The sequence below is a fragment of the Dermacentor albipictus genome, chromosome 1 (genome assembly GCF_038994185.2).
Source record: "Dermacentor albipictus isolate Rhodes 1998 colony chromosome 1, USDA_Dalb.pri_finalv2, whole genome shotgun sequence".
Taxonomy (NCBI): domain Eukaryota; kingdom Metazoa; phylum Arthropoda; class Arachnida; order Ixodida; family Ixodidae; genus Dermacentor; species Dermacentor albipictus.
The window spans coordinates 467,338,792-467,410,880 of NC_091821.1; the positions used below are offsets into that span (position 1 = coordinate 467,338,792).

General features: G+C 46.2%; 2 protein-coding genes across 3 annotated transcripts; one reads left to right on the forward strand and one right to left on the reverse strand.

Moving 5' to 3' along the window:
• The first annotated feature begins 2,381 nt into the window (after positions 1-2,381).
• LOC139059401 (uncharacterized) lies at positions 2,382-41,098 on the forward strand. Of its 2 annotated transcripts, XM_070537775.1 has the most exons (6): positions 2,382-2,498; positions 8,193-8,295; positions 14,796-14,890; positions 29,179-29,280; positions 32,099-32,161; positions 40,909-41,098. In XM_070537775.1, the coding sequence occupies exons 1-6, from the start codon at positions 2,490-2,492 to the stop codon at positions 40,978-40,980; spliced, it is 444 nt and encodes a 147-aa protein (XP_070393876.1). In that variant the 5' UTR covers positions 2,382-2,489; the 3' UTR covers positions 40,981-41,098. The 2 variants fall into 2 exon arrangements, with proteins under 2 accessions (XP_070393876.1, XP_070393879.1); XM_070537778.1 differs by lacking the exon at positions 32,099-32,161.
• Positions 41,099-49,496: 8,398 nt separating this feature from the next.
• Positions 49,497-59,677, reverse strand: LOC139059402 (uncharacterized). The gene is made up of 2 exons (XM_070537779.1): positions 59,267-59,677; positions 49,497-50,419 (listed from the first exon to the last, which is right to left on the reverse strand). The coding sequence occupies exons 1-2, from the start codon at positions 59,648-59,650 to the stop codon at positions 50,018-50,020; spliced, it is 786 nt and encodes a 261-aa protein (XP_070393880.1). The 5' UTR covers positions 59,651-59,677; the 3' UTR covers positions 49,497-50,017.
• Positions 59,678-72,089: the final 12,412 nt, after the last annotated feature.

Consider the following 72,089-nt stretch of genomic DNA (forward strand, 5'->3'; position numbering starts at 1 on the left):
CCATTGGAAAGAACTGGGATACGACTAGGGCTCGTCAGCGGGCGCGCGGGTTGTATTGGCATTAAACCGGGGAGCACGGTGCTGGTGGCGGTGGTAATACCTTGCAATGTGTCCAGGCACACCACAGCTGCAGCAAATGAGAGAGTCGTGGCTTGTCATGGGTGACACCGGTGATATGTGTATCTCAGGAGAACATTCATTTGGGCTAGATGGTGCATACTTGAATTAGGAAGGAACAGCGCCAACTAAGACGCGCCCCTCTTGTGTTCGTCTTAGTTGGCGCTGTTCCTTCCTAATTCAAGATATGTGTATGGCGTGTAGAAGCGTATTCGCAGGCTGGTTGTAGGAGGGAGGAACTCACGGAACAAATCGTTGGGGTCCATTTTGCAGGCATTCCAGACTTGTCGGTTGCGGTGGAAAGTTGCTGCCTTCCGGACAATCAGCATAGGTCCTGTGAGGCTCTCGGTGACTCTGACGTGCCCAGGCGGCCGGTGGCACACGAGAGCAATCGTCAAAGGCACACTGATGGCAGGCATGAGCGTCTTCAACAACTGAACAACTTCACGGCATTCAAGCTCTTCTTTAACCACTTATCGAATCACTAAGGAGATGTCGTCGTGGACTGGGATGGACTCACTTGCAATAGCGGTGATATTGTCCAAACGTCTGAACTTTGGCCCAATCCTTCTCATTTTCAGCGTTTAAAACGCCCGGCAGTGTTTCTTCAAATCAGACGGAGTAATAAGATATTCCTTCATTATAAGAAAACTATAAACATATTCAATGATTTCTTTAGGCAGATGTTCTATTTGTCTTTGTCTGTCAAGGTGGCGATTACGATTCTGCATAATTTCAAAACAGCCTCTATGTACGTCGTACAAGTTTCGTCAAGTAATTGAGCTCGTCGGGAAAGCGTCTGCTCAGCCTTCTTTTTCTTAGAGATCGAGTCCCCGAAGCACTTAGTGAATTCTACAAAATTATCCCAGCTTGTGAGAACGTTTTCGCGGTTTTCAAACCAGAGGAGCGTGGTTCCATCGAGAAAAATAAACCTCGTTATCGAGCTGGTTCGCAGTGCTCCAGTTGTTGTGGCGATTCACTCTTTTGTACTGTTTCAGCCAGTCGTCGACGTCTTCGTTCGCCTTCCCCGAAAAGGTGGGTGGCTCTCGCAGTGGTGTACAGTAGCCAGCCTGCCCCGCGTGATATCTGTCTAGTTCCCCGCAGGTGAGGTCGTGATTGCCCTCTCCGGAACCGGGCATGTCCGCTGCTTGTGGTCGTAAACGGGCCAAGCGTCTACTCCGCCGGAAGGTTGGTAGAGCTGGCTCGTCCCAGGTCATCCAGAATTTGCCCCAAACTTCCACCAACGATGTTACGAAAGATGTTTATTTACAGGGTGAAGTGAGGTCCAGGAGGAAGCCACGGGCAAGGCCCAGCATGCGCATAGTACCCCGAGCCAACTCGCGCACACCCTACTTCCTCTTTCTCGGCCTCAGTCGCGCAGTGCTGCTAGAAAATCCAAGAGAATGAAGGTGTACTTTTACATTGTTACGCGCGTGTAGCATTAGGTTTCCCGGAATGTGCACGACATGTTTCTTTGGGCAGTATTGTTCAATTTTCCGTATCATCCGAATTTTTAGTTAGTTGTAGACAAGGCCTACTTTATCACCATTCTCCCTTTCGATTTTGCATGACTACCGCAGCTTGCTTTGTATATTTCGAACAGGTGCCCAGAAATTTTCTGAAACAGATAATGACTGACTTTCAGTTTAAAACAGTTTCGAAACACAAACATCAAGTTTAACATCATTAAAGTCGTTAGAGCGAAGTCGTACAAGCACAAACTGACAGGTCACATTGGGTTCTCTGTTTTTCTTAACCTATACGGTGAACACGCCCTATTGAATAAACGTACATTCCAAGCTTGCCTTTCAGAATGACACTATCTATCTCTAAAACTATTACTATCGATTATGAAGTGGGTGAATATATGAAATTGCGAATATTCACCTACTTCATAGATATTTAGGCCTTTTTTTTTGGCATAGTTGCAACTAAATAAAACGAGGCAAGGCGGTTTTTGCCGATTACTCATTAATCAATTAACTGTCAGAAATATTGCCAATACAGACCACGAAACTAATCCTTCGAAGATTGTTCTTTTGAATGAACTAAACTGTTCCGTTCGCGGCAATAATTGCGTCACGTAGAATCGAGATGTATTATTTTTCGATTATTAACCAAGCGTTGACGTCCACTTTTTCATAAAGCTTTCTGCGCCTTGATTATTTCGACGCAACGCATTCTTTATTTTAATGTAAATTACCAGCTTTTCTCAGCTGCCGGATCAACGTTATAATTGCGAGTCGGGAGCCTAGAAAGAAGAAGAAGGAAATACCGCAGCCTTATTCGGTGTAGTAGCTCGCCCGGAAAATACTAAATTTATACCAGACCTGCGTTCCCGTGTCGAAGCCTCCACCTGCCGCAAGGAAGACATGATTGTGGTGAGTCTTGAGACAAGCTGGTTCAAGCTTTCTCCTTCTTAATGTGCAATGCCGTGCGTAGTTTACTTTCGGAGATGATGCGAGATGTCATCCGCACTTGTTTACCTATGTGAACACATTACACATTAAGGTTATTTTTGCTTACCCGTACCGTAGACACAGTCCATTTGTCTCAAACAGACGGAAATTTCTTTGTAGAAAGGCGAACATTCCTTCCTTCCTGTACATAACAACATACACGTTACCCTTCATAGGAAGTGGGTATTCGAGCCCCAAAACATCAAAAAGATAGGGAAATGCAAAGACAGAAAAACTACAGCAAGGTACATAGGCGAGACGACAGGAAGAAAGGAACTCTCGGGATGGTCACCATTACGGAACGCGAATGTTTAGACGCTATCCGTGCTGCGGCGTAGGCGCTTTCTCTCCCGATCGTGAGCTCGCCGAATCATTTGAGATTGTCAAAGCACTGCTACCTTTCTCTCAATTCAGACTAAAGAAATATTCATATTGCTGTCGTTTAAATGACTATGTTGCTCGGCGTTGCTAGAATGCTCACCGCCTTTATAAGCATACAATGGTGCCGAGCCAATCACCGCCGCGGGCACTAATCACCATCTGGTTAACGCGACGCTCTGTCAAACGCCTGCGCCACCACCGACTGACGAAGGAAAACGTGAGGCGTGACCGCACAGCGCAAGAAGTTCCACAATACTGCGGCGGCAATCGGTCGGCCCAGCCAACCGTAACGCGCGAAGAGCAACGCCACGTGGTGGCGTCAGGGGGCGGACACTCCGTATACATCCCATTGGCCGTTTTTGAGCAGACGCTCTTTCGACGCTAGCGCCAAGGTCCCCTTCAGTTACGGCCCTAATCAAGGGGCGACGCATTAGGCAAAATGGCGGCGCACATGATTGTTTACGTTGCCATGGCAACAGCAACAGCAGCCGCGCGGCGCCTCCTCTCCCAAACGTTTTTCTTTCCTTTTTGTTTTTATTATGCCGACCCGCTCCACTCTCTTTCTCTCTTTCCCCCATGTCGCGCGCGCCGCTCACTTTTTTTTTGTTTTTACCCGTAAGCGGCGCGTTTTTTCTTTTTTATAGCGCGCTTGTTACCGCGCGCCACGCGCCAGCTCGCAAGCAATGCGCGCGCTACGCGGCGCATTGGCATTGTTTGCGAGCTGGCGCGTGGTGCGCCGTGGGCTATGCATTGGCACGCACGCAGTCTTGCCCATACTTATATTATACCAGCATGTGGCGGGACATAAAAAAAATTCTACTTCCAACACAACAGATGTTTAGCCTCGCTTTATTGCCTTCGTTTCCGAAAAGAGATTTTTCTTACAACGTGGTGTGATACACGCTCCAAAAATGAGCAAAAGTGAGAGGTGCATGACATATACAAGAGTACTAAAGACAAAAGTTCACAGATGGTGAAATAACAAAAGAAAGCGTGCAGTGAAAGCGCTAGAAAACGCGAAGGCCATTCCATGTATACACATATAAAAACAACATTTTTATATAACGTCCTCAAGACCTAAATGTAGACGAGCTCCTGATATGTGCACTAAGATATTGCACAAAATTGGACGACGTGTATGACGTAGTCATGACAACTATAAAAAGGGAAAACTCACTAGTAATGGCAAAAACAAGGACACGCAAAACACCTGAAAGATAGAATAAAATGCTAACATTGTTTGATTGAGAGCCATACCAAAAGAAAGCTCACTTATAGATCTGCACGAAAATATATGAAAGCTTGACATGTTCATTACTACTGAACAAATTGAAAAAAACATGGCAGAAAAAAATAACATCGTACTAAAAACTGAAACAAACATTATCACATTATTTCGCACTTGGTCACAACTTGAGTAAAGGTGGCAAGGGAACATGAGATAGTCGGCTTTTGCAGCAGCACATAGAAAACATTCGCAGAAAGGCGTATTCCTCAATCAAAGACCAGGTAAAACAAGCCAACACGACCCTTCTTTCTACCCGAATGCAATGCTTAGCAGTAAAATTACGTCACTTAAGGCACTAAGTCGTACCTCCTGGGCTGTCCCTTGTATAATAAACATGAACTGCAAAAATCTGCATGTAGGACACTTGCAATGCTCATGCTTTCCAGAGGAAAAAAAAGCGTATCATGCCTACACATGAAGGTTGTTCGCGCGGTTTTCCCATCGGGGGTTACTGAGATAGTACACAAACACTAACAGTAATTTTTCAGCTGTTAGTTGGTTTGTAGAACGTGATACACAGAAAAAGCACTGAGGGCGGTATGGAAAGCTGGGCAAGTTACTGAAGTTGCAGAATGAGACTTGGCACAGAAAAACACAAGTCACAGACCAGGTGACAATGAGGAGGAACATCTATTTGTCAGCTTTCTCTACCGGGAAGAGGCAAGTGTAGCACAATCAAGGCGCAACGACGTCCGGAGCCTCATGGAGTACACAAATGGACAGGGCTGTGTTCGTGTACATGCGCCTTCTGATGTCCTTGGGTCTGAGCGCTCACCTGTTGTCTTTGGGCACCCGGAACAACCTTGCAGGGCTTGTTTTTGAGGTATTTGTGCACCACTGCACGATGCACGAGCGGTACGAGTCGTGAAACGGGTGAAACATCGCGGAGCACAAGCACACAGCTACCGAGGAACACAGAACTGACTAAACTAGCCACGTCGGTAAACGCACAGCAGCGCACGTATCTCGATGACAGTAGATAACAAAAATAAAGCGTTACGTAGCGGACTAAGCAGCAGCCGGGCCGGCGGGGATGGCACGGCGGCGCGGCGCGTAGACAGTCGAAGGTGAGGGAGTTGAGAGTGTATTACGAGAGAGGGCGTAGGGAGAGGAGCCTAGCGGGGGGAAGGGCTTGGCCACCTGGATCGGCGCGCGTGCGCGCGATGATCTACGAGGCCATGCAAGGGAAACGGATTTTTGCGTCGCCCTGTACACAGATGGCGCCAATTTCCTGCGCCACCGGAACCGAGGAGTGTCCCCCCCCCCTGGTGGCGTTGCCGAGAACCGAGCTTCGCATTACGTCACCCAACTCTCCTTTCTCAATGATGGAAGCGCACGCGATGACGCGTGCGCTTCCACCAATGAGAAAACACCTTCTGGCGCGCTGCCAAGCAGCGCTTTGCAGGTGGCTGCGCCAACGCCGACAACATAAAGCTGAGAAACAACGCTTTAAGACAACCCATCTGGAAATTTATCTAGACTTCGCCAGATTCGAGTGTCTTCTTGACGCTTTCGACCGAGTTACTACGAAAAGCATTTGTCAGCACACAAATAGTGATCACGTTTCAGAGCACGTGCGGCGATCGGGCCATGTGCCTCGTTGAGCACTTGTATCATGTTAAAGACCACCAGTGTGACGGCCATTAGCATGAAATAAATTCCTGACCACTGGCGTAGTCTGGCAGCAAGTCAATGAACAAAAAGTAGGCACTCACCTGTTTCATTAACAGCAGCTATAGCGAGTAATAATGCCGAGGAACATAAGTGCCGGTGCCAGTTGGCCACCTTGGCTGCGTGTGTCCACATCACGCCCTTCGCTATCGTTAGCGGTGAGTTTACCCGAATGCCGGCTATCCACAAAGCCTCCTTAAATAAGATGAGTTTTGTGAGTACGGGCCCGGGCACGCGTTTCATTCGTGATGTATTTGTGTTAATAAAATAAATAGTTTGGATGTACTGCCGTGATAAATGCTTGAATCATGAATAAAGTTCATTTCTTTCTTAACTTCAAATGTGCGTTATGCTCGTGATTTGCGCAAGTACTAAAGATAATATCACAATATATTAGTCGTATAGAAATATTACCAGATAAAAATACGTATCGAGGGATGCGCAATAAGCGCATCCCTCGATAAGCGCAATAAGCGTGTATCGCGCACTTTGCAGATGATAGTGTATACATTGCAAGAATTTGTTTACACCTTGTTTGTGTTAATGCACTGATCTATATAGCTCCTTTTTTTATAATGTTGCTTATCTTTCTCATTCTAAATTATGCACTTGGTGCTATTTTGTTTTTTTTTACAATTTCTCTCCTACTACTTTACCCGTAACTACAATTCACAAGGGGAGAACGTAACCCTCGACGTTTTTTGTAGTATTCGCATTATATTTATTTTTCCTTCTTTTTTAATGTACGTTGCCCTGTTGCCCTGCGGCTCGCTGAGCACCCGGGTGCTCAGCGAGCCGCAAGAGCCAGTGGAGCCCTGGACTGAGGTATAAATCGTCACTTAAAGCGCATACATAGACGGAGGACAAAAAAAGGGCGACGTAGACAAGCGCTGAACTCAGCGCTTGTCTACGTCGTCCTTTTTTGTCCTCCGTCTATGTATGCGCTGTATGTGACGATTTATACCATGGAATACCAACTAGCCCGTACTCAAACCTTGCTGGACTGAAGGCCTCACACAGATCTGGCATAAGTCTGATTAAGGGAACAATCAACTTTTTTCTCTGTCTCTCGAACATTTAAACTGCATTAAGTTCTTCCAATAGCGAAACTATGGACACATGGAATATACTCATTTGTAACCGGTATTTTGTAGAAAGAAGAGAGGCTCCATTTGAAGCAAAGTAAAGCGGTGAACTCCGACAATCCGGAGGGTTGTATACCAGTGTATCGAGGTCAATTCAAACGTGAAGGATTCGTGAAATCAATAGTTTATTACGATTTCAAGGAATAGTGGGATCTAGTCATGACTGCTGCATGCATTCGAATTTTACGCATATATTTTGAGGCCTTCACCATCAGTAACGATTGGATAGCGACGTTGCGAAATCTCAGTCTTGTTAGTAGTCTTGAGGGGATCTACTGTATAATCTTCGATTCATGTTTTATTTGCCTGCAGCAGTACTAAGCAACAAAGCTATTCTCGATAGAGCCGCCGCAATGGCAGCTAGATTCTGATGACCTGCGTCGTCAGTCGTCTGATGATCGCCTGATGCAGCCACAGTGCCGGAGAGTTTCTGCCACTTGGTGGAGTATGTTCGGCAGCGCTTTTGTCCGATGCAGCTCGACACTGCCTTGCGGTGCCTGGAAATTCATCGCAAAAGAACCGATAGGTGCACGAGTTCGTAATTATCCTGTGTTAAACAGCAGCGCGCACAAAAGACGAAAGACACAGACAGGTGGCAAACAAGCGTCCCCTTGTTCACTTACTGCGACCTTCGTCTTTCGAGCACGCTGCAGTTTGACCTCAAAATGAAACCACATCGTGTGGTCTAACGTCCCAAAGAATGCACACGGGGAATAAATGAGTGATGTCGTTGTTTGAGGCTCTGAATTAATTTCAGTGACCTGGTGTAATTTAACTTGCACCTTGCCAACCGGGCTCAGTAGTACGTCCCTGTCTGTCAATTATCATTTTCCTCTCTCTCTCTCTAAGTCTAAGCACACGAGACTTTCTGCATTCCACCGCCATTGGAAAGGAGCAGGCATGGAACCAATAACGCTCAGAAGCAGAACTCCGTAGCCATAGAGCCACCGTGAAGGATGTACATGTGCATGAGCTACCCTGAAATGTCCATCTTCTGTGCGGTACGCGCAGGACTCTCGGGATGTTCAGCACGTTCCTTGGTTTCACTGAATACAGTGATTAGTGTGAGCCGCTGTCTTTGACGTGCGGTTTGAGCCTACACCGTGTCAACGCCGTATGTCGTCTACGCAGCTCTTCAACGGCGCTACGATCGGCGAGTGCGTGTACAACCTGGTCCAGGAACGCGATCTTCCCGTCACCCTGAAACCTTTTCCAACGTACTCCAAGGTCATAGGTAAGCACGGCGGCTTGCGTTTCGATGTGCCCGCGAGAACATCATCTTCGCACTTTTACCTTTCTTGCAATCGAGAAAGGTCAAACAGACGCAGAAAGAAATGTGCTGGACGAAGGGAACGAGGCACGGATAGGTATTAATAGAATGCCTGAGTCGTGACCTAGGTTTCGTACAAGGCAACCGGGGGTACACTGACCCGATGTGCCTGGTTTGAGTCGTTTCGCTTTTCAGGACCAAGCGCAGGTCCCTCATTTGTTTCTTTCACATATTTTCTTCTAAGATCCATTCTATCAGAAAATGATCGCGTCGTTACTCTTAGGCGCGAGCAGAAATAGTGTTACTATACACACAGAACGCGAGCACGTTGTTATGTAAGTAGTGTAACCGTTGTCTTAAATGCATTAAAACGGACTAAAATGCAGCTCATAGCTTCTCATATTGCTGTGAGCCTAGCGATAAGCAACGGACAGGAATAGAGCTCACGAAACTCATGTTTCTAGTATTTCTAGAGCTTCACAACCAGCCGACTCGCTCTAATGTGGGCATCGCGGCGTGCTTGCGCGCCGATAGCAACTTGCTTGTCTGCGCCTCCCGATGCTTCTGACACAAAAACAAGCAGCCCGTGCCCATGCATGGGCCACACAGTTCGTATGCTGATGGCCTGTAAATCATTCACAAATCTGATAGCTCATACATCAAAGACGTGTAAGCTGTACCATCGAGTTCTCACGCACAATCCGGAAGTTGTATAGTCGGTGACAACATGAGAATAAAAGGTGCCACGTACGCTGTCCAATTCTTGTCACAATTTTCGTACATGCGCCAGCCAGTTAGGCTCGCTTATTTCCGTGATGTGAAGTGCTGCTGCGTGTTTAAAAGGGCATTTTACTCCGTACAGATCTGTCATCGCGTCACTGGTTTTAGGATGAAACGTTGTGGTTTCGAGAAACATTATGACTGATCCTCATATCGTGCTCAGCCAAAAGTAATATTTTACTTTGAAACAGCAAACTTTTATATGACTAAGCTAGCAATAACATTAGCAGAGCAAAATCACAAAGAGGAAACTTTCACTCGCGCCCAGCTCCGATACCGCCTATTAAAATACATATAAAACACAGAAATGCTTTTCTGAGATAGCCACTAGGCCTAGTTTCATTTGTTGTACTTTAGAGAAAAAGTTAATTTCTAGGAATTGTTGGAAAAGAAAGCTTGATTTAGAACCTGTATTTTCTCCAAAACATTTTCCAACATTGATCAGTATGAAAAAAAAATAGAAGCAAGAAGTTTACCCATTCGTAACTTTCCACCAAGAACAGCTTGTGTAAACTGCGTTCATTAGAGCATCCAAAGCGGACAAATTTAATATATATATTTATATTTTACGAGGAGTTGTTAGATTGTTTACAACGGTTTCGCAAAGTTCACACTCACATATTAGTAGTATAAATTAAAACCATGTATAATAGACCAATTATGTCTGCTTTAGATGAGCTGTTAGATTCAATTGAGAGAATTTCGATATTATTGTTAACTGCTGAGCTACAGAGGTCTGAACGCGATAGCTTCGTTTACTGAAAATTAGCAATTTTGAGCAATTTCGATTGAAAAAACTGACTACCTAAAAAAAACATTCGCTATGAGCAGTCACAAGGTTTCAACTTCTTTCAAATGCAGCAAACCCAATCAAATTTCGTGCGCTGGTGACCGAGAAAAATTTCACCAGTGATTACGGTACCCCCTAATGCGAAATTGTGGGCCATATTTAGAAACGATTCACTTCAGCGATAGTTCTATTGTCAGTCGCGTGCTGATTGACTAGCTGAGCAAAATCGGATGACGTAGCTCATCCGTTTTTGCCATAACGGGCAATCAGTGCGCACAGATGGCGAAGGCGTAGCCGAGGCAATAGTATGGCCGAAGTGGATCGTTTCAAAGTACGGCCCCTGAATGCAGCTCTATATGTGTTTTCATTTCGCGATATAGTGTCTGGCGCAGACAATATGTATCGTGCGGCTGCTTGCAAACGCACCGAAGTGTGGCGCGACTTCCCTGCTAATTGGGAAATCAAGAGAGACAGCGCGTGGGTGACGCGTGGCCACGATTCACAGCAGCCGCCGCAGACAGACCTCCGCTCATGCAGCGCTTTGTTTCCATCCCGATGACGCGCGCTACTCTGGCGCCATCTGATAGCCATCGACACCGCAAAGTGTGCCTTGCGCAGCACTGTAGTGTACTATACTATGGTCGAGTGGGCCGAAAGGCGCTCTCCCGCTGAGGCGCCGCGTGCGGAAAAACTTCGCGAGGGTGCTGCAAGCGAACTGCATTGGGGAGGAGACGCGCTTCGCGGCAGATTCAACGTAATTTCGCTGCGGGCGCTGAGACCGATTGCACGCGTACGCTCTTAAAATGGTGCTTTTTTCAACTTCAAATTTATATTGACACCTTTTTGCTACATATACATATTCGAGGCATGGGTTATACCACGTGACGCCTTCAATTTTGTTGTCGTTCTCAAGTGCGTAGTCTACTAGCGAGCGCGTTCGTTCCGCGGACGCTGGCGGACGACCATTTCTTCTAGCAGGAAGTCCGCGCAGTAATTTTTTTTTCTAATTTTACTTGCTTTTGTGCGCTTCCGACGCTTGTCGACCGGTACCAATCGTAGTTCAAGCCAAGTGAACTGCTATTTTAACATTCTTTTCTAAGGGTAACAGGTAATTTTTGCCACAGAAGCCACCTATCTGCAACATGAAACTACGTAAGAAAATTTTATTGATATCCTGTCATTGAACGCCCGCTTCTTCTTGTTGGGATATTTATCACGGACATTGATGAACGAAAACAATATCATAGTGAAATAAACCCGGTTTCTTAACTGCGTGGCGCGAAGAGATGCAGATGGCCAATGCACTTCTAGGTAAATCTATGGTTACATAGACATATATATCCACGACATATATGTAAGAAAAAGATTATCAAATAGTTTAATTGCACTGACTAAAGAAGTGAGAACTCCCGATCTTTTAAACGCTGCACCAGCCCCAGGTGAACCAATCGAATTTCACAGAAAAGGAGTCAAGGCAAAAAATTGACCTTATAATGTACAACAGTGTTAAGGAAAAGGTATTTCCTCATCATCATCATTTATTGGACCCTTAAGGACCCTTTACAGGGTAATACATAAGGAGGGGGGGGGGGGGGGGTGGAGTCATAGATGTACATAAGTCAAAGATGTTACATGAAGAATGAATTGAAATAACGCAGGTTAAGTAATGCAGCAAAACAAAATAGGAGTACAGGCAACTTCAAATGCAACAACACTTGGAATGAAAAGAGAAATCGTTCAATTGCAGTTTCCAAAATGTGAAAGCAACCACTCTTTAAGTTCTTCAGGGTCATGCTTCCTGACAATTGCATCTGGGAGTGCATTCCATTCCTGGATTGCTGTGGGTAAAAATGATTTATTGAAGGCAGCAGTTGATCCATACAGGCTCTGTAAACTGAGTGAATTGAACAGGCGTCGTGACGAACGTGCTGGTGGTAGAAGTGATTCGCGCAGATGTTGAAAATGGTAGTACAACTTCTGGAATAAGCATAGACGTGCTATCTTGCGTCGATAGACTAATGTGGGTAAATTGAGCGATGACTTAACACTACTGATACTAGTTCTGTAGTCATATTTTGAAGATATGAATCGAGCAGCACGGTTCTGGACCGATTCTATTGCATTGATTAGATATGTTTGGTGTGGACACCAAATCGCGGAAGCGTATTCAAGTTTTGTTCGAACAAAAGTTTCGTATGCCATTTCCTATTTACTAAGACTATATCGCGGAGACCAGGAAGTATTTACCAATGTAATCTCCGTGGCTTGTCTGGCAATCTTCTTCACGGGGCCATCAGGCGAAATGAAGTAGAAACATATAGTCTAATCGAGTGGTACTTGCTATTTTTGATCGTATTTGACATCACAATTCACCATTAAAATTGTAGAATAGCCGTTTTCGTTCGAATGTAATGCACAGCACTTTTGAAGTCTCGAAGTTTAGGGGCCGTTGCAACTGAGGACTCTTATTCCGAATGATTGTGCTGCTGGAGAACCGTGCACGGTGGTGCACCAGTTCCTGAAGGAATTAAGGCACGTGTGCTTATCGATTCCGCTGAACAGGTTCCTAGATGTCATTCAATATAAACGCCCCGTTTTGCGGCAGCATGTAAACCTGCTAACTTGATTCAGGTGGGGAAAGCACTTATTTTTTCGACAGTCTCACCATTTCTGCAACCCATTAAAACTGGGTGCCCAATGTGACATCACATTTATCTTCTTGAACGAACACAGCATATCTACAAATATCTCTTCAGTGCCCTGGCCGCCATCAGGCGTCTTGCAAAGCTGGCTTGATGAGCGCCACCGCCGGCGTTGCAAGCGTCGGCACCTCAACGATGCGGACGTTTAGGCCGAAGGAAAAGCGCCAGCGGTTGTAGCGTGAACTGTACTGCACCGCCCGCTCCACTCAGAGCACTATGTGGCCCGTGGTCCGATATGCGCGCAGGTACACCGCAAGGACGCCATTCATTGTGCGCACAGCGCGCATGCCCGCGGAAGAGGGTTTAGTGGTAGAGGGCCCTGGTTCCGCTGCGCAGTCGACTGGGTAAAACGTGACGTTGCGGCCACATGGCTTCCTCGTTTTAAAAGCGAAGCTTGTCTTTTTTGCCAACCTCGCCGGGTTTAGTGGCCGTGGTTGCTATGGCCTGGCCGCTCTCTTGCCGATCAGGCTGACCAATGACGGCGGAGTACGCGTGCCGCGCCGCACTGCTGGGTTCGTTGCACTTCCATCAGACGACGCTTGCCTCCACGCATCCGCGGAGGCCACCGCTTGCTGCGGTAAAGCTAGGGAAACGATGGAGTCTGTTTTATTAGAATGTGAAGATATCTGCCTAGCGGTCGATTTAGGAATCACTGGTGTCATTGAATCCCTCGGGTTCAGCGAGAGCAGGGGGAAAGTAAACATGTCCGCAATAGAGATTAATAAGAGGGGACTGGAATATTGGTGGATGGAAAGTAGAGAAACGACAAACAGAGGAGGCATACAAAAGCAAAGTCCACAATTGGCGTTCACAAACTCTGGTTATGGGAAATCATGAGGAGGTTTCTTTCCCTTTTCTTCTTTTTTTTTAAACGTAGGTAGGTCATTAGGCAATGAAACAATAACAGCCTGTTTGCGCAACCCACCACTCCGTTCCAAAGGGGACGCTCATAACATCCATTCATTCACCTATCCATGCGCGGCAGCGGAGCGGCAGTGGCATTACATTAGCCTATCTACTATAGCAAAATAAATTATTCCATGTCGCTTTGTGCGGACACTCAATAAACACAAACTCGTGCTTCGACTCTTTATGCGCTCACGCAAAGCTTCGCTGTACAGAGATTCCAGCTCGTTGAATCTGCTGCATTTTTTCCCCAGCCAAACGCACTACGTTTCTCTCCCGTCTCTAGAGACCTTCTGAGGCCACCCGCGCTTGCTACGCATGCGCGTCCGTACCGTGACAGCACGACTGCACCGACGTTGCGAATGTGCCCGGAATGTTCGAATAATTTATATCGCAATATTATAAAATTGAAAGCCTTTGTACTATGTGGAGACGGAAGACCAGTGAAGCTGTATTGCTCAATAGCTATATGACGTTCTATGTGGTGGTTATGCTATAATGGTTGAATACAGGCACAACAAATTCGTTGTTTGTTGTATGCTCTTTATTATTTCTTTACTTTTTTTAACTTTACACATGTACGCTGACGTTTCGACACGCATCGTCATCCCTGAGCCCGCAAGAGTTCGTGCGATTTAGCTTGGACAATTTCTGCAATATCACAAGGATCGGACCACAGGATGATTTGTTTTTGTTAACATCTCGGGTGGAGGGGGGGGGGGCGCATTCTTTCCAGATCCTGCCCATAGACAGCTTCACTGTAAAATACAGTACCACACAGGACTTTAGTTCTTAGGTCCCCGTGACATCGAGCGAACAATAGATTTCTGCATTCAATAGAATGCCAAATCGGCAATGAGGGTAGGTTGCCCAGTGCATTTAAATGGGTGACTTAAAATCACCGCGAAAATATTTAGATGCTCCACACCACCACTTTCTAGAAAATGTTTTTGCGCAGGTAGTGCTTCCAGTTACAGACTCATCCAGAATATGGTCGGCAGAAACACGAAACATTCTGTGCTAACTTGCTCTTACGGTGCACACTTGAAGCTGGAAACACCGAAGCAGTACCTGTACATCTCTGTCCCACATCACGCTCGTTTAAACGCTAATATCCCGAGTTATTTAAGCCGTTATTAAAAAACTGTCCGATATCACGTTATCAAATTCAGTGGGAGTCGAGCAGGATAGGTTATTCGATTCACTTCTAAACCTGGAATATTTCCACCCATTTCATCCTCCACAATCAGTAGATTATTGTGACATTCTAAATTTCACTTTTGCAGATATCTCCACCACAAGGTTGTTTACCATTGCCTATGCCGTGATTTCTGCCATGGCCGTCGGAGCAGACCTCGTTCTTCTTTTGGGCGTGAAGGCGGTAAGTTTTAGCATGGATGCCTTTAACGCTTTTATGTCTTGGGAACTCCGCGTGAGCGTGTAAGGCAGCCGTCATCAGCAATGATTTAAGCCTACACTGGTCACACAAAACGCGCTTGCGTACCCTAGAGGAGACTTTGAAAGATCACGCAGATTGTCTGGGCGAACACTTTGAATATATATCCAGGTCCTTCTATTACACACAAATATCCCTGAGGTTCAAGGAACGCACAGAGCGACTGCGAACTGATCGAAAATGTGCATGAAATGGGGATTACAACAGCCCATTTAGCTTAGCTTACCTTAGTACACATCTCACTTGCTGCAACAACTAAGCGCGAAGTGCAGATCATATCGTGTATGAAATGAGGCAGTGCAAATGTGCCAGTGCAGGGTCACATGGGTTAGCCTCGATTGAAGTTAGAAGCGCCGAGGAAAAAAGACTCAGGAACATGGATCAAAATAAATGCGTGGGCAAAGTGACAAGTATCTGCACCTGAAAAGCGCACGCACAGAATGTAGGAACAGTTCAAGAAAGTTGGTACCCAAGTACGGGGTAGCTCAAATTGTAAATAGACATCCAGAATTCATAAGAAAGAAATTGAGAGAAACAGCGACGGTGACTTGGATGCAAACAATGGAAACAAAAATGAGCACGGATATTTACAAGAATATTGATGCGCGCTCTTTGCAGACATGTAGAAGGCGATGAGGATAGTGCTTTAAAGGAGGACTCCGTGTAATGAAACTGGAGAATTGCAGCGACGAAGATGTCTTTGTGCTGGCGGTTTCGCAACAGGCTGTTCCACCATCTTGCTCAACGTATTGTTGTTTCTTGTTGTCGTTGAACCACCACACGGGTGGAGGTGCAGGGTACACAACCCTGCCTGATGCTCCGGACTCCTCATGGGAGCCGTTCATCCAGGCCGTCTCCGATTACCACTCATGTGCATCATTTCAGTCGGCGGTTGCTAGGCCTTGCTGCTGAGCTCACCTCTTTCCGATCTCGTCAATTCTGGTCTGACGGTCGACGCACTTGTGACGACTACATGCTACGATGCGAAGATTCTGCTTTTCAAGGACCTGCGGTAACGCGCACTCTGAACGAGCGCTCTCTGCCTAATCCCCAGACCAATTTCGAGCGACGGTAGCGCTCTCCGTTCCCTGCTCATTCGTCTTCATCAAACGGACGTCCTTTTGCTGACCTTCAGGGAAGAAGGTCGTTCAGCTCACGCCTGGTACACTAACGGCGGCGACCTCTGGGGGTAAAGTATCGGGCCGACAAGACGAAGAAAAACCCCCGGTAACTCCGCTGCAGGACACCGTGAAACCGACAAACCTTGATACCGACGAAATTGTGATTACCAACAAAATTGCGAGCGCGAATCTTATTCTTTCCATTGACGGACAGCTAGTAAAAGCACTAGTTGACACTGGTGCCGATTATTCCATAAAGAGTCAAGGCCTAGCCGTTCGTGTTAAGGAAGTAAATGTGCCCTGGACGGGACCCCATATAAGGACTGCAGGCGGCCAACTGCTCATGCCTGTTGGAAGCTGTACTGCGAGAATCAACATCGAAGATTCTTCTTTCGTGGCCACTTTCTTCGTTCTTCCAACATGTTGTAAAGATTTGATCATAGGCATTGATTTTGTAAGATAATATTGCTACGGAACAACCGCTGGTTGTGCCGCTTCGACCTCACGACGAATGATGCAGGTTAAGTTGTCACATCGTGACGGCTGGTGGAAGAGGTCGTCACAGGATGACGTAGCGGCTGTGTTGCGAAGTAGCGTGATGTGCTGGGATACCCGGCGGCTTTTAGCATGCTCGAGACGGCGGCACTCCTTGAGGATGGTGTCGATGCTGGTGACGTTTGTAAACACCAGTAAATTGAAGGCGTCGTCAGCAATGCCTTTGAGGACGTGGTTAACCTTATCGTCCTCAGACATGGTCGGGTCAGCCTTGGCACAAAGGGCCAAGACGTCGAGAATGTACGACACGTAGGACTCGGTCGACATCTGTACGCGTGTGGCAAGGGCTTTCTTGGCATTGACTTGTCGACCAAACGGATTGCCGAAAAGGTCGCGCAGCTTGTCTTTGAAGAGATCCCAGCTCGAGATCTCCTCTTGAACCTCTGGAACCACGCCAGTGGAACCACGCCAGTGGAGCTCCGTCAAGGTAGAAAAGAACGTTGGCCAGCATAATAGTCAGATCCCACCTGTGACTGGTGCTGACACGTTCGTATAAGCGGAGCCAGTCGTGAACATCAGGACTGCCGACTCCGTTGAAAACACCAGGATCCCGAGGTGGGGAAACAGCGACGTAGGTCGGGGCTGCAGGCGGAGACGCTTGCGTAGATGAAGTGCCGCCGGCAGGAGCCGAAGTTGCATTGTCGCCGTTGCGACCGCTGCGAAGCTCCATGACGAGTATGGGGACCGTCCACCTCCACCAAATTAATGTTACGCGTAGCTGAAATCATTCCCACCGACCTCTCAGCGTCATCATCAACTGCAATTGACATCGTTCACGTGGCGAGACTAAAACGATACCACACACCTTTCACCCCGGATGTGTAGATTAAGCACCGGTACGGTGCTTTTACAGCCGGGGGTGATGCTATGGAACAGCCACCACAGTGTGGCTGCACTGAGGAGTAAGAAGACGACGTGTGTGCCGGCTTGACATATCGTCGCCATTTTGGCCTCCGTTAGCTTCCTTGTACATAAATTGTAAATAGCATTCAGCTTCAGCTACACGTAACAATATTGTGCTATAATCAACATCCCGGACCACTCGGGTACGTTTTACAAGAGTCCTGGCTTAATTCCCTGCTTATCGTCACCGCACAACTCCTTTCGTCTCATCGAAAATGATGTGGGCGTCCCACCTCGCTCATTTTTGCTTGTTTCGGTGGCATGTGACGTACCGTTTGATTGTGCAGGAGCTGCAGAGCAAGTAACTCCGTTGTTATTCACCCACTGTATCTCCGTTGCACGAGGCGTCGTAAATGTCGCTGATGGGCGCACGAACCTATTGTTAACCAATTTTAGCACAGAGCCACGTCACCTACCAAGGGGCACGGCCGGGGCCCTTTTTTGACGACGTCGCTGATGCTCTTGCCTGCTCTTCAGTACTCGAGGAAGCGTCTACACAAGACCCGGTACCTGTTCTTGACGTCCACACTACCACAACACGAGCGAGAACCGCTTCTTGCGCTCCTGGCCAAGTTACACTGCTGCTTTTTGTTTATGTCAAGGGTTGGTCGGAAACCCTTAACCAAGCACCAAATAGTCACACAGGACGCAACGAGACCCATTCATTAAAACCCTTATCGTGTGGCCCTAAAAGAACGTGAGGCGAAAAAGCAGCAGGTAAGCCAAATACTTGAAGACGATGTGATTCAGACTTCCAAGAGTCTTTGGGCATGACCAGTAGTTTTGGCCAAGAAGAAAGACCGCAGCCTGCGTTTCTGTGTAAATTATTGAGCAGTAAATCAGGTGACAAAAAATATGTGCATCCGCTTCCCCGCATACACAATTCATTTGATAGGCTTCTGAACGCTCATTATTTCTCTTCCATGGACATAAGAAGCGCGTATTAGCAAATTGAGGTAAACCCGAGAGACCGCGAGCACGCCAGATTGACTATATTAATTTAAGGTCTTCACTTTCGGCTTGTGCTCTGCACCTGCTACTTTCCGACGGCTTATGGATACCGCGCTTTCGGGGCTTAAGTGGAAAACATACTTAGTCTATCTCGGCGAAGTCAGTGTTTTCCGCAACGTTTCCAGAGCACCTTGACAGGATTAAAATTGTTCTACAGTCAATACGGTCCGCCCGTCTCACCCTAAAGCCGGAGAAATGTCATTTTTGCTTTGAGGAGCTAGAGGTTCTTGGCCATGTCGTCAGCCATGCGGGTGTCCGCTCGAGTCCTAACAAAATTGTCGCTGTTGCGCAGTTCCCCGTACCATCAGATAAAAAGACTGTCCGGCGCCTTCCGGGCCTCTTCGCATATTATCGGCGCTTTATCGATGACTTTGCTCGCACTGCGTTGCTGTTAACTCGCTTTAGGGTGGATGACGTTGCTTTGTATGGGGCGACGAACAGTACGCTGTATTTACCGATTAGCGGACACGTTTATGAATGCCCCTTGTGCTTGCCCACTTTGACGAGACAGCTCCTACAATGCTTCACACTGATGCCAGCAATGTTGGTCTCAGAGCCCTGCTTGTGCAGTGCCAGGAGGACACATAAATAGTGACCGCTTGTGCAAGCAGAACGCTCTCACGCACAGAAGCAAACTACTCGGCAACTGAAAAGGAGTGCGTCGCCGTCGTATGGGCGGTTACAAAACTTGGACCGTGTTTGTATGGTTGCCCCTTCAAAGTTTTCATCGACCATCATTCACTCTGCTGGCTCACAAATCTTAAAGATCCTTCCGGCCGATTAGCACGTTGGAGTCTTAGACGCAAGTTTTTGGCATGACAGTCATGTACATGTCAAGGAAACGCCATACCGACGCCGACTGCCAATCTCGGGCGCCCATAGAGTCGGCTTCTTCCGATGAAGAGGAGACAGCATTCCTCGGTCTTCTCGACACGCCTACCATTGGACAACAACAACGTGACTACCCTGAGCTACTTGGTGTGATTACGTTCTTGGAGAGACAAACTCAGACCGCACCTAAGGCTTTTGCGAGAGGATTCTTATCGTTTCTCTTAAGGAAGCAAGTTGTATGCACTATGAACTTCTCTTCGAGCGGATCCAGCCATTTCCTCGTCGTTCCTACTGCTCTTCGTTGTGAAGTACTGGAAGCATGTCAGAACGATATCACTTCTGGGCATCTATGATACACGTGAACGCTGAACAGAGTGCGACAAGAACACTATTGTCCAGGACTGCTCGTTGCCATGAAACACCACATTCGTACCTGCTTATATTGTCAGCGGCGCAAGTCACCTCCAACAAACCAGCCAGCTTGCTACAACCCGTTCCAGTACCGCAAACGCCATTTGACCAGATCAGAATGAACCTCTTGCGTCCACTTCATACTTCTACTACGGGTAACCCCTGTGTTATTATAGCAATTGACGATCTTACGCACTACGCCGAAACAAAAGCTATTCAGAAAAGCACAAAAGCCGAGGTGGCACGATTTTTCATCGAGAATGTTGTCCTGAGACATGGCACATTAACCATCGTCATAACAGACCGAGCTACCGCATTCACAGCCGCGCTTTTACATCACCTTCTGATACTTAGTGGCATGACTCATCAAAAGAAAACAGGCTACCATGTACAAACAAATGGACTAACAGAGCGCCTGAACAAAGCAATCGAAGACATGGGGCCCTATAACGTAAAACTATTCCAATATGTTTCTATTCCAATTTCCTGACGTCAAATTTGCGTAACCACCGACGCAAGCACCGGGCGGTCACCCATAGGGTTGTCTGAACAGACCAATCAAACGCTCTCCTCGTTCATAGGACGTCCCTTTTGTTTAATTGAAAAACGAATAACATTGCCTACACGGAGTGGCTTGTTGTATCTAATTGGCTCACAAGAAGCGAGGAGAACGCTCAAGTGGAGAGGGATTCGATGGGGCCGAGCCACTGCACTGAAAACCGATAACCGGATGAAGAGGGTGGTGCTGGCGTCTGCGATTGGTCGGCTTTCCCTTACCTAGCTTGTGGTGGCTGGTCGAAAATCGCGGCGCCATGCAACGGAAGCTTAAGAATGACGCTAAAATTGACCCTCAGCAAAGAAGAGTTGGCAGAATGAGGTAGTAAACGTGCCGAAAGTGCTTGAAAACGTTACACGGTCACGCAAGAAGTTTTATTATACGCAAATACACCCATGCTCTTCGGCAGGTACGAGTAGCCAGCGTCTCAGCGATCGGCTGCAGCTATGTTTTATTCCTTTCGGAACGGGGCAGCCTGCGGCTATTCCGAAAGAAATTCAGTTTTGTTCGGCATATTAATGCATCTTTATCGCGTACACGTCACTTTGACGCGGTGAGTTCGTGCGGTTTTGTGACGTCGCGTGACAGGCAGGTGAAGTGGGTGCAGCCCGAAAACTTTTCACCAATAGCCGAGGGCCAATGGCGAAAAGGGTTCGAATCAGAAATAACTGTTTTTCTTTTTTCTGTCAAATCATGCATAATCAGTGTGCACACATCATATCAGATGAGGAGGTATTGCGGTTGTTGTAACGTCGCGTGACAGACAGGTGAAGTGGAGGGTGGTCGAAAAAAGTTTTTGACCAATCGCTGAGGGCTGATAGCAGAATTGGAATAGAAAATTTTGGAATAGTTTTACGTTATAGCGCCCATGCTTTCAATGCACCTGAATACTGAGCACAAAGGTAGGGACGAAATTCTGCCTTACATCACGTTTGCTTATAACACGGCTAAACAAGAAACTGCACGGATGACTCCATTCCGCCTTGTTCACGGACGGGAAGTAAGGACGATACTCGATGCGACGCTACCACACGAACCTGACGACATTGGCACGAATGCCGGTGCGTTTACGCAACGTGCAGAAGCAGCCAGGTAGCTCGCACGCGTGCGAATACACCGGCAGCAAGAGTACGACACAACCCGCCGTGGTTACTCAGTGGCTATGGTGTTAGGCTGCTGAGCACGAGGTCGCGGGATCGAATCCCGGCCACGCAGCCGCATTTCGATGAGGGCGAAATGCGAAAACACCCGTGTACTTAGATTTAGGCGCACGTTACCGATCCCCAGCCAAATTTCCGTAGTCCTCCACTACAGCGTGCCTCATAATAAGAAAGTGGTTTTGGCATTTAAAAAAAAGCCATAATTTTTTAAGAGTAAGATACAGGTCGCTATAATGTCCATGATAGACCTGTAACTTACGAACCCGGTGACTGAGTATGGGTCTGGACGCCTATACGAAAACGAGGACTATCCGAGAAGCTCCTCAGGTGATGTTTCGGACCCTATAAAGTGTTGCGACGGCTAAGTTACGTTGCATCAAATAGCCCTTACTGCACAAGGCGCCGCGAACACTGTTCTGAACTTGTGCACGCAGAGCGCATGAACCCCTATGTCAGCGAATGACTGTACGGCGGACTTTCCTTTCCTTTATTGTTTAGCGTCCGGGCGATGCTCTTTTAGAGAGAGGGCAAATGACGCGTGCTCTATGTAGACATGTAGAAGACGATGAGGATAGCGCTTTAATGGACTCCTTGTAGTGGGATGAAGAAATGCAGAGACGAAGAAGACGTCTTTGCTCTGGTGGTTTTGCAACAGGCTGTTCCGCCGTCTTGCTCAACATATTGGTGTCTCTTGTTCGCGTTGAACCGCGAAAATATGAAGAAAGAAATTAGAAACGAAAATCTGTACGACAACACGAACGAAAATCCCTTGCTATATAAGGCTCTAGCGGCTTGCCTGAGGACAAAAACATACCGGAGCAAATATTCGCGACTGTATGAGGCATATGTAGGCTGCAGCAAAATACCAGAGACCACTCAGCAAATCCCTATGGAATGCAAAGGAATTAACCCAGTGAGACCCGTAGGTAACATACACCTTCCAGAAGCGCTTGGATTTAATGTTGACGGACGCAACAACTAGTCAGCAGTCGAGGTAAGTAAGAGACGTTTGGAATATAGGTGGAAAAAAGAGCAAGGAAGAGATTGATACGACCAGACCCATTACAACAATGTGTAGCGGTACAAATTATACTGAGAAGCTTCGAGCAAAAGAAATGGGATTAGAGACGTATAAAATGCTAGAGTGAAAAATATGTATAGCATGCTTGAGTAATTCGAGCTGGCTAGGTGACTATTTCGCACCACCCCGTTGCAAAGGGGATGCCAATAAGTTAGTGTTTAATTATTGGGATGACTATAGCTTATTTCCACGAGGATGGAATGTACCCGATTAAGTACCTACCTCCTGAAACACTAAAAAAACTCTTGCCTATCTTTAATGCCATGCGGGCGAATGGGTACATTCTGTCCTCGTGGAAAGAAGCTTAGTCACCTCAATAATTAAGCAAGGCATAAATGCATCCCTAGCCTGCAGGTACAGGCCAATAACGGCAAAGCTGTCTGCGCAAGCTTTTTAATAAAATGGTAAATCGGCGCTTTATTTGTTCCCTAGATAACAACAAAATACTAGATCTCTTCCAGTGTAGTGTCCGAGACGGTACGTTGACAATAGACACCATTTTTCGCACAGAGAAAAATGTCAGAGATGCCTCAATACAAAAGCAGTCTTTCGGTATTTCTGGATCTTAAGCAAACATAGGACACGAGATGGCGCTTCGAGATTCTGCGAGATCTTTCCGCGATAGGAGTCTATGTAAATATGTCAAACACAGTCGAAAGCTACCGGTCTAGCTTCACGTTTCGCATAAGTGTGTGTAATGCTTTATCTAGGCCATTTACAGAGGAGAGTGGTGTGCCCCAAGGGGGCGTGCTCAGTTGCACACTCTTTGTTGTAAACATTAATTTCCTGCATTCAGTCATTCCACGCACTATGCATTATTCTGTATGTGTCGATGATGTGTAGATATGTTTGAAATCATGCACCGTTGCTATCTGCAAACGACCAGCTGCAGCTTGGATTAAATAAGTTGTATGAGTGGGCGAATGAAAGTGTGAAAAACGCAGTGAAAAGTACGCGCATGCTCTTCTCAAACAACAGAGGCGTGACACCAATGCCAAGCCTAAAGGTCAGTCAAGATGAAGTATCGATACGCCCATCCTAAATATCTGAAGGAAAAATGTCTGAAGACGGCGAACCTTTTAAACTATCTGTCGCGCAGAACATTGCACATGTAATCGAATGTCCTTTTGGATTTGTACAAGGGCTTTGTCCGCTCACGCCTTCATTACGGTGCTATAATCTATAATTCTGCAACACCAAGTGCATTGAAAATCCTGGAACATTGTGCACCATTTAAGCATCCACGACGCGATCAGTGCCTTCAGGACAAGTCTTGTAGATAGACTTTACGTAGAACCAATTCTAGGGCTGACTCCGTGTAAATAGGTCATATTTCAGCTTGACCATATTGTCTGAAAGTACATGCGGATCCTGAAAATCCTAGCCACAAAACTCTAAACTATGTGTCCTGTGTCATCCTTTTAGTAATCGGCCCACAACGAGGCAGGCCATCTCACTGCGTGTGAGGAAGCTCTGTGAAGAATAGGCGTCCCACTCCTGGAACGGCATCTATTGCGTCTAGGACAACTGCTACCGCACCTCCCGTGGCTGCTTAGTGGCTTTGGTGTTGCGCTGTAAAGCACGAGATAATGGGATCCAATCCTGGCCATGGCGGCCACGTTTCCCTGAGGGCGCTATGCAACAATACCCGTGTACCTTGATTTGATGCACGTCAAAGAAACCTTGGTGGACCAAATTATTCCGGAGTCCCCCACTGCGGCGTGTCTCATAATCAGATCGTAGTTTTGCCACGAGAAACCCCATAATTTATTCAATAATAACAAAACTACTACCGCTGTGGCAGTGGCAGCTCATACAATCTGACACATCATGTATCAGTATCATAAAGCACTCCCCACAGGCACAAATTCGGATGCACTTCCATGAGCTTTAAGCCAATTACTCATGTCCAGAATTTTACACCATCGTATAAAAGTTGCATGTTGACGTGTCTTATGCAGTCGTCGGTCCATAATTTTCAGAATCCGACGCTCGGCGCCCACTAACAAGCATCTTCATTGCTGAGGCCTTTGCACCATTATCAGCTGTGAAGCATATTACGCAATTAAAATTACAGAATGCAATCGTATGTGCGTACTCATTAGGCGTAGTTAAGGTCTTAGTGCCCTTAAAAAGCATAAGAATTTTGTAATTGTTGGACTATACCCAGTTGAAAATGACAACAGAGGTTGTGTTCAGTACTACAGAAATTTCTGTTGTACAACAGGATTTTTCTGTAGTAACTACAGATTCCTGATTGAGCGACAGACTTTTCTGATGTACAACAGACATTTGTTGTTGCTACTACAGAAGTACAGTCTGTCGTATGTCTGTTGTTACAACAGAAAGCTGAAGCTCTACAACAGATTTTTGTAGTACTACAGAAAAATTGTCATCACTACAGGCACCCTGTTGTCCCAACAGAAATGTTCCTGAAGTAACCCGAAAAACTTCTGTAGTGCTACAGAGAGCTGTTGAAATACTACAGAAACCTATTGTGGCAACAGGCCCCCAATTGTCACAACAGAAGTGTTCCTGAAGTAATGCGACCAACTTCTGTTGTACTACAGAAAAATGTTGTACGACAGAAGCCTATCATTGCAACAGGCCCCCAGTTGTCATAACAGAAGTGTTCCTGAAGTAATGGACAAACTTCTGTTGTACTACAGAGAACTGTTCCACAACGGAAACCTATCGCCGCAACATGTACCCAATGATGACAACAGAAGTGCACTGAAATTGTGTGATGGGACAAGCTTCTGTAGTGCCCGGTTGAAAAAGACAAAAGGAATTCCTGTCGCAACTACAGAAATTCTGTTGTACGACAGAAGTTGTTGACATTTCTTAATTGGGAGACATTTCTGACATTACGACAGAAATTCTGATTTCGCAACAGAAGCATTCTGTCGCGACAACAAGAGTTCTGAAGTCGGAACAACAGCTTTATATCCTGACAGCGACTCCAACGTTACGGCACCAATTCTGACGTCGCAGCAGAAACATTCGGTCGCGCCGGCCAAGAGTTCCGAAGTCGCAACAGAAGCGCTTTCCGTCGCGGTCCTTTAAAATTGTATGTTTTCGCATCGGTGGTGTACACTGTACTTTTCTGTTGCGCGGTATTCAATCGCGCTTCTCTGAAGCCGGCGATGCTGATGGCACCGACACCGGTAATAAAGTCGACGTGGCGAATAGTTATAATTGTGCCGTGACGACGCGGCACCAGCAACGCCCTACCGGCCTCCTCAAAATCGGCCGCTGATCAAAATCATATCATCTGCGGGAATGGCTGCGTATCCGTTTTTTTTTTGGTAAGATGTGGCACACAGGCCTGTGGACTTACATGTGCTGTTACACTGACACATTAGTTAATTTCCCAGGAATATTTCACAAGCTTATGCGAAGCGGAAAAGAAGATTTGGGTTGTTCCACAAAGTTGCGTGAAAAGCTGTCTCGCTCGGGTCTCATTAATCTGGTACAGTGCTGCCGTGAGAAGCCAGTATGCTGTCAGAAAGAACTCTCATCCACGAATGTTCATGTAGTTATTTTGCATTGAACACACGAATTATATGCGCGCTCAAAAGTGTAAAGAACGAGAGACAACTGTCGAAACTAGCAGTAATAACCCTAAAAGTCAACGTTGTCTATTTCTGAATTTCTTATTTAATAAGGATATCGTACATCAAAATCGATGTTCTAGCACTGCAAGATGTACCTGTCGATGGTACGAACACTCTTGCTCTTCTAGAGATGCGGCACTTGACGCGGTGTAGTGATAGCGGATCTTGGCTCTCAAAATGCAAATGTAAACATCAGCGCATCGGCACGTCGTACTGTTCACATGGCCAAAACGCACACTCGAAAAGCATGTCAGGGGTGGTGCAGTTTAATAAACGCGTCAAAAATGCTACCGATAAATGGGGTGACCATAACTTTTCAATGTTCGCAAGAGCTTCCGTTTGTAATATGTTTTTAATTGCAAAAGTGTTCTACGTGTTACAAGTGATGGCCATGGCAAGAACTTCGGTTCAAAAAATCCACCGAGTGTTTGCGACCTTTATTTGGGGATCGCAATGGGAGCGCGCAAGCCGGTGCAATTTGTTTCACAAGGTGAAAAATGGTGGGCTAGGGCTCTCGCACCTGTTTTTCAAGCAGCTAGTAAGCAGATTCTTCTTTGTGCGGGACCAAACTGATGTGTTTTTGAGAACTGTGATCCAAACACGATTGCAGGATTATCTATCTGACTTTGAGGTGTCATCTGTTTCTTTTGGAGCTGGACCGCTCAGTCCTTATTTGCGTGAAGTGGTTACTTCTGTACGCCTGCTCAAGGCAAGGTTCTCATATGAATACTTGTGTGATGTCACGAAAAAGCGTTTGTATTCGGATATTCTCGATGTATTTTTACCATTACCGCTTTACCGAGCTGCCGACAGGCTAGGTCCTGAGCGCGATGTGCTAAAGCGCGTTAAAAAAATGCCAGTGAGACCCTCTGCTAAAACGTTCTTTTTTCAATTACATACCGGCACTCTCCCTGTAAAGCCATGGTTACAAAGCAAAGGTCTTTTTGTACCTTGGTCGGTAAACTGCTTAATCTGTAATAAGCCAGAATCAATTGAGCATATTTTTATTGACTGCCATGACGCCGTATTTCTGTGGGACGTCCTACAAAGAACACTTAAAAAAGAATTGCCGATAACCCCTTTTGGAATCCGGTTTCTTCCACGTGCAGAAACAGGGGAAGCGCCGAGTGATATGCTAATGCTGCTTTGCATGCACAGCGTATGGAAGACGACAATGGACATCAAACATTGTCATATACAGGCTCACTCAGCAAGACACTATTTTGTTGAGAGCATTATATATACACGCGACTTGTTCAGAGCACTATGTGAACCCCCGGAATGGCTTCCTGTACTAGACCAATTGGCTTCTGTCAAGCCCTTCTAAACACCTTACACTGGCCGAGCTGTGGCTGGTGTTTTTAGAATATGTACATGTCGTGTAATTGATCTTTTTGTTTGCGTTTGTGAAAAGGCAATAAAGAAAAAAAAAGTCAGGGGTGGTGCAGTGGTAAGATGCCGGGCTCGGAATCGTGAGGGCGCATGTTCGAATCCTAGGTGAAGACGTTTTTTTTTTAATTTTTTTTTTACTTTTATGTTTTTCTTTTTTGTACTAACAAATTTACGTAACCTTACGGACGTCTCTGTCAATTTTTTATTAAATATTGATCAAGAACTACACAACTTTCTACTACAGGACGTCACACTACAGACAACAGAACTACAGGCAACAGAACTACAGACAACAGAACTACAGGCAACAGAACTACAGGCAACAGAACTACAGGCAACAGAACTACAGGCAACAGAACTACAGAAACAACGTCCCAAAATACGACAGACTCTTAAAATTTCCTATTGTGTTTTTCAACTGGGTATTCGCTTCTGTGCGCTATTTCTGCTGTTGAACAACGTACTGTAATGTGCTGGGTGCCTCGGCCCAGAGGTATTGAAGGTAACGTGTTCGCCCATGAACTCGCTACGCCCGCAGCAACAAAAGCTCGCAACGCTCCCTTGGCTGTCGCAGCCTTAGATTCGAAACCTTTCCCTTGGGATGCTGAAACGTCTAATATGCTTCACCTGATTAACCACCGTTAGCAATTTGACCATGAACAACAAAATCATGGAAAGCCGATGTCCCGTTATGCCGCTTGAGAATAGGACACACCTACTGTTCACACAACTACTTGTTGACGGGTGATGAGCCTCCAATGTGCGGTAAATGTGGTGAGAGGTTGAGCGTCCTCCACGTCCTACTGCAGCGTTTGGAAGCATACGTAAAAGGGAAGAAAATACTTTTCTCTAGTTTACAGACAACATTTTGCTCTTTATCTAGCAATGTTTCTCGGTAAGGAATCGCTATTTAACGCAAAATAAATTTTTGATTTCTTCAAAGAAATCCCCTTACTACATGTTATGAATCTAATGAATTCATTGCACGGAATATCTTGAAAGGCCGCTGTTGCGGTGGAAGATTTTGTATAGCGTGCGCCTCCTTGCCCTTGCTTTCGAAGTGCCGTGATTAGCCACTACTGCTACTGACAGTCCCACATATTGGTATATCGCTCCTTCACTGCACATCTTTTGTTTTCGTCCATCATATTATATCATATGTCATATCACTGCCATATTTGTCATACATATTTTACGCACTGTATAGCGAAGTGTCTAGGTGACTATAAGCCGCCTCAATATACACTTTGACATCGACTACGTCATACTTTTTCTTGGCGCTCTTGGACCATCCCTGACCTTTGCGCCATAAAAACGCATTAATCATCAATCATCCAATGTAGAAACAATGTAATGCATTGTCTCATAGACAAGCTAATAGGATAAAAACAAGAACGTATTGCTAGTGCCTTTCAAGACTGCTCATCCTGTCTTTTTCATGTGCACTGCGTAAGAATCATACTTACAATGCTTTGAACCTATAGTCCAGGCAATAAAGTTTGTCCCTGTCAATGACTGGCAAAGTGGGCACGTTGGTGATCATCATACGTATGCCTCTTAATTATCTCATTGCAGCAACCAGTGAAAGCACTGCGCGTATTTTTGTACTGGAACACCTTCCACTTCCTAGCCGATGTCGTCATTATAACAGCCTTCTTCGTTGCCATCATGAAGCAGGTAAGTTGTACGATGACCTTTACTTTCAGTTTTTCAGTGTCCTCTAAGAGTTAAAAGTTCTCAGTACGTGGCCAATTGCACCTACTCAATCGTCTAGCGGTAGCTGCCTGCGCCTTCATGTAGCCTATACAGCTCTACATTGCGTTTGACAGCGATTATATGGACACTCAAGGCGAACTTCCACCGTCGGCGTCAGCATCGCCGTGATGTTCCGTTGAGTTCAAACGCGATCTGATTCCATCGGGGTCCGCACGCCGTATGCTGTTTGGTGAGCCGGGAGCATTGGTGGCTCGAGGCGCTCTCAGTATCGGAGGTCACGCGATGAAGCGCTCGCGAGGCAGGTGGCGTTCGGGAAGGAGGCGAGGATGAGCGCACCGTACCGTTAACAGGCGCGCATTGGGGAGGAGGGGAGTGCAGGCCAGCGCGCATCTACTCATGTAGCCCGGCTCTGCACAGCCCGTGCTCTATCTGAATTAGAGCTAATATCCATTGGTGCAAAAGCTGGGCCACGAAGTTATTTTGAATTTTTTTCTCGCACACCGTTTAAGTGGAAGCCCCTGCTTGTACCCAACTTCAGTTTACTTATTAAAGCGCATAAAAAACGTTGAAATGTTCAGGTGGGAGTACCACTGGACCAATTTAAGTAGCCTCTTTTGTATTTTAGAGGAAAAGGTGAATTCTTTTGACCCTAAACGAAACTTTCGGTTAGTACCTGGATTCTTTCCCTTGCCATAATTCGGATAAAAAAAAAGGAGCGCGAAGTTTGTAAACCTGTGATACCGCATTAAAAACAGATATTGAGGTTATGTAAGCTGCCGCTGTGTTATTACCTCAAGCGCCCAAAATACAGATATACGGGAAATTGTTCGAAAATTTACAAGTGCCTTGCAAAAGCCTATTTCGCAAATTACTGCTATGTTCCAGAGAACTCTCTGATACATAAATTTGTTACCTTTAGATTTAGTATTAGATGAAGCTTGCAGATTTATTATGTTTCCTTTTAAGTCCACGTTAAGGTTGTAGACTTTGCAAGTGAGTTTCTCGAAAGCTTGCGACCTTAAAGTATTAAAAAAACGTATCGCATGAAATTTAAATCCACTGTGTACAGTGACTAGAATAAAGCGTTTATTTTAAATGCTAAAACCTTTCAATCTGCGTACAGTGGTTGCCGAGAAAAACAGGTTCTCCGTCCTCATGTATTTAGACGAGCCCCCAAGCTGGTGCATCCTATGCGGACAGAGCACCGATACAAATATGCATTTTGTTCTTCTTTTCAACAGCAAAAGATCAACGAAAACGCAGGAACTACTTCATCTATCGCGTCCGTCTTTAGCTTTTTGAGAATACTTCACGCCGACTCTTCTCCGAGAGAAAGCGTTCGATTCGTTGCTGTCTATTTCAGAACGTCGGATTCACCGCAGACAAACCACTCGCCTAAATTACATCAAGAACTCAACCCCGAATCTACGATGATACCACGGCCAATCAAATTTAGAGCGAAGTACAAAATACGACGTGTCACTTTCCTCGGAACACTTGCTGTAGCTGCGCTATATGGCCATCAAAGTATTCAGGATTTCACTGGGCATTTACTTCGTTTGCTAATAAGTTTTTCTTGGCCCTGGTTGGATAACTTTCTCTGTGTTTGGTGTTTACTAAAGGATATGCTTACCGCTATAAAGACGCAACAGAGTCGGTAACGAAAATTGTGTTTCACAAGCAGTGAAAGGTCTAGCAGCGTTTACAGTATAAGGCAAAATTGCCCAACATTACGCGATAGCAGCGTTTAACCTTGTGCTGAAGGCGATTCAGCACGCTCCCGAGATGAGATCGAAGGAAAACGTTTGCCGTTGGTCACCGCCCCAGAGAAAGAATTACGCACATTTACCTCAAGGGGACACTGAACAAAAATATGAAAAAATGAGGGAAGCATCGAAATTCGACTCGGCAGCAGCAGCACCAGCAGCAGCTGCTTCCTCTGGTGTTGCAATCGTTTAGCCGCTATGGGTATGATGAGAACAACATGGATTTATCTGATATTCCCGCTTGTGGTTTCAGATGCTCTACTGGCTTTGTTTATTAGGCTTTTTATGTCTTCATTGTCGTACATTTTAAAGCAGTCTATACTTTTCGAAGTGCAGAAGACGTTGCGAACACGCGTAAACGCTGCTATTTGCGGCGGTTTCGCTTGTCAAGGTGGGCGAATCGAAATGTGCCAAGCGTCTCAAGGAACTGGCTTGCGCGTTGTAAATTAATACTATTAAATTAATACTAATATATTCGATTCATGCGTCCCTGGCGTAATTAGGAAAGCATCAGTAAATTATAGCTGTGTACCAGTTTTCAACCCCAGAGACTAAATGGCTCCCTAGGGTAGAAGCATGGTTAAACATGCGCGAATATGAATGGGTTCACGCAATAAGTCGAGTTCTTAGAGACTGGTTCCCCGAATGTTTGTTATTCTGTGTTCGGGCTGTTTACAGTGGCAATAAAGAAAAAGGAAGCGTCCATGGCCTAATGGTTTTTATATGGGGCTTGCATGCAAGAAGTCCTACGTTTGAACCCTGCCATTGGACAAGTTAGATAACGTTAATTTAATTATTTATTACGCAGTACGTTGTTGAAAACGTAGAAGTTAACCTGGCTTATAGAAGGGATTGCTCAGGTGTTCACTGTCCTCCAGTCGAGGCAACAAAGAAAATGAGGGCTCTGAGATGCTATTAGGTATCATCAATGAAGAGTCGTTTGTATTCGTAGTCACCAAGACAATGTGCGAACTGCCTTAAGCATGCTCCGGCTTTTTTTTTCTTTTTTTTAGTCCGATGCCACTGAAGCCATTAATGCCTCAAACACATTAATTTTCATTGCGACGGCTATTCGGGTAAGTACATTGGTCACTTTAGATTATTCGCACGTATAGCTTCATTGGTACAAAAATTTATTTATTTATCATTCATGCTTTTAAATGCTATAGCTACAACAGAAAGGAGTGGTAACAAATGGAAACAAGTGGAGGCAAATGATTCTTTAGAAATGGTAAATTATAGCGTGGTAGATTGCGGCCTTCATTGAAGATGCGTCCAGGATTTCAACGATGGAAACGCTAAGCACGAATGATGGTTGGTAAAAAAGAGTCATGGTGCCTGTTTGTTAGGCAGGCTTGCACGCCGTCTGTGGTCAGATTGGAATGAACCGTATAATTGTGGTGTAATCAGTTCTACCTTCAAGACGTGACTTTAGCGGTTAACCTTGTGGACTAGGCATAGGCGGCCAAATTTGCCACATAATAAAATATTAGGCAACATTAGGGCTTTTTAGAGCGCAGCTCTTTGGAGCCCCTTGCTGCGCTGCATGTCGGCGTCCCTCGGCGTAACCGAGCGAACGTGCACAGCGAAGGATGAAAGAGTGAACGTGGAGCGCAGCGGGTGATGAGAGGCGACGATTGCGAAGAGAGAGCGAGGCGGAAAGCGGAGGAGGAGAGTGCAACGAAACCACGAGGCGGAAATCGGAGGAGGAGGCTGTGGCGAAAGCGTGAGAAGAAAAGCGCAGTCCCGCGCAAAACGGGCTCTGCGGGAACGGCCTCTATGATATGGCTCCAGACTAGCCCGCCATCGTCTGTTCACCGATGACGCAATCGATATAGCATGCGGCGAGCGCGTCTACCGATACCATATCTGGAAACCAAGCGCTGCATGAGCAAAAGTCAGTCTGTGGCGGCTGCTGCGAATCGCGCCCACGTGTCACCCACGCGCTTCCTCTTGTGATTTCCTGATTAGCGAGGCAGTCGCACCACACTTCGCTCCTTTTCCAGTGTGGCCCATGAGACATATTGTTCGCGCCAGCCAAGCTACTCTCAGCGTTCTCTTCCTAATATAAACCGGGTATTTATATAATCATTATACAAGATATTGCCACGCCAAATGAAAACGCGTGTAGAGGCGCGCTCAAATTTCGCTTTAAAGAGTATCGTAATATTCGGTGAACTTTTTCCTTCATGTTACGCAGGAATGACGGGAATAGTCAGAATAAAACGACCTACTCAATTTTCGAATTGCCTCAAGGGTCAAGAGTTAAGGCTCACTCACATTAGGCCGATCCGACACCGATTTCGGTCGGCGGCCGCGTTTTTTACCTTCGTGTCGGCGCCTCTGTCACACTGTACCGACGCCGACCGTCGGCAGATTGTCGGCGTCGGTAAATTGTCAGAGGCGCCGACAAAAAAGAGAAAACGCTGTCTTAGACAGTTGGCAGACCGAAATCGCTGTCGGGTTGGCCTAATTTGATTGAGCCTTTACTAATGCTTGACTTTTATCCCTAATGGCAGATTCCAATTCTAGTTATCAGCGAGTTTGGGTTATGGGTGTTTCAGTTTTGCAGAACTAGGAACAGTGGATAGAATATTACAGACACCCCGCATGCAATAAGCGTCAGCAGTAATATAATTATCCTGCGGTTTCCATTGCAGATCACTATTAATGTGAAGACTAAGGTATATGCGAGTACTGATGAAACCAAAGTGTAATTCGGTGCATATATACATTCATTGCCAGTGTTGATGCGTACGTAATATGCACATCGATTTATATTTGTTAGTATTAAGCTTTACTAGTCAATTCTTACACCAGAGTGACATACTTTAGCGATCCCCTTGCTGTTTACGCTATTCATCAGGGTTGGCGATCTTGCAGTATATTACACAGTTATCCGCAAACAGATCATTGATGAAGTTACACAGTCAAGGAGCCATTAATATTAACGAGGAAAAACAATTTAAATTGCTAATTACGAAGCTAAATAAAAGATGAATTCCTAGAAAATATCATTCGGGCCACCTACAGCAATGCAGTCACCGAATTGTCCGCTGTTCGCATGTGCCTAAGTGAGTCCATAGCCATGGTGCGAAACGTCGCCTTACGCTCGATGCAAAACGGAATACGTGAACGCCTCATGCAGGAGCATGTTTGTTGCAGTGGCAATTATGCACACACTGGAGGCATACAGAAAGAAATTCAACAAGAGAGGACACAGAGTGAAAACTTGCAACAGGTACCACCTCACGCCTAGTGTAAACCACATCCTAATGAACTTACAGACGTTTTCTTTTTTTTTTGTTTTTTAAGGCGAAAGGCCTTTCTAGGCTCATGGTGAAGTTTGTGTCAGCACACCTGTCCGCCGAAGCGTCATCAAGCCATATGAACAGATTAAAAAATGAAAAATGGTTGATAGTGACAGTTGGGGTGAACGATAACGTTATAATAGAGCTCGGGAGATGTTAGTAATGACTAGTAATTAGTAATAATGGCTACTAATGATTTGTGAATACTACTAATGACTCCGACAGTACCAATATGTCTATCGATGGCTTGTAATGAACACAGTTGATTAGAAATCACTAGGAATGTCTAGTAATGAGTAGCAGTTACTAAAATGACTACTAATAACTACGAAATGACCAATATGTATAACGACGGCTTGTAATGACCACAACTGATTACAACTGAATAACAATGCTTACAAGACAGCAGTAAGGACTAAAAAATACTGAAATGACTTGTAATGACTAGTAATGACTATGAAATGACCAATATGCCTAACTATGACTTGTAACGACTACAACTGATTAGAAATGAGTAAAATGCTTAGTAATGACCAGTAATGACTAATAATGACTGAAATTACATGTAATGACACCAATGACTACGAAATGACCAATACGTCCAACGACGAATGGAGCAACTACAATTGATTAAAATGACAAAAGATGCTTAGTAATGAGCAGTAATGACTAATAATGACTGAAATTACCTGTAATGACTACTAATGACTACGAAATAACTGACATGTGTAACGACGACTTGTAAAGACTACAACTGCTTACATATCACTAAAGATGCTTAGGAATGAGTAGCAATGACTAATAATGACTAATAACTTCTAATGAACCATAATTAATCGTATATGACTTGGGATTAACGATATTATATGAGGTGAAGAGAAGAAGAAAAGGTTTGAGGTGAACAGAAGGAAAGAGAAAGTCAAAGAAGAGAAAGAGGAAAGGAAAGAAGAGAAAAAAAGAGGGAAAGAGAAAGAGGCAAATGACAAGAGGACGAAGAGTATGCTTTCGCCGTTCACCTCTTGCGAGAGGTCGTAAGAGACCCTGTAATTTTTTATTCTTTCTCGCTAAAGCTAAAAAAGTTTTGCGTATAAATGAACTTATACTTTGAGACTTATTTTTCTTGCGTTACCTAGCAACAAGCTAGCGGCACGCCAGACGCGCCATAAGCATGCGTCATTCGCCAGACATGCCACCGGAGCGAGCGAGGCCGGCTGCGCATGTGAAGGTCGTCTGTTCGGCGACCCGTCTCTTTTGGATGTAGCGTGTTTGTTCGGCTCCCGGCGTACTCTTGCGTTTCTTCTGCACTTCGACATGGCAGCACTGCACTATTGGACTACGGCAAGGTGAGAAAAGTTTTTTTTTTTTTTTTTTGACAGCCTGCGACGCATTTCAAGCAGTTTTGGCTTTTACGGCACGGAACCGAGACTTGTGACGCAGTTAGCGTAAAACACCTCGGCCGTGCTGGCGGAGTTCATTTGAGTTAATGAGCCATACTGGGAGTTGCTTCTATGAGTCCCAACATCATTATAACTTATTTCGATAGCTTTTGGGCACGCTCGCCGCACCCGGCGTTGTGGCGCAGTTAGGGAAAAGCAGCTCAGCTGTGTGGCGCAGTTAGTTTCGCGTGTATTGAATCTTACTGGGAAAAGTCCGTGACGCATACTCTGACCCCCAAAACTATCGTAATTCGTAACTTTTTGGGATACTTTTGAGGCACGCTCGCCATGCCTGAAGTTGTGTAGCAGTTAGCATAAAACAAGCCGGCAGTGGTGGCAGTTTATTTGGCGTGTACTGAATCTTAGTGAGGCAAGTCTGTGGCGCTTTCTATGGCCCCAGAACATACACCTTCTATCGATACTCACGCTTGTCGAAGACGCAATGAGCGATTGCCAATAGTGATAACACTGGAGTTTGTTACTTGCGCCGGCAAAACGCGCAGAAGAAGACGCCGAGGAGCTCAAAAACCAAGGAATAAAAAATTCTGTCTTCTCAACGACTGTAACCAAGCTTTGCAGCCACGCATTTCTTTTGAGTACGAGTAGAAGGCATTCTGCGAGCGTCTAGCATGGTCTGGCTGAGAGCCTATGTTATGGCCACGTCTGTGCATGTAGCGTACTATCGCGTTGGCTGGGGCCAAGATGTTTTGGAAACGCGCAGTCGCGCGTGCATTTGCGCTCTTAAAGTGCAGGAAGTAATGCCCAGGAATGGGGGAATGTTTGGAAGCCATATGTTTTCTTCATACTTTATAGTATGGCTTGGAAACAGTCGAGTATTTGCGACGCCATGTCTGTAAAAGCGAATTGGTTTTGTTTGTATTGTCACCCATTCGCACGTTTCCCTCCACACGCAGCATTCCTATAAGGGCTAAATACCAAAATGAAACGTGCTTATAATTTACATCTTTTTCTGCTGATGACGTCCGGTGGAGCTTCGTGCGGGAACTACTGCTGCTTACCTGGTGCCACAACGCTGGATGAACGCACAAAAAGCCCGAACGGGCATTTATATTGGTAGAAATAAACGTTTCCTCATTTACAAGGCGTTTTACGTCTACTTTATGATATAGCATGTGCATGGTACAGATTCAATGGAGGCTCATTAAGATCGTTCGCAATCATTTTAATAAGCTATACCACGTGCTATTGAGCAGCAGAATAAAAAAAAAGATGCACCGAGTAGCGCAGCGCATGGCAGCTAGCGTTCAAAACGCGCGCATAGAGAGAGAAAGAGAGAGAGAGAGAGAAATTCAACAGGAGCGGATACCCCCATAGAGTCCAGTGGCCGAATAGACTGTAGTGTGCTAAGCGGAGGAGCACCTTCCTGTTTTGGTTTCGTGCGCGCGCGTTTTGAATACCAGCTGGTACACGCCACGCCGGCTCGGTCGATCGGCGCGGTATCTTTTTTTTCACTCCTACTGCTGCACCAGGTGCGGCCTTGGCGCGGAATTGTTTTATTATTTAGTAAAAATGATTTCGAACGTTCTTTACAAGCCTCCACCAAATCTTCAAATTTCATAAAGTAAATGCAAGACGTCTTCTAAAATGAAATGTTTATTTTGCTCTATATAAATGCTCGTTCCGGGCTTCCTGTGCATTCGTCCAAAGTTGTGGCACCAGGTAAGCAGCAGTCGTTGCCGTACGAAGCTCCACCGGATGCCATCAGCTGAAAAGTAAATTTCAAGCATGTATCATTTTGGCATATTGACTTAACAGGAATATTGCTTGTAGAGGCGAAACGTGCGTAAGTGTTGAAAGGGCGGCATTACAGATAAATTCACTTTTACATACATTTCATAGGAATTCATTAAATAGGGAATAAAAACATCGGATTTGCAAACATCCCTCCCCGTCCAGGCATTATTTCCTGCCCTTCAGGAGCACTATTACACGGGTGACTGCGCGTCTCCAAAACAACTTGGCCACAATCGACGCGATGGTACGCGAGGTACACACAGGTGGCTACAGCACAGGCTCTCAGCCAGACCATGTTACACGTTCGCTCAATGCCTTCTAGTAGCACACAAGACACATTCGGGGGTGGAAAGCCTGTTTTCAGTCGCTTAGGTGACAGAATTGTGAAGTTCTTTGTTTTTGAGCTCCTCGGCGTTATCGTTTACGCGTCCTGCTGGTGGAAGCAACACGCTCCCGTGCTATCACTGTTGGCAATCGACCGTCGCGTATTCGACAAGCGTGAGTACCGAAAGAAGGTATATCGTTGTCGTTGAAGGGCCATAAAAAGCCTCACAAACTTGTCCCAGTGAAATTCAGTACACGCAAAACTAGCTGTATACCCACGGCCGGCTTGCCTTTTCTAACAGTTTCACAACCCCAGGCGCGGCGCGCGTGCCTCAAAAGTATCCCCAAAAGTTAAGAATTACCATAATTTTGGGGCTCAGAGAATGCGTCGCGAACTTCTCCCAGTAAGATTCAGCACATGCGAAACTGCGGCACAGAGCAGAGCAGCTTTTCGTTAACAGCGGCACAACTCCAGGTGTGGCGCGCATACCTCAGAAGCATCCCAAAAGTACGAAATACAATAATGTTGGGGGTCAGGGAAAGCGCCACTAGCTTGTGATTCAGCGCACGCGAAACTGTCACCACGGTCGAGGTACATATCGCTAACTGCGCCACATAGCCGGGTGCGGCAAGCGTGCACAAAAACCACCGAAATAAGTTACAATAACGTTGGGGCTCATAGAAATCGTCGCAAACATTTCCCAGTACGAGTCATTACCTCAAATTAACTGCGCCGGAACGGCCGAGCTGTTTTGCGCTAATTACGTCACTAGTCTCGGTTTTGTGCCGAAAGCCTAAATTTGCTTGAAATGAGTCGTAGACTGTCAAAGTTTGTCACCTTTCCGTAGTCCAATAGTGCAGTGGTGCCATGTCGAAATGCAGAAGGAACGCAAGAAAACGCCCGGAGCCCAACAAACTGGCGACATTCCAAAGAAACGGGTCGCCGAACAGACGAGCTTCACATGCGCAGCCGGCCTCGCTCGCTTCGGTGGCACGTCTGGTGCATGACGCAACATATGGCGCGTCTGGCGTGCCGCTAGCTTGTTGCTACGTAACGCAAGAAAAATGGCTCGCGAAGTATAAGTTCATTGATACGCAAAACATTTTAGTTTTAACGGGAAATATTAAAAATAAATGAAGCACCTTCAAGTTCATTTCACATTCTTTTTTTCCGATGCTCGCGCCAAGTAACGGATGGGATTAACACTAGGCGTGACGTGTTTCCTGTTGCCAGTTTTTGCCGAGTGTCCCCTCTTGTTGAATTTCTTTCTCTATGACACGCCCGCCGAAAACCAAAACCGGTAGGTGTTAATACCATCCGCTTGGTGCGCTAGAGTCAATTCGGCCGCTGGGCTCTCTGGGAGTGTCCGCTCTTGTTGGATGTATATTCTCTATGCTCGAGGTGCATTCGCGCCGTGGCGCCGCTGTTTCCGCACCGTCATGCTTTCCCACTGACGGTGCATGCATGGCTCGCGCACCGTTGGCTAGATGATCCGAGAGAGGCGCAGTGCATTTGGCCCCGAATGAATGACTGAAACCACGTTAATTCCACCCTCTAATGCGCCGAGGGCACGGCGGGGAAAGGGAGGTGCTCTGTGAACGACAAATCGGAGTGGACGCACTATCAACGCTGCACTCAATAGGCTCACTGATGGAGTCAAGGCAGTGTTCCGCCTTCCACTGATGGCATGAGCGTGGAGCACAGGCACAGTATAAGTTCACTACACTAGCGGAGAACTTTCAGCTGTTCCTTTTTGTTTCCCGCGAGTAACTTATATATTTCGTGTATTTTATTTCGTTATCGTTTCATGATCTTAACCTCTGTACTCAGAAATGCCTCTTCAATTGAAGCCCGCGCTTGACTTAAGTGACGCCTCTCGTGAACACATAAAGAAAACGCAATGACCGTCTTGGGCGCGTACGCACCAGACGTCATTTATCTGAAGTGAAGCACGGCCTTCAATTTTATGATGCATTTCCAAATACCAGGGTCAGTATCAAGCGTGCGCTTATGTATTAGTCGTGGGAACTAATAAAGAAAAAAACCGTTCAAAGTCACTGCTTGTCTTCGTCGTTTCCTGTCCTTATCTCGGTGTGGGCTCTATTTCACAGCTACAGCATAGACGTCGAGCGAGTGATAACGCGTGGCCATAGAGTTTGCGACAGTAATTACTAGAGGGAACTCTTGCGCTGCGATGTGGCTTCTCACGTTCTTGTGACTTCGTTTATGCACTTTACCTGCCTTCGCTGTCCTAAATTTCAGAGCAATCAATACTTTTCAAACTTCATAACACTAAGCTTAAACACACGCAGAATCACTACTAATTGCAGCGGTTCAGCTTGTCGAGGGGGACAAATCAAAACGCACCAAGCTTCTCAAAGCGCACGGCGTTTTATGCCGCTTGTCAGTTCATGCGTCCGTGGCGTTATGGTTTCAATATCGAGTTTCTGTACTAGAGGTCCTGTGTTTGAATCCTGCCAACGGGCAATTTTAATCGTGTTTCTTTAATTATTTATTACAAAGTACTATGTTGAAAATTCTGTGTTTACAAAGTCACGGAGCCGTTTCAAGGCAGAAACGCGAAGTTTAGGCACATGCATGTGCCTAAACACTCCCATTCTGGCTGAACCGTATGCGCGTGGCAACATTCCCCAACTGAATTTCAACTAAAATCCTGAAGTGTCTTCCAAAGCACCCCTTCAATGTTTTTCCTCTGCAGGAAGCCGCACTACTGGCCTGATGAAAGCAAACTTGATAAGCGTTAGAATCCTTCCTGTCAGGCAGCATGATTTGCACATGGTACACATGCGCTGACGTACGTGTACATACAAAGTAGCGCGATTTTCGCTAGCACCTACGATGGGAGAAAAAATATATGTAATGGAAAGACAATCCTTGTAAATGTGCTTGTTAAATTTCGGATAACTCCTGAGCGCACTTCTTCGAGTGTGTAGACTACGGTGACAACTACAGCCCCTGTTTTCTCTACTTTGCAGCTGTCTATCCTTGGCAGCGTGTACCAGACGTACAGGGTCTACGTGGCGAACCCCAATTACCGGGACACGTAGTGACACGCCTACGCACTTGCGCCTTCTCAGAGGACATCCTCCCCATTGTTTCATCTTTAAGCTATTCTGATCATACAATAATATTCGTTTTATATATTATATCAATGTGGATACGCTATTCTTCGTTTCTATTGATTTTCCCTCTTAGTAAAATATAGTCAGCGAAACCGGAGGGAGGCTGCCAGCCCAAAGGAGGGGCAGGCGCGGTCGACCAAAGGGAATAGTGCGGCCGCGGCCGAAGTAGAGGTGCCACACGCCGCGAAGACGTCATGGCCGCGTCACGGTAACGCCTCCCTAACAGGGAAAGGCTAACCGTTCTGCAGGCAGTCACAACAAAGTTTCTTCACTCACTCACTTACTCATGTCCCATGCGCTAAATTCTCACGTTACTTCTAGGCCGCTATACTGCTCGTGCCAAAGAATGACGCGTGCACTTGCCTTTCTGCAGACAATGAAACTTTTAGGTGATTGTGAAAATGCTGCTTATTTACACGTTCTCGGATGCATGCTATTATGATGGTGAGGTCAAGCTTACGTCTCAGCTGTCTGTATCGATCGAAACCTTTGCGCTTATTAGACTATCGCTCCTTCGCAGTTGTCGTATCTTCAGCAATGGAGTCCCGGCCACGGCGCCCGCATTTTGATGGGGGCGAAATGCGAAAACGCCCATGTACTTAGATTTAGGTGTGCTTTAAGATCCCTAGGCGGTCGAAATTATTCCGGAGTCCCCCTCTACATTGTGTCTCATAATCAGCTCGTGTTTCCGGGGCGTAAAACCGAATAATTTATTATTTTAGTAAGGGAGAACGTTTGTCTCTGTTGACGGTTAACTTAAATTTCTTTCAGGTGATTTACCGTGTCTCTTAAGCTTCGTCCACCGTTTGAGTTTAGTTTGCGTCACCGCGATTGCAAGAGCAATCGTAAAGCCACGGGTGGGTCGAATTAAGGAACAATTGTAGGCATTCGTGTTTCATTGGCAGCACCTCTCACACAGGGCGGCTGGCCAACCGTGCTGCTTCAGTTTCCTTTCCTCTCGCCTTTTCTAATCAGTTGGGCCAGCTTAGAAATTGCATGGACTCTCCTGACAAAACTGCGCTGATGCGGACGTGCCCCGCAGTGAGTTGTGGCTTCGTGAGAGGCGGTTCCCGCGCAGATGTAGTGTCGGAGGCCGCGTTAACTTGGCTCTGGAAACTCATAGTGGCTGGAAGCAGCAAGACGCGATCACTTGTCGCTGCGGCCTCGCTTCGTAATTCCAGCGTTCCTACAGCGAGTTTAGCGTCAGTGAGATGTGTTCTTGTTTGGCTTTGTGCACGACACCAAGATTGTTCAGTTAACAAGGATGCGAAGCGTTACTGTAGTGTAGACTGGCAATGATAGGTGCAGCTGCTTAATTATAGATGTCAGGTTATTTGCTTTCGCAATCACTGCTTAGCTTTTCGGGCAAAATTGTGACATTTCTTTTACTGTTATCAGCTGGTTTGTCTAGGCTGACATAGTGACCAGGATAATTAATGTTATCGTTGCGCAGAGTTGAAATTATTACAACTTGTCTTTTGATGATTGTAGCTCAGCAAGTTTGTATAAAGCCACAAAGAAGCAAAGTTGCTGTCAAAACCAGTAAATTGCTGTCAAAAGTGAAGGTTGTTAACATGCGCATGGTGGATAGTAATTTTGGTGCATATTTCTAACACATTTTTCGAGAATGCTTTACAGCCATGCTGTGTTCATGCCATCAGCCTGGTGTCATTTTGGGTCGACATCATTCTTCGTTGATAATCAGCACAAAAGACAGCCCACAGAAATCTGCTAATTTTCTTAGTACCTGCGATCTTAACAGTGAATTTTCGTGCCTGCGACCACTGGAACCGATCCTGCAGGATGACGAGTAAATTTCGTAGCGTACCCGTGATGTCTTCTGCATCTGCAACCATGAATGAAAGGCTGCACCCAGCGTGTGGTAACTTCCTTATGGGCCGACGTACGTGTAAACTCTGTATCAATTTTCGTCTCTCTGACTGTTCAAGTAAGTCCACAGAAATGCACCACAAATTTTCTTAGTACATGTGAACGGCAATGTAATTGTCTGCGACCGCTGAAGATAGCCTGCAGCAAGCCTTAATAAAATGTCTATTCGCCCAGATACCTGTGACCTTTCAGAGGTATTAGTATCTGCTGCCATGGAAGAACACCTACGCTCTGCCTGTGGTAACTTCCATCGAGGCTGTCTAATACCTGTAAACTGTTCTGATTCACTTGTGTTTGTCTGGGACCGCTGAAGTAGGCCCGCACAAATCCTCTGTTAACCTTTAGTACGGGTGAACTCGTACAGGGCATTACTGTGACTATGACTGCTGAAGCGAGCATGCTACAAGCCTTTAGTTACTTGCGTAGTCGCCAAGGTAGCTGTCACGCCTTCAGCAATATTTGACTGCGACCACGGAAAGGTCACATTCAGCTTCTGTTTACTTGCTTGGAGGCTTTCGACCCTGTGAACCCCTACGGTGAATTTGTGTCTGTGACCACTCAAGTACAGTAAGCATCTTGTAACTTCTAGTACCTGTGAAATCAGTTTGGTTTTGTGCTGAAGCAAATGTCTCGTAACTGCTTTTGTACCTGTGAACTCTCCAGTAATGTTCATAACTCCAGTAATCTCATAATGTTCGTGTATGCAACTGATAAAGTGTTCCTATATAATGTTATGAATGCCCAGTGTATCCATGAAATATTTATTAAAGTTACTGTGTGGCAACACTGAAGCAGGCCCAAAGAAAGTCGGCGGAAGCTTCCCTTATGGCTAAGACACCTCTGAACTTTCCGGCGTATATTGCATTTACGTGCTTGCGACCACTGAAGTGAGCCAGCCCGCAGTATGCCTCGTACTAACTTCCTTTGTACAGCCCATTCTTGAAGAGGGCTTTTAAAGTTATAATACTGGCCGAGGTGTATCTGCAAAATATTCATCATCATCAGCCTGGTTACGCCCACTGCAGGGCAAAGGCCTCTCCCATACTTGGACAACTACCACGGTCATGTACTAATTGTGGCCATGTTGTCCCTGCAAACTTCTTAATCTCATCCGCCCACCTAACTTTCTGCCGCCCCTTGCTACGCTTCCCTTCCCTTGGAATCCAGTCCGTCACCCTTAATGACCATCGGCGTTCTCCGCTCCTCATTACAGGTCCTGCCTATGCCCATTTCTTTTTCTTGATTTCAACTAAGATGTGGTTAAAAGGTAAACAAAACCCGGGGCACTTCGCCGACCAAATAAAGATTTAAAATAAAAGAAGACGTTTCGGCTCCCACACGGGAGCCTTGCTCACAGGTAAAATAAACAAAGGTCGGCGAAGTGCCCCGTATTTGCTCGGCGAAGTGCCCAGGGTTTTGTTCAGCTTTTAACCATGTTTCATCCCGACCAGACGGGCTTCCGTCAAACACTGAACTTCATCCACTAAGATGTCATTAACACAGATTTGTTTCCTCAACCAATCTGCTCTTTTTTTATCCCTTAACGTTACACCCATCATCTATCCATAGCTCGTTTCGTCGTCCTCAATTTAAGTACAACCCTTTTCGCAAGCCTCCAGGTTTCTGTACGTACGTGAGTACTGGAAAGACACAGCTGTTACACACTTTTCTCTTGAAGGATAATGAGAAGAGTGTATAACAGCTGTGTCTTACCACAGCAAAATATTATCTCAACTGAACTCGTCTCGTCACTACACGAAAGGGTCAATGTTTGCTCCCGTGACCCTTCCCAGAATTTGTTATGGATACAGAGCGCATATGCTATATAAATGGGTCAATATACAGCAGCTGTTTCTGTCTATGTATGACCACTGAGCTAGTCTCAAATAATTTCGTGAATACCTAATGTAGTTGTGAAATCTTTAGCATAATTTGTTCTAGTGTGTAGCTTCTAAATATGGCCTAAAGAAAGGCTCTGTTAACTTAAAGTGGCCAACATATGTGAACTGTTCAGCAAATTTCGCATTGATGTGCCTGCGACCACGAAAGTGAGCCCACCGCAAGCCTCATGGTAACTTTGATAGCGGCCCCACTGCGAATTCCTAAATTTTCTTGATACCCAAAGTGCATTTGTAAACAGTTTAATTCATGCACGCTCTTAATAACCAAGTTGAGTCATAAACAACTCCTAATGTCAGAGCTTGTATGACGAAATTATTGAGTTTTATTTGTTTCCATTGATGCGCTTTACTGAAAATTGGCGAGTGCATTTGTGAGTTGAACTTTTGACCTACCTGCAACTGTTTCATTGAAATAAATGCTGTATACTTAATAAGAGCGTAAAATGATTCATCAGCCCGCAGAACTCAGTTCTGTAGCATGGTTCCTGTTAGCACGAAAAAAGTGTAGCATGCATGTCTATATGTTTTGATTTAATTCAGTTTTATGAAGTTGTATGTAATGTATTAGCTTACCGTAGCAGTTATGTATGTGCACAATGCTTAGTTACACTGCATCTTTCTTTAGCGTGCTTTGAGATGCGGTGGGCTGTATATTCCTGGCCTGTCTCCTAGTGCCTTTGAGTAACAAAAATGTTTGGTCGCCTTATTGGACCACTGAGATGGACCTTCAAGAGCCATGTAGTTCCTTTTCATCGCTGCCCCACAGGCCAACACATGTCTGCCAGGCCAGCTTTGCCATGTCGGCCAGGCCAAGCTTTGTTGAAGGTATGTAAAACGCAGCAGGCCTGCTGCACTGCTGGGGAACATTATGAGGAAAGTCCATATTATAGCGCATTGAGACACGTGTCACGTTTTGTTGCAATAACATTTATATGAACCTTCAATGGAATCTTTCACCGTAGTCGATGATTGCCCCTGAAAACATTGATTTCCTTATTTTTATTAGGTTTTCTTAGTATCGTTGCTCACATTATCTGTACACTTTCGAGTTGCGTCAGAATGTTACTGCCTGCTGGGGATATATGTCTAGGCGTGTTCGTGTTCGCATGGTCCAGCCTAGAGTACAGAAGCAGCTGAATTTTGCCCCCGTGACAGGGGTATGGGTACGTTCCAAGTGCTAGGCGGCGCCCTGTCTTTCGGACCCCTAGCGCCATCTGACGAATAGTTGCTCGAATTGGGTAGGACTACTCAGGGCGTAAGCAGCTCGCGCTGCGCGTTTGGAGGCCTGTATGACGCTAGTGATGGCGCGAAATAGCGTGCCATATTGATTTTAGCCGGGTTTCGGGAATTAGTAGATCTTGACAGCCTTTTTCGTGAAAAACATTCTAAGAAAGAAAGTTGTCTATTTGAAGTGGGGCACGTCTACGACGTGAGGAAAGTGTTGAACTCGCACTGATCGAAGTGACTGCTAGGTGTATTCCGCAAACAAAAAATAACGCACCAGCGAGATGCGTGAAGCTCAGCGTAAATTACTTCGTTACCTTCGGTGCGGACGCATGGAATTATAGATGTCATTGATTCTTGAAGATCAGTGATAGCAGAAAATCTTAGTAGGGAGCTGTGATTACCGTGCTGGCATCGCAGGGAAGTGCAAGCACGGCGCAGTAGTTTCCCTGTACATACAGGACGGTAAATGCGGATCCAACACATCTCATCCAAGAACGTGGGGCGTACGAACGACTCGTAAGACCTACCCGAGGTATAGTAACGTTGCATTCCCCAAGCACAAATAAAGGCGAGGAACTTACCAGTTGTGTTAGACTACGCTGGGAAAACTTTTCCGCCCAAGTTACTGGGAGTGCGATACTTTTATGTTGTTGCGATTTTTCAGTGCGTGCAAAGGAGGTTCCAATAAACCACGTCGTCAAATATTTTGGTGATCTCAACTGCCCGTTAGTTGACATGCTGGGTGTAGAAGGATGTATGCCAGCTGAGCCAGCTGCAACCCTTCCTCGTAGCTCTGAGCAAGCACTGGCGCTGTTTAAATGGGAGAGGATTGAGAAAGATTTCCCCAGCTTTGCTGCAGTACAGTGAGGAAACAAGCTACTTTGTTTGCTACATATCCCGGTACACACTGCACGTGTCCCGCTGCGTCCATCATTGCTGTAAAAGCAACGAATTCAGCGTTAACGAACTTGGCATAACGCCGGAACATAAAACAGCCGTCGGACGAGCGCGATCCAGTGTTGACGCATGCTCTGCTTCATACGTTCGGCTCGGAAACTTGAAAATTTGTGTTCCTCGTGAGTTGGTGTACGTGCTGTTGCAGCTCACTACGCAACAGCTCGGGTTGCACTTGGGCATTGCTCAGAAAAGGCAGCAGCTACGCGTGAAACAGTGCACAGACAGGCTTTCCGAATGCAAGCGGGCCGGTCGGTATCCTGCCGAGTGCACGCTCGCCGCCGCGAGGGGCGCCCCAGTAGGCGCGTGAACTACATTCGTAACCTGCCTATAAGCGCACAGGTTAGACAGCTTTGCTTGCTGGAACGTACTGTATCACAGCTATGCATAAACGTCCAGCTTGTGCTATCGTTTTCCCACACGCCGTATCAGGGTAGTATCTGTCGGTGCGGGGCTTCTGCAGCGAAGCACCGCGTCCCTGTGTGCGTGTGAAGTGACATCAAAGAGAATCGAAGAGATAAGTGCATTGCCGTAACTGTCTCTCACAGGAGGACACCTCAACAGCACTGCACGGGGAAAGGGGTGTGGGGAGAAAAAGATGAAGAGAGGAAACAAGGCGGCAAAAAAAAAAAAGAATGCGGGGCTCACAGCCGCGCTTTCAGTTGCGTCGTACTGCAAAATTCAAGTAGTGACGCAAGCGCACTCTTGACGATAGACGAGTGAGCTACAAGAAAAAGCAGCACGTTGGTCGTGTCCTCGCATCGCGCAAACATGCATTCGCGTGTTCATTACCAGAACGCCAGCTGAGAAGCTGCTGTGAAACGCTGATTGCACTGGCGCAAGGAGGGCCCGCATAAGCACCATGATTTCTGCTGTGTCTAGACACAGGAGCTACGTGCTGATATGGGTGCTGCACACGCTGCAGCTCAACGCCAAGGCGCCGAGACGTGGCATTACGGAAACAGGAGGTTAAGGCTAAGCAACAATGCCTTTAATACCCTGAAGTTTGAAAGCGGGAAGCAGACGCACACGTCGGGCCCGCTGTGAGCATGCCGTAGTACTGGTACGCGAGGCCGACGCAAGGCTACAAAGCCGACAAGACCCTCAAGTTCTAAGTGAGTGAGTGAGTGAAAACTTTTGAGTCCTTCAAGAGTTTCGCGGTTACGAGGTCTCCGTCGTCTTCATCGTATTGGCGCTGGCGACTTGACACTTCTCTTCAGCAAGGGTGGGCCCCTATTCCAAGGCTCCACTGAGTCGCGCTGCATCGCTCGCGTGCTGCACTAGGGTTCTTTGGGCCATGAGCTCGCTACTGGTGAGCCGACTCTCCCATTGCTCCGCACTCGGGTGTTCGTGTTTGTGGAATGCTTTGTTGCGTTCACACTCCCAGGTGATGTGGTAGAGTGTAGGTTTGGCACCGCACCAAGGGCAGGTGGCCCTGTATTGTGTCGAAAACATCTTAGTGAGCACGTGTAAGTTGGAGAAGAAGTTTGTCGGTAGTCTGCGCCAGCTGGTCGCTTCCTCCTTTGAAAGGTCTTTGTGTGGTGGCGGATATCCAATTCTAGTTCCTCTGTGTAAGTTCAGAAGTTCTAAACGATGCTGCTCGCGGTCATCGCGTTCTTTCTACGAGCGAGAATCAGTCTTTGCCCCTATTTTTTCATTAACCAAAATAAGGTACTATTAAATGTATTATTCTACATACTTTACAGTATATTTCCACATAGTCCCCAAACCGGTTCAGACATTTGTCCCATCGCTGCACTAAATTTGCAATGCTCCTGTGGTAGAAGTTGCCCAGCTTAATGTGGAACCACCGTTCGATGGCCGTTTTGGCTTCATCATTGCACGTGATTGGCTGTCCTGCCAGGAACTTTTTCAGCGGACAATATAAATACGACATACTGATCGAGTATGCGTAAGTTAGCTCCGCATAACAAAAACACACTTCGCTGCATAAAATATGAACTTACAATGTTGGCTCACAAGAATATCTCAAAGACACCGATCTGTTAATGGAATGGTAAATTATGTTTACCGGATTATTTGACTGACAATTCCTTTCACTTTAGCCACTATGTGTCACTATCCGGCCGTTCTTGACCAATCTTTCAGAATTGGCGTCTGCAACTACGATCCGTACACAACATCTTAATATGCAATGTCGGTTCAGAGTTGTCGCTTAAGCACAGAAATCTGTTACTAGAACGTTCATTCCTATTTGATGGATATCTTGATTTCTTTTATTTTTTACTGACTTAGCAATTCGGTATTTGTCACCGGACACCGGAGGTGTGGTCATTTTTGGCCAATCCTCCATAATGAGTAAGCCCCACTGTTACACACCAGGTACAAAATCCATAAATGCTGCTTCATGTGTGTCCTACGTTGCTATGCATACATCTGCTATCACTATATCTCACTCGACAGGCTTCATACATCGTATTCGAACTAGTGACAAAGCAACGTGCAAGATTACGTCTGTGCATGCGCTTTATTTCAAGTTTGTATGTCACCATAGCTTGTGAGCGATGTTGCGCATAAACACAAAAATTGCGTGACAATGAAATTGTTACTTTTGTGCTTGATAAACATAAACATTACATGTACACATCACGTAGCATGCAACTAAACAAAATTAAACAAAAATGTACGCATCGTTGTTGGTTGTGAAGCATTGCATTGACGCTTCACAAACGGTTCTTTTCAGGTGGACTCCTATATGTGCGCTGGCAATGTGGACAGCGCAACTGCGGTCAAACGTCCCTGTTTCTTTGCTGCACATTACTCATCGACCTACAGACAAAGCCTTGTCTATTCGGCTTACTTTCAATCTAATGCACAAAATATCAATTTCTCATAGCAAGGACGTTGACAGGCGTATTGGCCATGCATGTGTTTAACGCTGCCGTACTGCTGCTGACTTATTAATTTGCTTTCAATATTTTTGGCGCAGTTGCGCAGGAGTGTTTTATAAAGCGAGGAATCATTTCAGCTTAAACGGCCAGAGCTTGTGCTCCGTCACCGTCGCCATCAATGGTAGTCGCGTTCGACGCTTCCGTATCGTCGAGCTCTTTCTCGGACCACCAGGCGCCGTCATCTATCGCCCACGTGACCTTCCCGCGTGGCGACGTCACTCTACTATGCGCAAACGTCGTCGCCTCGCTCATCGCGCGCCCCTTTGTAGGCCGGGTGGTTTGTGCATCGGTCGTGCTCGTGGTCCTCTCCATGGCGGCCACCAACTCAGTCGACTTGAACAGGAAGAAGATGAGACCGATGGACAGCGCGATCAGCAGCGCCACCCCGCAGACCACACACGGCCCGGTCGTGCTCGGGTCGTCGTAGAGGGAATCGCGCAGGTGTGAGCGCCCCAGGCTGCTCCTGTCACTATTTGGGCCCTGCATTAATAACATTATTCGCGCTCATTAGAAAACGGTCTTTGCTCTTTGCAATGCCCGATCGCCTGGTTCGTGTGCTTAAAGGGTTGTTCGTCCGAAAGGCCGGATCGCGGCACAGGCTGGTAGCCGCATTGCGTTAAACCGGCCGTCTTCGGCACTCAGACGAGATCATTTCAGTACATACGCGTTTATGTTTACGATAAATGCACGTTGAGAACCGAGGGCGAAATCCTGAATTACTATGTCCGGAACGCGCTCGTTACAATGGCCGAGACGACAAAGGGCAACAATGGCGGTGCAGTTGAGCAGTGTTTGTACGTGTAGAACGAGAAAAATATAGAACACTGCTGTGGGAATTCTCGTCGAAGGTATGGTACGTAACCGAGGGCGCAAATCTCATAACATCACTTCAAGAATTTTATTTTCGAGCAAGAATACGGACGAGGCCGAAAGGGACAGCTCTGAAGTGTGCAATGGGCTTGAATTTGTGAGCTGTTTCCATTGCTTTAACACCGTTTATCGCCCACTCGGATCTCGCTTCAATTGGTGCTAAGCTGCAAATATTCAATGATGGTTAAAGGGAGACTAAATAACATCACTAGATCACCTTAGACTGTCGAATTATTTCATTTCGCGAAGGACGTAGCTTCTAACCGGAGGAAATGACAAAGTTTACCCATTTTGAATTTGACAGAAATGCGTAGCGCCAAAGCATCAATGGGAGCTCATGGATTACATAATGCAGTGTCGTATTTAAAAACATGCTCTAGACAAAAATGTCATCAAGATTTTTCTACGTTTATTTATTTCCCTTGAAATCCACCGTGATCCTCCTTTTAGGATAAACTAATAACTAGTCTCTGGTAGATGCCGATAAACATACACGACGACACTTTCGGTTGATGCGAAAGCGTGTGCTGTATGGCAGCTTGCCGCTGAGGAACACATGAGCACGTTCAGCCTATTTTCTATCTTAACTGCTCTTCGCCATAAGACATTCTTGTATCGGTCTTTGGATGTACTCGAAGAAGTGCTAGGCCTTTTACCGAACTGCCATGCCTCCCAAAGTCTCTATCTCCTTTGGGGACGTTTGGCCACATGAACGAAGTTAACTAGCCCGATCAAATTTCAGCCCAGATTTCGCAGGCAAACTGCAAGAAGGTAATTAGTGAAGCATTTTGTTTTCTGACTAAATCTAACAAACGCATCATGTGCAACTGCTTTTTTTTTTTTACTTATAGGTGACTTGCCTCTGAATGCAGCTATCTTTGAACACGTGAGCGTGCAACCACTCAGCGGCTTCTGGCTTCCCCTTTCCGATAGCAGATGTGACGAGTGAATGCATAAACCGCTATTCTCAGTTTCTGGGTGAATTTTTATTTGCCCAGTGACGTAACGCTTACAACCAAAAGTGCAAACGAAAATGTTGGGGTTTGTGATAACTTACACACGGCAAGTCCGCGCGTGTGCGTTCTGCGATGAAGCGTACCCGATTGCGTGTAGTTCGTTTACAGCGAAGCTGCATATTGCTCAAGTTCCATGTATTTTTCATGTCCGTGTGTCTACGATAAAAATGGTGAGCGGGGGCCAATCCCTGAAGTAGTGCAATGCCCGGACGAGCCGGGTCGGAGGCGAAGCAGGCTTCAAGCACTCCATCCCTAATAGTAAATATATGAATAAATAATAGACCAAATGAGTAAAGTAAAATGTATTGTTTCAAGTCGATGATTATAGCAATTGAAGTCGTTTGTGAACAGCACACGGACTCACGAGCAGAAGGCGTTGCTATATGCGCAAATGACAAAATCTATGTACGACCATACATCCTTGATTCGCAAGAGGGCAATACCACCGACAGTGGGGATGCCTGCGCCGTATAACGGAAAGACGGAATCCTGATATCGACTATGTGTATACCTCTAGGCCCACCCAGGTGTAATATCGATAAGTCTATCACCACAACCTGATTCCCCTACCCCTGTTATCACCGTTGGAGACATCAGTGTGAACAATTCAAAACCAGACAAGAAATCGTTCCCTCAGTTTGTGCTAGAAGAGTTTAGTTTAAACCGCCACACCGATCCAAGTCGTTCAACTGCTCAACAACGGTGGTTTATACATTTGTCTTTGGCCAAGAAACTGTCTAACGTTGTAAGCGAACCAATCAGTGCATATCACTGTAATCGCAAAGCTATCGTAACTACCATTACCAAATCATAAAAATAAATACACCTGTGTTTCCTGCTACGGCTTCGTTGGTCATCCACATTCACGGAGTGGAACGGCTCCTCAATATTTTTCTTCCATTTTCTTCTAGCAACACATAACTCTACCTACGTCATTCCGACATGACGTGGTTTTCACATTTATATCAGAGCTAAAAATATGCTTCCAAAAATTGAGCAGCTAATAAATAATATCGTTGCGTAACAACCAAGAGTGATGCCAAAAACAGAAGGTGTGGCGCGTTGGTATGACAGGCGACATCCGCACGTTCGATTTCTCCCTGGCTCCATTGTCCTGCTATAGACACCATGTCACCCCATCGGCTTGTCTGAAAACCTGCTACCGCGCTAAGCAGGACCCTACACGATATGGCATCAGGTGGGTGATGTAAACGCTCCGCAGGACTCACGTGGTCCCACTGACGTTGTGTACGTGTCTCGGGTTAAGCCTTACTCTCCTGCGAGTGCGGCTCGCTTATAGCTAGAGCCGAGATGGCGCATTTATGGTCTGGGGTTATCTTACGCTGTAACCAGGTGTAGTGCCAAAGACAGAAGATTTGACGTGTCCACGTGGGATCACTCTTCAGGCATTTTGTTGCAGTGAGCTTTATTGTCCGGAACAGGCGGCTAGCGCAGTTACGCCGGGCAACGCCCTGAACCGTAACTTCAGCATCGTCTTGCGTGGAGCGATAACGATGCTGCTACTGTTCGGGATGTCCATAATCTTTAGTTTATGATGTTGGTATTCTTCATTACTGTCATCCCCAGGAGAAAAAGCAGCTACCTCGGCATCTCAAGCAGTAGTGACCACGAGCAGTTCATGGTAATGCTTAATGCAATCTACGTGAACGATGCGACGTCCACGACGAAGGAAGTCAGAAGGGGGGGGGGGGGGGGGACTTGAAACGTTTGGTTAGTTCACTGGTCTGGGCGTGGTAGGCGGTGGTGGTTTGATGAATAACGTGGGACTGAGCGAGAAGAGCATTGATAACCTCATACAAAATACGCCCCCTCTGCCGCTGAGGTGTTCACGAGGTGAGCCGCGACGGAGGATGGAACAGCGGAACGTGGAGGAGACGACGTCACGTGCTGTGGCAGGAGGGAGTGCTGCAGTTACAGCGTACCGTGTAAGATAATCGACGTCGACGACGAACCAGCGGTTACTGGCAGGTGTCACAGGAGGGGGACCATAGAGATCACTTCTCCCACGATCAAATGAGCGGGTGAGGCAGGGAAGGGACTGCAAAGGTCCAGCTGAACGACGAGGTGAAGATTTCTGACGTAGGCATTCCGTACATGAGGGAACGAATTTGCGGACGTATGTAAATATTCCTCGCCACTAGTGCACTGCCGAAGACGTTCATATGTTTTGAAGACTCCAGCGTGGGTACACTGATGGTCAACGTGAAAGTATGCGCACAAAGTGGACCGTAGGCTGCAAGGCATGACGAGTAGCCATTTGCGGCCGTCGGATGCGTAGTTGCGTCGGTGCAGAAGGTCGTCGCGAATCGGGAACAGCTTGGTGGCGGAGTGCGCGAAATACTGGAAGCGTTAGTGTGTCGGAAAGCAGGCCAAGAAGGGTCGCTATCCAGGGTTTGTGGTGCTGCTCTAAAGCAGTTCTCTCGCTGTTGAGAAATGAGATAACGGGTCTAAGTGTTGAAAGGCAGCTAAGGTCGGCCGGCAGAGGAGACCGCTGCAGAGCACCGGCATCCGAATGCTTGCGGCCAGAGTGGTAGACGACGTTGATGAAGAACTCTTGAAGTCCAAGAGCAAATTGAGGAAGGCAGCGATATGGGTCTTTCAAAGTTGACAGCCAACAAAGGTCATGATGATCCGTGACGACGTCGGAAAGGCGACGCTGCAAGTAAGGCCAGTGCTTGCTAAAGGCCCATACGGTAGCTAAGCATTCTTTTTCAGTTACACTATAGTTGGTCTCTGCTTTGGTGAGTGCACGACTATCATAAGCGACAACGTATTCAAGATGCCCGGGTTTTCGTTGTGCTAGACCGGTTCAGAGACCTGTGCTGCTGGTGCTTGTGTGTACTTCCGTCGGATCTGCAGGATCGAAGTGACGCAGGATAGGAGGCGAGGCGAGAAGACGTCGTAAGGCAGTGAACGCCTAGTCGCAGGCTCTAGACGATGGTGACAGGTACCAAGAAGGTACCTGTCAGGTACCTTCTTACCTGACAGGTAAGAAGGTACCTGACAGGTAACAGGTGACAGGTGACAGGTCACAGGTCAGGTCAGGTCAGGGACAGGTCAGGTGACAGGTACCTGACAGGTACCACAGCTACCAAGAAGCTGTGTCAGAGGGCTTATTATAGACGCGAAGTTGCGAATAAAGCGTCGGAAGTACGAACATAGACTGACGAAACCGCAATGTTCTTTTAGATTTCTCGGTCTTGGAAACTACGTAATGGTATGCAATTTCACGGGATCAGCATGTATGCCGTGCTTGGACACGACGTGGCCGAGGATGGTTAATTATCGAGCGCCAAAGTAGCATTTCTTGATATTCGGTTGGAGCCCAGCGATGTTTAGGCACGTTATAACGCATCTCATACTGTGAATACGCGTCTTAATATATGAAGCGAAGACGGCAATATCTTCGAAGTAACACAGACAAGTTTGCCATTTTAAGCCACGCAAAACAGCGTCTATCATTCACTCGAACGTTGCGGGGGCATTACAGAGGCCAAAATGCATTTCGCAGCTGATGCAAATCCATCAGGGGCGACGAATGCAATCTTGGGTTTGTCAGCTTCGGGCATGGGTGCCTGCGAATGCCCTGAGCGCAAGTAGAAGGAAGAGAACAATTTAGACCCCTTTAAAAATTCAAGGCCATCATCTATTTTCGATGGAGGGTACACATCTTAGCGGGTTATCTTTTTTAGGCGGCGAAAGTCAGCACATGGGCGAATAGAGCCATATTTGTTCTTAACGAGTATGACCGGCGAGGCCGACGTACTCTGAGAGGGCTGAACAATGTGTCGGGGAAGGATGTCGTCGACCTGCTCCCTAATCACAGGGCGCTCCATAGCAGACACACGGTATGGTCGTTGCCGCCGTGTTGAACGGGAGCCCATGTCGACGTGGTGTGTAGCAGCTGACGTGCGTCTATGAAAAGGCAGAATAGCATCGAAAGAATAACGGAAATGGTGCAAGACGGCTATAAGCTCCGAACGTTGATCTGGTGTAAGGCCGTAAGCGATGGATGGGCTAAAGATATCGATGGAAAACTTGTCGCAAGCAGAAAGAGCACCGATATCGATAAGGTCATCGCAAGAAGTAGCATCTGGCACGGCGACGATGTGCAGGGACAGAATGGCTTGTGCGTGGCCAAGACATTGGCCAAGTAGCAATGTGAGCGGAGCGGACAGAAGGTTGCTGACAAAAAAGATGGCTGAAACCAGCTGAGAAATGGAGGGTCGCGAAGGGGAGCAGTACAGAATTTTTCGCGATGAAGGTCTCAGAAGGAGCGAACAACACAGTGGCATCAGAGATGCTACCGCAGGATAAAGGTAAAAGAACAGCTGCTTGCGGTGGAATGTCAGTCTCCGCAGCCATGACTAATTTAGGGTGATGTTCGGAAGAATCGTCCAAACGGAGGTCGCATAAAGGGGAAAGTTCGGCTTCTTGCCTCTACGCAATCGATGATGACTGTGTCGTGATAGGAAATCCCATCCAAGAATTTCGTCGTGAGAGCAGGTTGGCAGCACAATGAATTCAAAGATGTACGTGATGTCCACAATTGCAACTCGGGTCGTACAAGCGGCTAACGGCTGTACATTGTGCGCCGTTGCAGTACGGAAGGCCACGCCAGCAAATGGCGTCGTCACTTTCCGCATGAAGCGACAAAGTATTCCATGCATAACACAAACGGCGGCACCTGTGGCCACAAGCACTATAGTTGAGACACCTTCGACAGAAATAGCAATGGCGTTCGATGGAGAAAACTGAGGACTTCGACGCTGTGACGGCGACGCAGTTCTTGTCTCAGGAACTGCGGCATTTAGTTTTCCTATTCTCTAGGCCGGGGACAACGACACATTGGGGAGAGAGAGCGCCGACATCGTGAGGGAGGGCGTCGGTCGAAGGAGACGTGACGATCAGGAGCGCTTGGAGTTGATCCGGGAGAGTAGTGGAGCGGTGGCTGATCGGCATAGCGAGCCTTCGCTTGACAGCCGTACGAGACGGCCAACGGCTTGCGGCGGCGACAGTAGCGGGCGGTATGCCCATGCAGCCACAGGCAAAGCAAATTGGTTTGTCGTCCGGAGTATGCCAAGGATTTGTGGCTATGCGGTCGTCGCAAGGGTGCGAGGACGAGTCTACGCTTGCATTGGTTGACGCAGTGTGAACATCGGGTGCGCTCAAAGCGTAGCGACGACATCGGCGTACGCGAGATGAGCTGCTACAGGATGCGGCTGATGGCACATTGGCACAGCATCGGCAATTTCTGCTTCGATCGCCTGCTGAATAGTGGGTGATAGCTAAGGAGCACGATGCCGCTGGGGCTGCTGCTGCTGCTGAGCAAATATCGCCAGTGAGAGCTGCCGAACTGCTTCCTAGCGTACGAACACCTTGGTCTGCGGCAGCAGTGTTGACCGCTCCGTGTCGACGGCCAGGTCTGAGAGGCTCTCGTCGTTTGTACCCAGGCGACGAGTCAAGGCCCGCTGTTTCCTGAATTCGTCCTAGTTCTGAGACAATTTCATGAGCTGCGCTACGCTGCTCGGGTTTTTTGCAAACAGCGTCTTAAAGACGTCATCGTCAATACCTTTCATAATAAGCTTGACTTTCTTTGATTTACACATGGAGACATTGACGCGCTTCGCTAGGTCGAGAACGTTCTTAATATGACTTGTGAACGACTCGCTGGGCTCCTGTGGTCGCTCGCGCAAACGCTCTTCGGCGCGTAACTGTCGTGTGGCGGGGCGCCCAAACACTTCTATGAGTGCGGCCTTGGATGTGGACTGGGTTGCAGTACCTGCCTCATGGTTTTTAAACCACAAGTTAGCCACATTAGAAAGGTACAAGACGACATTGTTCAGTTTAATGGCGTCATCCCATCGGTCGTGGACGCTTACCCTATCGTAAGAGAATAGACTGCCCTCCACACCACTGTCGTCGTTGCCGCTCAAGACCGCCGGATCACTCTGGTGAGGCACCCTGGAGCAGAAGACGGGGGAAGGGGCCATGGATGGTGGGGCCGTGGTGGCGTCTTTGGGCATACCGGGCCGTAGCGTATGGGTGTGGAATTCGAGGAATGAAGCCTGGCAGCTGACCCCATTACCTCCGCCAATTAAAGTAAGGTTTATTATCTGAAACAGGCGGCTAAAGCAGTTACGTCAGACAGCGCTCTGAGCCCTGAACTTTAACGTCGTCTTGGTTTAAGCGAACGGGATGCCACTGTTGGTGGTGTGCGTCGTCTTCAGTTCATGCTGTTTGTCTTCTTCATCACAGTTTGCGTATTGTCGCCTGCCTTGCAAATAACTTGTAATACATCGTTACGTGTGATCCCTTCAGTAGCGCAACGTAAAAATAATACTATATTATGCATTAGTATATATATATATATATATATATATATATATATATATATATATATATATATATATATATATATATATATGTATATATATATATATATATATATATATATGTATATATATATATATATATATATATATATATATATATATATATATATACTCATACTATAGCCACACAAACTCCCGTTCCTCCGGTTGATACTGCAAGGATCACTTATATCACATAGTGTCGCAGGATGCTTTTTTTTCTGATGTCTCACTTTGCTTCACGTGCGCTTTATGTTATCCTATACAAATCAATAAAGTTAGCACAAGCCCGTTGCCCTCTTGCACTCGTTCGGCTGTACTCATGGCGTCGTATGTCATCGGCGTCGTAAGGCGTTGGAGATCTTAGCACCATCAGTTTCATGTTTCGCAAACTAACCGCTATAAACGGTCTATAATGTGACATCCCAAGGTAACCTGTGGCACAGTATTACGTCGCTGGGAAGATTCAATTCAGCTGCATCATACTTAAGCCGTTCGTACGAACGATACCACAAAAATCGCAACATCGTCAACAATATATAACGCCTGTGAGTAGTTGCATTATCCGTGCTTTATGGCTGCTTCACAAACCACAATTGCTAGCAAGGCTTAACATTGAGTGTAAGAGAATATCTTACACAATATTTAACGTTTGTTCAAATTAATCTACCTGTGCTCGAAGAAAGCCTACGGATTGAGCTTCTGTATAGAAAAAACCATCTTCGCTCGATTCCGATCATTCGTTATGATTGGCCACGCCAGAGCGGTCGGTGTGCTATCTCGAAAAAGCGCTGAATGATGATAATGGCGTGAAAGTTTGATATGGATTAAGACGTAACAAGAGCCGCTAGATACATGACCAAACACAGCACATGCTGCACCCTCTGGGTCGTGTGTCGCTAGCTCTAATGCGACACAAGCGCATATGAGAGCTGACACTTCCTCACATGCTGTGGCCGAGCTGCCTGCGGGGCTATCGCGTACACCTGGCAGTGTTCCTTGTTCGCAGCTTGCGGCCCTTTCTCCCTATGTGACTCCACACCAACCTTTGGAGCCACGACGCCGTGGGGGAGTGGTGGTTGAACGTCGGCCTGGCGCTCCGGCGGCTTTGTCGGTGGCTGGTTCCTGGAATTGATACTGGACCCAGGCATCTCCTGAACCGGCTGCTGCTGAGGGGCTTCACGAGGCACCGTCAACGCAGGCTTGCCCGGTTGAGGCCTAGCGAGCGCCAGAGCCTCTTGTTCTTTGGACGGCGAGCGGCTCTTGGGGCGAAAGTTGGCCGCAAGTGAGGGAGCCGCAGGCGCATCCTCTTGCGGCGCCGATCTGTTTTTCGCGAACAAAAGGTTGCGTTCAGAACCAGCGGTAGCCTGCTTGGTTGCTTGCTCCTTCACTCGTGGCAAGCGAGCGGCACCAGCTTCAGCAGCCGCCATTTTTCTTCCTCTTCGTCTGCGTGGCTGGCAAGCAGGCACGGACATCGCGACTACAATAACAAAATCTTGATATGTCCTCCCATCATCGACGTGACTTTACAGGGTGAACAAAATAGCTATTACCAATAACCATGCAAACACAAAAGGTCGCTTTCTTACAGCACAATACCCAGCCAAAGGTCATTTATATGCCTGTGACGCAGTTTGGGGGTGTTTCAATAAATGCTATCTAGGGTTTGAAAATGTACCGAAGCACACAAGAAGGCACGACACATTGCGTGTTCATGGCTACTGCATGGAGCAAGTCACACTTTTATTATTCGTAAGCGCATAATGAATCAATACAACTTAACCAATTTCTCAACTATTAACTTTAGCACAGAGCATCAAATAAGAGACTTCAAGAGAGTTCTAGGAATCGTGAAATTCAGCAGTGCCCTACAACTTTCCAATCTGAGGTTCGGCCTAAAGGTAATGCTTGAGAATCTAGGTACTTCATCACTTAATCTTGGAATCATATGTCATCTGAGAAGCCTTTGATCCGTTTGGATGTTTGTGTCTTTGTTCGTTTGTCCACCGGTGCTTTTTCGTGCTCCTACTCACTACACAGGCAATTACCTAGTCAAGCTACTCTTTAATACAGCTTCTTGCAACTGGCATCCACTTGAGCTTTTAGGGAAAAAATTAACTTGATTTGATTAGATTCAATATTCCTGCACCTTGGCTCCAGTCAGCTGAAGCACTAATTACAAACGGTCATGCCAAACATTTAAAAAGAAATGAATTTTTTTGTCAGGGTATTCGTTTTTAGCACGACGTGCCGTAGACTACGCTGACTCAGAGAGAAGTGGTTCTTCAGGGGAAGGAAGGAGGAAAGGCTAGGACTATGTTCTGCCACCCATGTGGGAGCACGGCTCAGCGCCAGTAGGTTGACTCGACAACACATTACTGTAAACTTACGTAATCTTGTACAATCTAGCCCTTATCTAGGCGCGATTCTGTACCCGATGCTGCTATCTTCATGTATAAGGTATAATCTGAGCGTGCGCGAAAGCCGCGACGTTTGTGCAAGTGTAAAACTCATGGGCTGCATGTCACTGTAGCTGGGAATACGTCCCACTATTTTATTGAGCCATGCACTTCGACTAAGCTTCACCAGCAATTCATAGTTGCCTGCGAAAATGCTGCATCTTTACAATCATCATGACTTGTGGGCTGCTGACAAGACCTCAACAGATTGCACACGTATTAGACCCAATGATTCCTACTCCTGGGGAGCTGCTTGCATAAAATGTCACCCTTTTTGTCGGGGAGAGCGCTGTAAGCAAGACGACAATAAAGGCCCTTGCGGATGTGGGTGACAAAAAGAAACGTTTCTTATGGGTGGGAAAAAGAAACGCACGAGCAGCGTGAATAAAGAAGAAAGAAACTCAAGCGAAAAATATTAGGAGCTTCATAACACTGGTAGTCACCTTATCTGAATTTCAAAAAGCTCCCTCCTAAATGAGGTGACCATATTTTTGTCGACAATGAATATATTTAGATTAGGGGACAATGGAGCCTAACCTTTGCTTCGCCTCAAACCCCGAAGCAGCTTTGGGTTCGTCGTTACAAAAGTGCCTTGAGTTCTTTAACCTAAAACCCGCTGCTAACGTTACCGAAAGTTTGAAGTACAGCTCCCAGACAGGCACGGCTGCACAAATGCTGCACTGATTGTTGGTTTGAACTGGCAGGTGAGTCATACTTCACAATATCAACGATGTGAACAAAAAAAGGTTTACAAGGAACCCATAACTGCCATTTTCCAACTGTGTTGATACAGAAGAATTCGCCTTTAAGTACTGCCAAAGGTAACGGGACGAGTCAACATGCTGCTACAAAGACGAGAACAAAACATGAGTGTCAAACCTGCTATGAAAAATTACGTTCCCATACCTTGGCAAATCTTCCAAATCGGCAGACCACAAAATAGATAACATCATATCTGATGCTTTGAGATTACTTACCAACAAGCAGTAGGTGGAACCTACACATTTGAACGGGTAGGTGAAGAAAGCGTTCAGTTTTTAGACGTCAAGGTTGCTTTCGGTCTCGAAGCATGAATTTACGGGTTGTTTGATCTCCAATGCAACATTGCTTTTTTACATGCTCGCATCAACGCCCCTGTATCTTTTTTCTGTGCAGTTTTTTCTGAACAAATGTTTGCGTAAGCTTTTTGCTCAACACCCCGTGTTCATAGTTCACATTGCACTCATGCTATGCCATTGTTTTTGTAGCGAGTTTGTTCATTATAATCATGCGACTGTTGTCTGTACTTCAACGCAAATTCTTCTGTATAAACTCCGAAGTTGCAGATCGTGCTGTCGAGAGTAATTTTTTTCCGTTTCTTTTCTTGAGTCGTTGATTTGCCGAAGAGGCACGACTACAGTGCTTGCGCTGCAAAGTGCCAATGAGAAACGCACAATACAGCATGTAAACGAAATATAAACTACGCAAGCATTGTGATCGAGCTAGTTGCCACGCTTCCATGGTTACAGGCGGTGCAAGTGTACACACACACAAGAACACTTGTGATGATTGCCTCCTCAGTTTGTGTAGAGTTCGCTGTACCTGCAACCATGCAAACTACAACAATATCTTCAAGCCTCATTGAACTTTTCCTGGTATTAGACCGAAGAACTTCTTTAGGAGGGTCGATTGAAGTGTTGGAAGTATAGCTACCCTACTTCCTTCGCAACTTCAACCACAACAAGGGTTAGGCGCTTCAAATTAGGTGTGCCTTGTCCACCCCACCACCTGAGACGGCTTGCGCGATTGCGGTTGTGGCCCTTAAAACCGCGCAATTCAATTAGGTTGTCCCAAGGATGCTGAAATATATAGGCGTTAAAATACAGAAAATATAATTTTGGTGCTGACCACTTTTTCTACACGATGAAACAAAACGGGGAATCACAGGAAAATGATATGTAAGTTTCGGCAGGCAAATCTACAGAATTTAATTTTTTGACGATCAGTAGTGGTAGAACAAGGAATACTTATGAAGATAACGTTTCCAGGTGGAGAGTTGACTTCCTCGGGGCGACAAATGCTTTCCTTCAAAACGTTTATATCGCTCACTCATCGTCACGCCAATGGAGAGGGAGGACAGGTGCATAAATGGAATGAAGGAGGTCGAAATAGTTCCTTCTTTTTCATCGATGGGATTTTTTCTTATTATAACTTGGCAGCTGTTTGCTCTCTCCCCCTGGTGCTGTTGGAGAAAGCTACATAAAATCAGTGAAGGAAGGAATCTGTTGCTCTAAGGCGAGTCCATTTCTCGAAAGGTTATGCAGATGCTCTTAATTGCTAACATTGCTAACTTCAGACAACCTATGATTTTACTACTTTCCTCTTGTGTCTTCCTTCTCCTGCCCTTCACGGCAGAAATTTCTTCCAGGGCAACTAGGTTTTACTTCATGGATTTACAGCGAACATAGGCGGGCTATGAGTGAATTCGCGTCACGGCACCATTGGATCTCCTCTCCACAAATAAATTATGGGTCCGGAAGATTGCATTACAAAGAGTATTTAACCGTATTTTGTTCTACTATTAAATTCTTTTATGCACTCACTCTTTTCCCTAACGTTTTTCTTGTTTTTTTCGTTTTTTTGTTTTGTGTCTCGCTGTGTTTGTGTATTTAGTTATTGTGTGTGGTCAGTCAAGCTCATGGATATACACCATTCTGAAAATTGGGCATTGCTGTAAACAATAAGAGAATTACCTTTGCGGCATATACATCGGGTTTTACCCACAGGAACATATGTATGGGCATCGGCGAATAGTATTGTGACACAAGGAGACTACATGGGTAACAAACTTATTTCTTAATTAATAAATGCGTAAGGATTTCTATGCTTACCCAAAGAGGAAACATGTCCGTCCATTCAGACGAATCGCCACAGAGTAATTAATGTATAAAAGAAAAGACATTCGAACCGAAAAACGTAAGCAGCGGTGAATGTTGAACCTACTACCCCTCGCTCAGCAGCCGAGTGTCTTGCGCACTGAGCTCCCCGCCAACCTTTTTATCGTTGGTGCATGGAATTATGAGTAGTGCAGTGCGCAAATTATTGACACTACATTTAGCCACACATGACAAACAAATGCGCACATGCTACTCAGTCCAATGAATGTTCAGAAATCGGGGAAACAAAAAAAAGCATCCATGTGCGAAAATCTTCCAGGAACGGGGTCAATGGTTGCTAACAGACTGCCGACTTTAGCAGCCTCTGCTCGAAAGACAGACCTTGTCAAGCGAGGTGGCCCGGCATGTCTGCCGATCGTTCCGCTTCTTCATAATGAATAAAGTCCTATAACACAAATATATAATATGGTGTATTACCTTACCGCCTTTTTGAAAGGAAAGAACCGGATACCACAACACGTGAGAGTAAGTTCTCTGCTTGCAGAAGGTGAACACATCTGAACACAACAGTATCAACAGAACTGATGGAAATCTTCCTGCCAACTACACCCGTTCCCTACGTCACATTTTGGCATAAAAACGACTTGCGGCTCTTGCCCGCTTTTATTGTGATCAAGGAACCCGTACGGGTCCCGAAACGTCTCTTTGTTGTTTCAGCTTGACATGGTCAGTGGCCGCAATTCCTTCAACATCTGAACCATATGATTGTGTTGTACCGGCGGTGAGAAAACAAATGTCAAAGGATAACAGCTTCTTTGCAGGCTTCATTGAAAAAGCTGCTGATAGTGGAATAAAACCTATCTCTAGAGCCACATGTAGAGTAGACTTGGAGCATTATAGACATCAGAAAATTTGTGATTTTGCGGAAATGTTACGCCAAGCACGCCCCATCCCCGATGCGTTTCGATGATCGCGGGATGTGCCTGCCGTTGGGGCCTTCCTTCACTGACCGAAATGCCACCGACCCCTGAGGGCTTATGCGCTTCACGTGGCACAACTCAGACAGATAACCTGTCACTGAGTTCATAAGGAGTAATGAAGGGCTATATGGGTCTCATCACGGTTTGTAATGCTCAGACAGAGATGAATAATGTCCTAAAGGCAATAAGGATTTATGTTAAGGAGAGCAATTCTGATAAAGTTAATAAGTACATATAAGGGTCAGATCATGTCCGATAAGGTTGATAAGTGCACAGAAGATTGATAAGGGTCGGAAGATTTTCGTTAATGTTGATAGACAGATAAGGGTTGATAAGGCTCTGATCGAGTCCGATGAGGCTGATAACGACCGATAAGGGTTTATAAAGGTTTATACTGGTTGGAGTCAGTTTCATAAGAGTTTCATCCAGTTTGATAATGATACCGGGTATCGCAGAGATAAGCAAGTGGCACAATACTTACGCAAGATTACAGAACTCTCAGAGGAGTTTCTGCGTGAACTTTTATTTCTTGAAATGGCCAGTCGAAATTAAATTTTATATATCACCTTCAAATTTGTTGCCCTTTCGTACAGCAAACGTTTGCCTCTGAAGTAAGAATAATGTCTCTAAAGTTAGTTAATTCAGTTTGCTTATTTTGTTGTACAATGTGCACTTTACCTTGATATGCGCTTTTACTAAGGTTTCATCTCCACTCCTCCGTTTACCCTGTGGCTTCGTGGCCAATCCCCCATAGCGGGTAAGTATCTAAATATAGGAAGCACGCAAGCAAGTCAGCAAGAAAGCAAGGTCATGCATTGATCTCAAAAAACAAAATGACGAAAGCAATAAAAATGCAGTGGCCCAGGCGCAAGGACTCGGTGCCGCCGCGTTACAGCTTCTCGGCTCCCGTGCTCAGAACAGCACCCCCTGTAATCCCGGCCTGTGTATCACATGCGCAAGTATCAGATAATCCAAGCGGCGCCCACTGTTCAGTGACGCATTGCCTTCGGCATCACTAATTTTCCATTCCTGGCAGAAGTTCCGCTACAGCTATGCGCAATTTCATCTCGGGAAATGCCGTATCTTTACAGAGTTTGAATGGCAAGCGTTTCGTGTGCTCTGTAGGTACGGGGCTGTCATTATCAGCATTGCAAAAGACGTTCCGGGTTTTTTGCCGATCATTCACATATTGCGCACGGTAGCACCCCGTATATTTATCCCTTTATGGCTTCATGAACAAACTGTTGTAAGCCATCGCTGTGTACGTGTCGCTCTGTCGTGTCCTCATCTTTTTTGCGCTGTGTCCTTTTTCCTCCTGCCCTGCGCGCCACAGGAGAAAGAACACATCGGCGCCGCGTTACTCACTCGCGTGCCTGCTTCTCCTTCTCCTCCTCTAGGCTCGACCCACCCTCGCCGTGTCGCTATGCTGCGCGATGTTATTTTTGTAGTCTGCTTTCAGTCTGCCTCAGCTCTCTCTCCCCAGCTCGGCGAAGCTGCGGGCATCAAGAGAAACCCAGCGAGGTTCTAGCAGCTCCACTGTAATAAAGGTTCAATACATTCAATTTGTTTAAAATCATTAATTTTTGATAATCTGAGACAGCCATCGCAGAAACACGCAATGTAAAAAATGCTGCTAGATTGTAAAACAATGCTGCAACATACACGATTCTTTACAAATTTCTATGCAATGTGGATATGCTGTTCGAAGCAAATAAATGACGAAACCATTAAGTGTATGTAACAACTTCTGCACTTTTCATGCAGTTGAATTCGTGCGCTAGTTAAATCATGAATATGTCGCTCTTGCGAAAACTTGAAATTGGCACTTTTTATCGCCTTCCATTGTTATACCTTATACCATGGCATGTGCTGCTAAAACAAAATTTTTTCCAAGAAAGCAGTATAACTGAACACATGATGAACTGCAACACGTTCAGCATTCATATATCTACTAACGTAACCGAGTGTTGGATCTGACGGGCATATATTGGAAGTTCTAAAGTTATGTGACGCAACATAACCTCTCTATCACTCTGCTTACTTTCTTTATTTTTTTGTACCGCTTGAGTACCCATCGGGTAGGGAAGTGGAGAGGCAGGATATAATTCCAATTTGTTGTAGCGCAGGCAAAACGTCACAACCGAAGAAGGCACACGAAACAACACACGACGCGGCGCAATGCTGTGTGTTGTCTTATGTGCCTTAGTGCATTTTGTTGCGCTTTGGCTACGAAAAATAGAAATCTCGCTTGCTACACTTCCATGTGAAACACATGTTACTGTAGAACGCATTTCACTATGACTGTGGACGTTCGTGCGATTAGCACGCAAGCAATGTAGAGACAAATCGTATTTCTGAAGTCGTTTATTTAACATCTGTAGAGGTCATTCTGAGACTTCCGTTGGTTATATGGCTATATAGCTATGTGGCTATATCATTGGACATTGTTGTGGTACTCGCTTTGCATGGTCGCCCATGGGCATGGCAGCTTAAGGACGAATCTATGATGCCGACACGGTGACTACAATAGAATGGCGAAGAAAGAATGACGTCGCTGGAAGGAACAAGGCTTTATGATGACGACGTTATGACGACAATGAGATTATTCGTAAATGATTACGATGGTATAACGACGACAGCGTGGTGATGCCGACGTGACGATAATGGGATAACGGCGAGTGTATGATGAGGATGCCGTGACAATGATAACCGGATGGCCAATCAGGAGTGACGACACGTTGCCACCACGACAGCATGAAGGTGGCTGCATAACAACGGATGCATGATAACGACTGTCTGACGAGGCTGCAAGGATAAAAATGTCATGGCAACCGCGTCTGATCACGATTATAAAGCATGACAGCATGAGTACGATGGGTTGATGAAGGAATGACGTCGCTGATGGTATGACGACGTTGGCATGACGGACGTGGGATGATGTTACTGAAGTTATGGCGATTGCAAAGCGACGACATGATGAAGACGACAAGACAGCAGCTGTATAACGACGATTATGTGACGCCAATAGCGTGACGACGAGAGTCGGATGATGAAATTAGAATGACGACGATGAAGCGACCGCGACGCAATCACAACACCGATATGACGGTGTTGCATGCCGACGACTGTATGACGACGATGCAATGGTGACAATGGCATGACAACGGCACGAGGTCAGTGGGATTAAAAGTGTATGACATTATGGCTTGACGACGACGACAATGACAATAGTCTGGCTACGGAGCTGGAGTGAGCAACGATGGCACGACCACGAGAGAATGACGACAATGGGACGTTCTGACAGTGAATGCATAATAGCGACTGCCCGACGGATGATGACAATGCGATGAAAAAGGCGGCCTAATTATGATTGTATGGTGACAGCACTATTACGCCAGAATGACAAGGGTTTACCTCGTTGGAACCAGGACGGAGGTATGACGACAACGTCATGCGAAGTATGCGATGGCGTTACTAAAGTGATGAGGATAGAAAAACGAGAAAGTGATGATGGCCGCGTGACTACAATGGTATGACGGCGACTCTGTGACGAGGATGGCGTGATGATGAGGGTGTCACGAGAGTCTGATGGCGAATGTATAAGGACGAAGATGAAGCGACTACGATGATAATGATGATGATGATGAAAAACGTTTATATGCTCTGTTTTGCAGTGATTTTTGCGGCATCAGATGGAGTCTTCCATCTTCTCTCCAGGGTCGGTTCCCCTAGTCCAGGGCTCCGCTGAGGGTAGCTGCCCTGCGTGCACGCCTTGCTAGTCCTTGTTGGACTTTCAGGGTGTCGCTGGATAGCATCCTCTCCCACTGTTCCGCACTCGGGTTTTTTATTATGGCTAGCCCTTCTGTTTTCTGGCAAGCCCATGTGGTATGATATAGGGTTGGTTTGTCTCCACACCATGGGCACTTGCTCTCGTACTGCGTGGGGTAGATCTTGCTTAGCATGTTTAAGCACGGGAATGTTCCCGTTTGTAGCTGTCGCCATGCTACGGCGTCTTCTCTGTTTAGTTGTTTGTGAGGGGGTGGGTATTTTCGTCTGATGCCTCTGTAGTAATTGAGTATCTCTGAATAGCTTTGGGCTACCGGCTCGGGTTCCTCAGTGGGGTCGGGAATGTTGGATAGTTTGGGTGCCGGGACATACCGACATAACGGGAAATCAGGAGGCCGATAGGATAGCTCGAGGGCACGCAACAAACCGAGCGACCACGATGCCGTCACGGCGACAGTATGACGATGACGCACTGACAAAGATGGCTTGACGATGATATCAGGGCAAGAAGCGGACGACAAGTGTGTGACGATCATGACGTGACGACGAGTGTATGAGAATAATCACATCTCGAAGCTGAAATTACGATGATAGAATGACCACGACGGCATCGCCAGCATGAGGACCCACCTAGTGGCCCACGCTGATAGGAAACTTGGGCCGCTTTGTCGGCGTAAGTGGACGGACGGACGGACGGACGGACGGACGGACGGACGGACGGACGGACGGACGGACGAACGAACGAACGAACAGACAGACAGACAGACAGACAGACAGACAGACAGACAGACAGACAGACAGACAGATAGATAGATAGATAGATAGATAGATAGATAGATAGATAGATAGATAGATAGATAGATAGATAGATAGATAGATAGATAGATAGATAGATAGATAGATAGATAGATAGATAGATAGATAGATAGATAGTAGAGTTTCTCACTACATTACCTAGAGCGAAATCTGGCGCTGCTGCGCTCTGGTATGCATGGGAATGCCGGTATATTGTGGATTCGGATTGGCATCGTTCTCGTAGACACGGGACACCTTGAAAACGCGCTTGGCAAGTACCATTCCGTCTGTCACAATGATTCATTTTCTACTAGAACAGCACATGAAAAGCTGTTTTAGCTTTATTATTACGCGAAAACATGTTTTGTTTAACTATGAGAACTTGTTATTGGGTGTACGACTACATGTTACGTAAAAAGTATCAGCGGGCCGCTAAAGTTGGAGGACAGAAGACAAGGTTCGCGCTCGCTTTGAAACAGTTGGTCGTCTGTTCTTGCTTTTCTTCGCTTGGTCACGCATCGTGGTTGAGTAAAGACATAATATGCGTGAATGGAAACATTTTATGAAGATTTTACTTTGAGAACGCGTTATTTGCGTAGCCATATCCACATTTTAGACGAAGCCTCTTACAACACCAGCCAACACGAGCCTCGCAGACACATATACCGTCATTCCCATGACGGCACGGTGCCCCCTTAAGAAACTCCCATAGACGGTGGCGCCAGATTACCCTCTAGGTGTTATAGTGAGAAACTCTATGAGATAGATAGATAGATAGATAGATAGATAGATAGATAGATAGATAGATAGATAGATAGATAGATAGATAGATAGATAGATAGATAGATAGATAGATAGATAGATAGATAGATAGATAGATAGATAGATAGATAGATAGATAGATAGATAGATAGATAGATAGATAGATAGATAGATAGATAGATAGATAGATAGATAGATAGATAGATAGATAGATAGATAGATAGATAGATAGATAGATAGATAGATATAAAGTACGAGTTAAAATACACTCATTTATTTACAGGTATCCATCTTGATCACTTCTTTCTCTTCTCCCCTGCTGTTCTTGTCTCTTCTGTCTTCTTCTTCTTCGCCGGAACATCACATCCTCCCGGACTTCGGTTTTCATCCCTCCTGGGATGATAGGGTATGACATTTCCCACTGTTGCTATTTCAGTTTTTCCTTCCGGTCCCAAATAGTGTAGCGATTTCAAGATTCCTTGTTGCTTGACGGTCTTTATCACTGTGTAGGGCCCAGAAAATTTGGACTTCGGGCCATCTAAACTCCTCCGGACTAAAACTGTATCTCCAGGCTCTATTACAGGCATCTTTGGGCTATGTCGCCGATCGAAGTGTCTCTTCATTGTTGATCTGTAGCGTGAAAGCTCCTCTTCTGTTTTGCGCCTTTCCTGCAGATCTACTTTCCCAACGATTCCAAGGTCGTAGTCGGCCGGTAGCCAAGATGCTTCGCCTGATGCAGCAAAGTTAGGCGTGCATCCTAATCCCATGGTATGAGAATGATTGTGGTGCCTGACTGCTGCTTCCAAGGCACACTTCCATCCTCCATGGAAATCATGGTAAATTGCGATGAATGTTTTCAAATCCCGAATGAGCCTCTCAGCTAGGCCGTTTCCTTCTGGATGGTAGGGTGTGGCAAATCTCAGGGTAATTCCTCTATCACGGGCCCATTCTTGAAGCTTCTTACTGCGGAAAGCTGGCCCGTTGTCGGAGACCACTACCTTGGTGTTCTTGAACATATTCCGCTCCAGTAACGTCAAAACAGAATTGGCGTCTTCCTTTCCTGGCTTTGCAGCAGCCATGCGTGTGCATTCATCTATTGCGACAAGGAATGCCTGAGTCTTACTGACTCCCTCTCCTCGCTTTTTTAGTTCGGCAAAATCTAGATGAATTACTTCAAATGGGACTTGGGAATGATGAGCGATGACCATTTGATTCCCTCTTGGACGATACTTGGCCTTGTTAATTTGGCACTGGTGACATGTTTGCACGTAGTTCTTGATATCTTCCTTCATATTTTTCCAGATGAATCGACTTTTTATCTTCCAATAAGTTTTCCAGAATCCATCATGCCCTCCTGACTCTGGGCTGTCATGGTACAGCTTCAAAACCTTTTTCACCAAAGTTCCTGGCACACAAAATTTGCCATTATTGCAAGTCAGATCTTCGGTGCCTTCCCACAAGCTGCAAACATGTTCATGATCAGATGTTCTCACTTCTGTGATGTGAAGCCTGGAAAGTGCATCTGCGTCAGGAAGCTTATCACCAGGTCGATGGCTTACATCGAAAGTGAACTGTTGTATTTCACTGATCCAACGCGCCACTCGGCCCTTGGGCTGGGTTAATCCCAAGAGGTAGGTTAACGCTCGGTTGTCAGTGAAAAGCCGGAAATGACGACCCTCTATGTAGCTTCTGAAATACCGGAGTGCCATCACAACAGCCAGAGCCTCTTTTTCTGTGGTCGTGTAATGTTCTTGAGCTTTTGAGAACGTAGAAGAATAATAGCCAATCACCTTGAGCTGGCGTCCTTGCTGTTCCGTTGTGTCTCGTTGATATAGAACGGCCCCTGTACCATATTGTGAAGCGTCCGTACACAGCTCGAAAGGCTTGTTGAAGTCAGGTAGCACAAGCACAGGATCCGACGATATAGCTTCAACAAGGTACTCGTACGCTTTCTCGCACTCTTCACTCCAGATAAATGGCACATCCTTTTGCGTCAGCTTGGTGAGGCATCTTGTCTTTGCAGCGTAATCCTTAATGAACGCACGAAAATGACCGGCAAGTCCGAGGAAAACACGGAGTGAGTGTAGGTCATATGGCTTGACGAGCTTCTTCATCCTTTGTATAGACTCCTCTTTGGTTGTTTTAGTTTTGCCGTCAAAAACTCTTCCTAGAAAGACAACATTTGTCTGAAAAAATTCACTCTTGTTCTTG

Coding starts and splice junctions, on each gene's coding strand:
- LOC139059401 (XM_070537775.1), top strand. Junction 8,296..14,795: donor AACGTACTCCAAGGTCATAG/GTAAGCACGGCG, acceptor TCACTTTTGCAG/ATATCTCCACCACAAGGTTG. Junction 14,891..29,178: donor TTCTTTTGGGCGTGAAGGCG/GTAAGTTTTAGC, acceptor ATCTCATTGCAG/CAACCAGTGAAAGCACTGCG.
- LOC139059402 (XM_070537779.1), bottom strand. CDS start 59,650: ATGGCGGCTGCTGAAGCTGGTGCCGCTCGCTTGCCACGAGTGAAGGAG. Junction 50,420..59,266: donor ACGGCGTCGTGGCTCCAAAG/GTTGGTGTGGAG, acceptor TTATTAATGCAG/GGCCCAAATAGTGACAGGAG.